Consider the following 72089-nt stretch of genomic DNA (forward strand, 5'->3'; position numbering starts at 1 on the left):
AAATATGTAATTAAAATTCATTACTCCTGAAGGAGAAATCCTGGAAGAGCTAAAGACATCAGAACTGGTCACACAGAGACTGAGTCACACAAAAGTCAGTGGGGTCAGTTTGGTCCAGATGGAACTGAGTAAGTCAGAGGCATTCCTTGAAACATTTGAACTTACAGCTAACTATATCCAGAGGAACCTGGGAAAGACGGGGAAGGACAGACCGGGAAGTGAGTCAGAACTCTGCACTTAAACGTGTGGATCTGCCTGTCCTTAATCTGGTATATCTATATATAAAATTCAGGTGCTAAATAAGGGTCCAGAAACACTACCCATTTCACTTTGTGCCTGTAGAGCCTAACCATGCCCGAGCAGTGCCAATGCAGCATAGCTGTCAAAGCTAGTATCACCCCATGGCATTACACAGCGCACTTGGAGACACACCTGCATCTAGAGGAATCAAGTAGTTAATCCACCAGATGTGGGATGATTTATTTATAGCAAACAATAAGAAAAAATAGATACAAAATACTTACATTAATCATCGGATTACAAAATGAAATGCACATGAAGCCTAAGCTTGAAGGTGTTCCCTGTGACATTTAGAAAAGGGATCTGAATTGACAACTTGGTATTTTTAGTTACATTAAGAGATCACAGATGTTTTGAAATGGATGGGTCAAGTGCTTTGGGCTAAAGCTAGCTATGTCCTACCCCAATCTTCCCCCCTGCCCTGTGGAACACAATGTAATCACCATTGAGCTCATTAGCAGTGCCCTAAAATAAAGAAGAGATTTTCCTCTCATCTTGAATTATGTGCTGCTCTAATGTTTCCGGGAGAGAAGGAACATCTTATTCCCTCAAAACCTTTTACAGTCTTTGGTTTTCCTTTGTATCTTGTGGTAAGAAAAAGAACATTTGGACTTTTCTGCCTTTAAACCCATGGACATGTTCTCCAAAGAAGATATCTAGCACCTGTAAGTATTTATTGTAAGTATTTATTGTATAAAAGAGGTAAGACCTTTGTGGTTTATGGAAAGCAGAGAAATTGTTTCTCAATAGATAAGTATCAAAGATAACTTCCATTATTAATGAAACATGAGATCAACAAAATCAACAGCATTTAACGTTTCAGTGTAGTTTTCTAAGGAAATGAGACTCACACTTTTGGGGTTTTGTTTTTTTTTTTGGTTTGGGTTGGGTTGGGTTGGGTTTTTTGTGTATGTCACCCTTCATAATCACTTTTGAACCCATTTCAGTCAAATCTGCCAGAAATGTAAAAATGCTAGAATTAAGAGTTCCCTACAATTTTCAGAAAAATAGTTTACTAAAAGCAGTTTTGTAAAGAAAAATAAGAGACATGATAAGGGAGCAGGAAAAGGCATGCTGATGACTTGATAGGAACTAAGGACACTGACAGAAAATCATTAGGGAACGCACAGGGGAAAGCTGGTGTTCTCATAGATTCTGACCAGTGCCTGGTGTGAGGAGAGAGGAGCAGAAAACTAGAATTACTGAAGACAAGAAGCCTCAGGGAGACAGAAGCATTCATTCTGATGCTCATAGAACAAACAATATTTAGGTTTATATTATAAATAAAATGAAGGGCTCTTTTGATTAAAATACTAGTCATTTGAGGATATGCTGACATTGCTAGCTTGGATTACTGTTATTCGATGCAGATGCAAACATATGATGTAAGACACACCACCACCCCAGACTCATTTTCCTATTTTGGATGCAGACTGGAGACAATTCTGTTAGGCTGATTCTAAGGAAATGTAAGAGAGGAAATGTGATTACATTCAGTCTCAAACTCATGTGATGGTTGTCAGCTTGTCAAGAAATAAAACTAAAGAAGGAAATATGGGATGAATGGAAGCCTTCCTCAGTGAGAAACATGGTTCTCATGGAAAACATGGAAGGCATGAGAATAATTTCCTGCAGATTTCATTAACCCCAAACACCAACTAAAGAAACATGCTTCCCTTTTTTTTTTTTTTTTTTTTTTTTGTTTACTACACTTGTACACGCTGTCTCAGTATCCTTCTACACAGAAAGGCTGTGATTTAGCAGTTGAAAATACGCAAGTGTCCTGGAACCTGTTCTGGCAGGGTCTAGTGTTGAAGGCAAAATATGCTGGCTGGCTGTATCACCAGCAAAATACACTTGGTGGGTATAGATTACTAGAGTTTTATGTATGTGTTTCTCCCTAGAGAAACCACTTTACATGTAATAGAATCTCCATGCATTCGTCCTACAAAGCATTTTATGGATTTTGGTTTAATTTAGTCTATTGACAAACCAATATTTGTCCTAAGGAAGAATTATTCTCTTTTTCATAACAAAAAAAGAGTCACGGAAAACCTGAGTGACAAATTCAGGCTGTGGTATCAATCCCAGACCCAACATCGTAGTCCACGAGTCTGCCCACAAACTCAGGTATCAGTTCCCTGTTGTACTAAGCACAACTATGTTCCAAATATCTATTGTGAGTTGTATTACGTTGTTTTTCCCCACCAGGAATAGTTTTCTGATCGAATGGTATCTTTTGGTATCTCTTTAACAGTTCTAGCAAATGAATGCCTACAATAGATTTAAGCCCTGTTCAAATCAGTGTGACCTGTGGTCTCAATCAACAGAACTCCTCTCCAAACTTCTCTTAATACATTTTAAAATAATGTTAAAAGACAAGTCAACAGAAAAGAAAGGACTACTGCAGCCTTGGAAAATCTGGTTCTGATTTTCTAATTCTGGCAACAAAAAGGCACCATAATACTCCAGTGTGTACATTTCCCTCCAGGCTTTCCACACAGTGAAAAGAGACCTATCACTAAGACCAAACTGACTCTTGCATAAATGCCTTGCCTAAGCTGTTAAACAATCCAGTGATGGACATAATGGAACAATAAAATACTGATAGATTAATGATGATATAAAAGGTCATTAACCAACACATTAATGAAAGATAGGATAATATGCTGCAGTCCTTGGCTAAATTTCATTGTGGGTAATTGCATCCCACTCACCAAGTGTTGTGTAGCTTTCTTGTGTACTAAGAGAACGGTTACTCTGGCTCAGCCCCAGAGGTAGGTGCATTTCTGTCTGTGTAACATGACAGATGGCTTGAAGTCCTTTGGGATCTTTTGCATTTAACTATGGAGCAGTATAGGAATTCAATGGAACAGATGTTCCTGTAATATCTGGTAGGAGGATAAGCATCTCCATCTACTTTTAAGATTAATTTATTCAATGCTGTCAAATTTCTTTAGAGATATACCAAAAAAAAAAAAAGAAAAAAAAAAAGATTTTTAATACTAATATCATTGCTTTTGTAATTTAAAAGGCATTTGCCATTGGGTGGATTTTTATTACCTTTTTTTTTTTTTAATCTAGTTGCTAATGCTAAAACCAAGTTAGATTTTAGACAGGAAAGAGAGGACAGAGGAAATAAATAAATCTTTATGTAATGTAATGGGAAAATTTCCAGCCATTTATTTACCATAAATTTCCATATATGGTAACTGCAAATCACCTAGTGGTTGATTAGTTTGGGTTTCTCGCAGTGAAATCCGCTGGATTTATGTGCTAGTAGACCAGAGAAGTGGACTGCACTGCCAGCGCCTTAATGGCTGTAACCACCAGAGGGCTGAAGCAGCAGCTTCAACAGGATAAGGAACCTGCCCTGCTACGCAAGCCAAACACACCGTGGATTATCTGAAAATATGCATTGCCATTAGAGTTAATACCATGAATGGATATGCTTAAAAACAAGGTATTCTTTAACACCCAAAAGTTCAGCTTTCAGATGCTTTTATGGTTTTTCCTTTTTATTTTTTTAAATGGCCATCGTTACCATCACAGAAAGCAATAGCTGCTTTCCGAATACTGGAGTTTGTAGCCAGTCATTAGAGTATTTAATCATCTGTGTTAGTGCAGAGGTTTCTGGGCAAATTGCCTCCTGTTCAGCTTAGAACTAGAAATCACCCTGACAAACTAGTGTGTGACTTCTCTCCTCTATTACGTATCATTTCTTGTGCTTATTAGGCTATTGGCAAAGCAATATAATAATGTTCTAGCAACTGAATGGGGGCATCTGAAAGGCAGGTGCCCAATTTACAAGCTCTAAGTGTCGTATATCACACTTAGCTGAGGCAGTGGAAAAGCTACACAGCTTTGCTTGACAAAATCCACATAGTTTATGTTGCATATGCAGCCAGCTTCCAGCTAGGTTTTTCTATTTGTCCCTGTGATCTTGGCCCAAAGCTCCAGATTTCTATTCCCAAGAAACATGAGCTGGTTAAAAGTGACCTTCCATGTCTATGTTCTGCACAGACACATGCATTCTTTAGCATGTTTCAGCTCAAGCCTGTTCTCTTTGGGACACAAAATGAGAAAGATCAAGAATCTTCACACCGTTGTAGAGATACAGAACCAAGATCTGATCCAACACCTCAGCTTCTGCCATGTTTGTTTTGTAGTGTATAAATTACCAAACCAGCCCACAGTTCAGGAAGTTAAAATATCATTCAAGATGTAAGCAACACAGATCAGGAAGAAAGAGAAAGAAATTCTGTGAACTTCTAGCATTACTGCACATTACAGCTGCTCCCTTCAACAGCACTGTGTAACGGACTTCTCAACAGGACGTAATAACGACACAGTGCACACAATCTGGGTCTGGAGTTATATTTTACAAAAAAGAACAAGGACATTTTGTAAAACATGTGTTTAGCCACTGTTGGTTATACCTCCAAAAGGCAAAATCATCTATAAAGTATTGATAACCCAGCTTTGTATAGTTTTAGCTGGGGTTTGGGAATCTTTACAAGTTGGAACGCAGGACTCGGCATAGACACGTCTTTAATGTGTCAACGCATGGACACTATATCTAAATCCTCAAATTGCTCAGCTGTGTAATTTTTTAGGAGACCTGTTCAGTTGTTGCTGTGAATCACCATGACCCTGAATGATAAAACAAAAGCCCACCTAAGTTGTTCTAGGGAGTGACCACAGAAACTTTCAGGGAGAATGAGGAAACTCCTGGTTTAAAATGATCTTTTTGTCCCCCTTTTCTGCCTCTTCACTCAAGGGCTTGGCACAAGATTTTATGTGAATACTTTTTTTGAAATATTGAAGACTTATTTTCAATAGATACTTCACTGAAGAATAGTTCACAAAGCTGTTGCTTCTTCCAGACAACCTCCTTCCTGGTGACCTGACAAGCAAGATCATTATTTTGGCACTGCTTTGGAATTTTGCAGTTCCCTAGACCCAAAGAAGGTAAAAAGTTGCTTTGTTCTTAAATCAACATCCAATTCCATTAGATTCAGTGGACAGCTACCATAACTAGGAGAATTAGATCATAATTTCAGAGGCATGTTTATGCTATGCTCAGTCCCAAACAACTCTGTATTACAGACATGCATTTAATGGCATAACTAAGATTTTAAGCACATAATTTATTTCTGAAGATGATGCTGTTATCATTGAGAACAGTATTTTGTCACCTTTGAGTAGATGGGGAAAACAAAATCTCTTGGATTTTATCTGTATGACCATATATGAATTTAATGTAATGCATACATGATTATTTCTCAAATTGGGTCATAAAATACATATTCATTTATAATGTTTGCATGCATGACACTAGGGAAAGAGTAAATCCACACTGCAGTGTATCAGCAGCAAAGATAAGGTCAAAAATGGAATTTAAATAATCCGTATTTTTAAATCACTGGTATGTATCACTGATGAAAATTTTGGGTTGTTTGTTTCAGCAAGACTAAAACTTAGAGAAGAGCAATGTGTATTGCTGTTTTGACTTTGTAGTCCTCTAAAAGGTTTATATTATATTTAGACACTATTCTGAGGGTTATTGTGGAAAATTTTGAGAGTAGATATATAGCAATAAGAAAAACCGAGAACCGCATCTGTAATTCTTCATCTCTTGCAATTAACTTGTTGAAATAGGTCAGTTAGAAACTCATAAAAAGGAACTATGTATAGAAACAAAAGGGCAGGTAGGGACTCAATCCTTTAACCTTCACACAAGAAAAAGAATAAGAAATCCATACCAGGTGAAGAGAACTGTATTTAATAACAAGGTTTCAGGATTAAACAATAAGCTTTCTGCTCTATGTGAAAAATTGCAGGCATCTGCAGCATCCTGCATCATACCATATCGTCCCGCAGATATTCTTAGAGCTTTTTCAGAGCTGCAGTTTTTCACTGGGTGACTTTTGATTGCATCTCTTTCCTTCTGGTCAATACGTGAACATTTAGCAATGATAACCGGACTAGAATTTTCTGTGTAATACCCTATTTCACCTGCCACTGACACCAGTGGAAAGACTGATTTCACTGGAGTTTGAATTAGGCCTTTTGTGAGAGGAGCCTGCCTGTCACAGGTATGCTTTAGGGAAATAATTATTGATAACAATTTTGATAACATATATTGATGCTATGTGCTGTTTCTTCTAGAAATAGCTTATTTTACCAAGGTTAAATAAAACAGCTTATTTTAACAAGGTTAAATAACTGAAATACAATGTTAAAGAAGCTGACAAGTCTGTGCATATTTTATAACACTAATGACATTCGCGTTCTACTGCTCTTAGTGCCTCATGTGAAAACAAAACAGCTGAACTTGATCAGGATGGGACTCAGTAATATCTGGATATAACATGTGACAGACATAAAATTTCTACTTCAGATGGCTACAGTAGCAGCCTAGTCAGTACAGGGTTTTACTATACCAGTGTTGTTTGCTATTCTGTATGTTTTATCCAATCAAGGACTAACTAATTCTTCTCTAGTAAGAGTCTACACCCAGGAATAACTCATCTGGCCTTTAAAGTAATTTTCATGTGTTATGATAAATTATTTATCTTTCCCAAATAAGTCATCATTTACTTATTAAATGTTATGATTTTACTAATAACTATTGCTGCTACTTAGTGGCTATAGCATTAAAAACATGCTAGTGCTGTGCTTTCTAAAAAAAGGGCCAGCACTCCTATGTAGTGTGCAAATAAACAAAGCACCCTTGCCCTGCAAACAACAGTCTCAAATTCCAGCTCAGAAAAGTGCTTGGCACTTTCCTGAAAGGCTTGCATTGCAGAATCCAATCCCATCTTATCCCCGCTAAAAAATTTCCTGTTCCTGCTTCCCCTCAGAAAAATCTCTTGATACAGGTTTCCTTTGAGCATCTGCAATGGCACACTGGAGCCATGAAACATTGGGAAGACTTGCTTATATAACTGTGCAGCTTTGCATGTACTGGGAAAAATCCTTTCAGCAGCGTAGTGGTAGTGAAGATGCTCTACTGAAACCGGTGCTGCAAACCACATTCAGTACCTACCATGATTTAGGAATCAGCTCTGTGTTCTGATGCTAATTAGCAACATGTCAATTACATATGCTTTTAATCTATTTTCTAGTCTTGTACTTTGTAGTTCTTTCACAACTTTGAAAGGAAATATTGAAATTCTGCAAGGATTAGTCATTATGGGAATTTCAACATTAAAATAATTGGTCTTTCTTGTATAAATGTACTTTGCTGCCATAAAACTTCATTAACCCTCCGCCAGAGGGCAACAGCAGAAAAAAAAATTTATATAGATCCGAAGACGTTTCCATCAGGGAATTTCACTTCTAAAATATGCTGTTTACATTTTGTCACCAACTAGGCAGGTGAAGTAGCTTAATAATTTTAGAAGGATTTGTTTAGAGCACAAGTTATACATTTTTTTTTGCGATTAACAAATCTACACAAACTTTATGATTAACATGAAACCTAAGAGAAATGCAATGGTTATGACTTAAAGATACTACGTTTTGCATCTTTAATCTACTTCAGAGTGATTAAAGTAGGAAATTTACTGCTAGATTCTGGAAAGGAAAATAATTATGTGCAGAATATGCCCAGCTCATTCCAGACCTGTAAATACCACAAATCAAGTCTAAAGGTTACGCTGGCCTACCCAGAGGTATGAAAGCAGAGGACACAAAAGAGATGGAAAATATTAAATGCTTAAGAGAAAGCAGTCCCTAATGGATGCGTAATATGATATAAAATAAGCTGTGCGAGTAAACAGGGATATAGAGGTAAATATACCTTTAGAATAGATGTTCTCTATTTTTAGCAAGAGCAGCATTATTTGCAGTTGCTGCCGTGTTTCCCCAGAAGCGTGACTGACTGCACGAAGGCCATGTCCTTTCTCTACGCCAGCAGCACAAACAGATCAGCGACGCTGGCCCCGACGTGCGGCAATCCCCGCGGAGCGGCCCGGGGCGGTGAGCGGCCCCGGGGGGGCGGCGGTGACCCCCAGCGGCCCCGCTTGCGCCGGTCCCCGCGGGGGTGGGCGGCCGGGGCGCGGCTCCCCGGGGGCTGCGGAGCGCGGCCCGCCCCCGCGGCGCCGCGTGGGCGCGGCGCTGTCCGCGGTGCTGGAGGGACGCGGCGCCGGCGGCGGGGCGAGGCGCTGTCCGCGGTGCTGAAGGGACGGGCGCCCGGAGGGTGCCGCTGGCCTCCGCCGCCGCCTCGGGGCGCGACCTGCGCGGCCGCGGTGGGAGCAGCGCTGCGCGGGTGGGCGGGCGGGGGCCGCGCGGCCGCGCCAGGGCTCCTCGCCGTCCGCGGGATTTAGCCAGCGGCGCCGGGGCGCGGGGTGCCGCGCAGCTGTCTGCCTACGGCGGCGAATCCCACCCCTCCCCCTCCAGCTCTACAGCCGGGGACCCCGCCAGCGCCACAGCGAGATTGCTCTGAACCGCTCCCGCAAAGGGATCTCCGTCCCCTCCCAGCCGGGCATGGCACTGCCTCCGCCCGCCACCGCGGCACCCTGCAAGGCCGAGGAGAGTTTCTGACCGCCCTGCCGGGAGCCCCGGGGGTGCCTGCAGCGGTCAGGCTCCCCCGCTCGCTGCCTCACACAGGCGCGTCCCTCGCCCTCGCCCCCCCGGCTCCGCACGCCGTCTCTGCCTCTCCCTCTCTCACACACACGCGCACGCTTTCTCTCGCTCTCCCTCTACCCGAAGGTGCACTGATAGCCATTTAATGAGGGGGGAAAGTTAAGAGATTAAACCAATATGAACCATCGTTGCTCGTAGCAGTGCCCTATCCAGAGCAGAGCAGAATCCAGCGAGCACCCCTGCAGGAATGGAGTCGGTCAAACAAAGGATTTTGACTCCTGGCAAGGAGGGATTGAAGAATTTTGCTGGAAAATCGCTTGGTCAACTCTACAGGTAAGACTGAGATTTCTTACAGGGCTCTACTTCCCAGAAATAATCGGAAGCTTTTCTTAACCGCCAGCTGCTGAAGGAGGTTGAATGCTTTGGGGAGGCTGGTGGCGGAGGGGCTGGGAGGTGTTGAGATACTGCTGATATAATCTGGATCCTGGAAACTAGTGCTGAAGCTACTCAATATGGCACCCTCGTAACTTCTCTATCTGATTCGTAGATGGTGTCAGTAAACATGCAGCGAAAGATCTTTCTCTCACAAAACAAGGATCCCATCTTGAAATCATAATCACGAGAGAGCAGCTCCCTGTATTTTTGTTCTGTGTTAATTCTGCGATGCAGTCACAGGATCTTTCCCCCTGCCCTTACCAATCATTAAATAATAATAATAATAATTTTTCCTGGTTTCGATTAGTCTTGTCCCTTGTGTAATTTGTCGTCAGAGGAAGATAAACATGGAGATGTATAAATAATTGATATCCGAACGATTTTGTTTTCTCCTGAAGCTGAAACATATAGAGGCATGTGTTTAATTATTTATCCGCCTGCTTGAAGAATCATCCACTCGTCTTATAAGTAACAACTGCAATTGCTAAACTCAAAAGCATCATTCAACAGTATGGTTTTGTGTGTACAGAACGTTTCTACCATCTTCGAGCCCTATACGCACAAACAAGCCCAAATTCTCGCATACCTAAGAAGTGTATACACTAAAGTTGACACACCGTGCTCCATCCAACCTGGCGACTTCGGTAACCTCCAGGACGTTTGAGAATGGTCTGTGAAATTCCAATGTATTTCTGATTGTGCTCTCTGCTAGAAATTCCCTCGAAGTTTGGGGGTTGATTGGTGGGGTTTATTGTTTATTTCGTTGGTTTGGTGTGGGTTTTTTCCCCCCCGAATTACAGGTTAAAGGTAACTGCGGATTCATCTGCCTAGGGTAGGTCACGTAAAAGTCTTTTTTTCCATACCTATGCGGCAGTGTTGGGCACAGGCACAAGGCTGTTCCACAGCATGAGTCACAACTTCTGCTGCCATTTTCAGGAAAGGGGACATATCAGTGAAGTGATAAAGACAAAATCGAGATTTCCGTTTTAGTAGCAAGGGTACAACTTTGAAAAGCCAAAAGCAAAACCAAAGCCATTAATAACGCAGTGAATATCCTACAGGTTTTGGTCACATTTAAGTCATTTTCAATAGTTAGAAAAAGAAATATTACTAATCCAGAATAAATGCTTCAAATATAATTAAGGAAATAAATATGTTTTTCTCCCTAAAAGATTCTACAACATATAAATAAAAAGATCATGTCTACTGCTTTTTATATAGTCATATAGAGAATAATGGAGAATTACAATGTTTGTATTTCCCAGCAGAACTCCGTTTGAATTTTCCCCTTGATTAGCAAATGCGCGCTTTACTAATCTTCAACGCACGGGACTAAGTACTTTGTTTCCGATTCTTAGAATTAAAATAGGTTTTCTGTCCCTGACACATTGATTTCTAATGTCTTCCCGAAGACAAGAAGCCCATTCAGGGAGAAAACACCTCTACAGCACCCTTTATTCTCACGAACGAATTTCGAACATAAAACCACGGTGTCCTGTTTTATTCACAACTTTAAGACATTTGTTAATGCTGAGGACTTTAAGCACGGAAATAATTCTCCCAGCAAAGAAAAATCGGGAAAATTTCAGCTGAGCAACTATTGGGGAAAATCTCTGTGTTTTCTCCAAAACACGAAGAAGCTTTTGAGCCTTATTCTGCTAATTGTTACTGCCCCATTAGCCGGATGAGTTAACCTCAAAGAGGTGGTCCTCCGAGAAGGTTTCCGACGTGAGAAAACACTCCGAGAGCAGGGATGAGGACAGCGGTAGGAGAGACCAGGGTGTCGGGAAATGGTCACATATTCGCTCTATAAGATGATGGAGCTGGGCTGGAAGCAATTAGTTTTTCTGTATTTTAACTATCTCAGTGACTACAAAAGAAGATTAAGATTCAGCATGGGACACTTGCTCCTTAAACCCGATCTTTCTTACTACCGACACGGCTTTTTAAAAGCTTTTCCACCAAAGAAGAAATAAAATGAAGTGTTCTAAGTCACCTGTCATGGATGGCAGCGTGTTTTATCCCCGATATTTTCCTGTTGATTCGAAATAGCTGCAAATAAGCATTCCCCTTCAGATTCCTGCACATTGTTTTCTAGGAGATAGGATAGTCATGTAAAAAGCAGGGGGTGGGGGACAATGAGATCGACTTTAAGCTGATCTGGGAAGGTTAAACCTACAAAGGGATCACAGGCTCGCAAGGTGTAGCTGAGCAGATGCAATCTTTTGGAAAGACTTCTCCGGAGATGCCAGTTCTCTGAAGACGGTCATGTTTTCTTCCACTGCATGTGACAGCCATTTTGCAAATCTAAAATAAGTAGCAATATCGCCCCCCCCTCCCTTTCTGCTAACATTCCTTTTGTTCCCAGACCTGAAGCGAGATACACACCAAGATCATCCCCCCCCTTGGTTTTTCTAATACAGCAAGGAGGGAGTAAAACCTTCGCCAAAAGACTGTTTCGGTTTCCAGGCTATGTCTCTTGGGCTCCCCAACATGGCGCCTCTGCAGTGGTTACAGATGATGTCTTCTTAATGCGTCCTACATTTTTAAGCAGAAGTCTTTAATGATAGATGAGCAATTCTCAGCTAGAGCTCCTCCCTGGGCTTCTGCGGCGGGGTGGCGGGGGGGAGTTGGGGATGACTAATCGTGACTCCCACAGGTCATTGCTAAAGAGCAGTTGAAGGTGAATGGAAAACAAGCACTAAATCCTCAAATCAATCCATACCAAGCCAAAGGGGCGGGGGGAGCGGTGAATTTAAGCCTTCAGCTACCCGAAGTGGCTGTGCGTTCAGGCGCCCAGGGCTTGACTTTCCCTTCTTGTGTCGGGCAGAGTCCTAGAGAAGAGACAGAAGCCCGGGGACACCATCGAGCTGACAGAAGATGGGAAGCCCATGGAAGTGCCGGAGAAGAAAGCCCCGTTGTGCGACTGTACCTGCTTCGGGCTGCCCCGGAGGTACATCATTGCCATCATGAGTGGACTGGGATTCTGCATTTCCTTCGGGATCCGGTGTAACTTAGGAGTGGCCATCGTGGATATGGTCAATAACAGCACCATACACCGAGGAGGAAAAGTTATTAAAGAGGTGGGAACCTTTCCCTCGTAAATCCCTCATCCTCCCAGTACAAGTCCCAGGTCAAGCACCTCAGCGCAGGCAAGACGGGCTCTGATGGCTTCGCGGCGCTGCCCCCCTGCCGCAGCCCGCGGTGCTCCCCGGTCCCGGTCCCGGGCTGTGTCCCCGTCTCCCGTCCCTTCCCGCCCCGCCCCTCACTGCCCAGCCCCGCCGCCACCCTTTGTAGGAGGGAAACACCGTTCTCGAGAAGAAACCATTTCTACCGATTATTCCTATTTTTCCTTTTCGGTTATCAGCTCTATTTTGAATTACTAATTTGCAGACACTATTTTTTCTTTTTCTTTTTCTTTTTCTTTTTCTTTTTCTTTTTCTTTTTCTTTTTCTTTTTCTTTTTCTTTTTCTTTTTCTTTTTCTTTTTCTTTTTCTTTTTCTTTTTCTTTTTCTTTTTCTTTTTTTTTTTTTTTTTTAACCCTCTCCCCGTTGCACACAACCTGGAAAGACGCAGATATCTCGTCAAATAGCTGTAGGGGATGAGGGACGGAGGGCGCCGAATAAGCGGGTGCCGGCGGGCGCGCCGCGCTGTAACGGAGCCCGGGTGGTTGTGTTGGAACGTTTGCAAACACCAGGGTGGCAGGATTTGCTTTGATAAAAGGCGTTCAATGATAAAACCCGGGTTAAAGCGAGTTATAGCGTAGTGAGAAAGAAGCGAATTCTAAATACAGAAGGGTGTTAAATATACGAGTGGGGAGATAAACGCCTCCAAGCTACCCCTTGCACAGGCAAGGGGGGGAGGGCAGGCGGCAGCCCCCCCGGCCCTGACGAGCGGGGTTGTCCCTGACAGCCCGGAGGAGGCAGCCCCAGAGGGGCTGAGAAGCAGCCGGGGGTCCCGGGCACACGGGGCTCTGGTCACTGCTGGGCCAGCCCTGCCCCTCTCCTGTCCGGCGGGCACGGACGGGGCTGGGTTTACTGCTGCTATTGCGTTTGTTTTGCCGTTTATTAATCCGGAGTATATGCTATGGTGGGTCAAGGCAGAGCGAGCGGCTTCGCCAGGTGCCCCGCGTCCGTGTCCCGGTATCCCGGCCGCCGGGCGCCACCGCCGGCGTTAGAATCGCCCCCTCTGTTGCCCGGTGTGATGCTCCTGCGGCTGGATGCTTTAACCTGGCACGATTACAGCCTTCCTCTTCTCTTTCTCTCCTTCTCTCCCGGTCCCTTGCACTGGAAGAAAGCGAAGTTCAATTGGGATCCCGAAACAGTTGGCATGATCCACGGCTCTTTTTTCTGGGGGTACATAATCACCCAGATCCCCGGAGGGTATATCTCGTCCCGGCTGGCAGCTAACAGGTAACGACGGCCTAAAGAGGCCCGGGGTCCTGGACGAGTCGGGGCGGGCGGCGGGGGCTGCGCGGGGGGTGGCGGGGGCAGCGCGGGGGGTGCCCGCCGGCCGCGGCCGCTGACCCCGGAGCCGGGGGCACGCCAGGACGGGGGCCCGCCGCAGCCGGGGCTCCCCCGCCCCCCCGCCCTGGTGCAGAGGCAGTTAAAGGCGGCAGGAACACGTCCATGAGCGGTGGGATAGTGCGCTGCTCACCCTTCTTCAGGCTACCTCGCTGTTCGCGGGTTATCTCGTGTTGGTTTCTTTTCTCTTTAAAAAGCCATTTAAAGAGGTTGTGGCAATGATATTCCAACAACCTGTATGCAGAGGCAAATTCAAAGGTTCATTGTTTCATCAAAGCTTGCGAGATTATTTTTTTTCCCCATGATTGAATGAAATAGTTGTTATGATTTTTGTTTTAATGAAAAGGAAAACCATCAGCAGGAATTTTCCATTAGCGCACAAATGAACTTAGAATGGTCGAAAAACATGTTTCAATGAGACTTTCACAATGAAAAGAAAGTGCAGATGGTGCGGGGACTTAAGGACTCGTTTCTATGGTGTCTGGCAATTTTTCAAGCACCCAGGGTGCGATTCTACCTGTTAATTAGATCCACTGAGTATTCAAGACACATGAGGCTTTCACATCCACGCTTAATGCCACAGGCTCATCGTTTGCAGAAGTAGCGAAGGTCCTAGTGCCACTCTTCAAAACAGTAACAAGCCAAGTGCAAATGGGTACTAAAATCAGCAATCCATACCTTTAACTCTTCTCAGGAGTGTGCAACATCAAAGGTGGGCTTGGAAAGGCAGAGACGCTTTGCCTGGCAAGCAAGCTTCCTTGTGTGGGTTTGAGAAAGAGGGAGGAGAGGGGAGCTACGGCAAAAATGCTCCCTCCAAGGTAAATAACTTTTAGACAGAGATCTACATTACAAATGATGAGCAGTTACTAATGGAGAGATGTTCTGTAACTGAGATAACCCTAATACCCCTCCTTTTAAAGCAAATAAACCAAACTACAATGCTTATTAAAGTGGGGTATCCATTGCCTGTCTGTTTACAAATGTCAGCTTTCTGCTAGTGGTTCAGAAATGTAAAAGGCTATTACAAATAACAATTAACAGCCACTTAAACGGTGCTTTTCCTTTTCTTCCTCTTTCAAGCATTTTTGCATCTTTACATAGTCTGTAACTTCTCAGGACTAATTGGAGTTTTGCTTGAGTAAAGACTGCAGAATTTGACTCAGAGAATCAAAAAATGTGTCTTCATTCACTGGTGCAGCATCAGTAAAATCATTTGAATCAATCCAGATTTAAAGTGGTGCCACTACAAAGGTTTGCAAGACAATGGCAGGGACATTCCCAGGAAAACTCAAATTTTCCTTCTCTTCACAAATATTTACATTTACAACAATAAATGAGCCCTAGTTCCAGTTATTGACCTGGGTGTATTTTAACTCAGCAATTTTCACAGATTAGTGATTAGTTATTATTTTTGTGGAAGCCTCTGAGACAACTCCAACACAAGGCAAATGACCATGTAAATCACAGATTTAATTAAGGAACTAGCTATGACATATGTGCCAGTAATTGCAAATGGTAAAATATGGATAGTGGCTGTGATTTACATTTAGTTTGCAGATAAGAATGGCTGAGAATATTCCGGGTCACTAGATGTAGTGGTTGGAACAGCAGGACATTGAGGAGGCCAAAACCCAAGTTAGTTTCTGATGCTACATATAGATTTTGACACCTACATGTTCAACTTGAAATGAACAGGATGACTGTAGGGTAAAGTGGCACCCAAAATAGGGTGCAAGCCTTGATGTCATACCCTTTCTAAGAACTGCAGGAGAACAAGTCAGACAAGTGAGTACTGGGGCCTGGCATCGGTAGAATATGAGCTACTATAAAAGCCTCTGCTGATATACATGTCTCATGCTACAGCCAAAACTGGTCACTTTATACTTTAGTGGATGACAACCAAGTAACGTGTGGTGGGGTTTTTTTTGTTTGTTTGTTTGTTTTTTTTTTTTTTTTTTAACAAACCTCGTTGACTATCTTTGTGGCATTAATGGTTTCCTTTGAAATCAGACCAAGTCTGAATTTATACAGAAAAACAAAGTTCAGATGTACTCTACACACAATAGACTCTAGAACAGCATCACCAAATTCAAGGAGGTGTGAGGAACTCAGTCTTGAGTTCCAGAAAAAGGGAGATATTTTAGGAGATAAATTTCCTGGAAGGGAAGGAGATAGTGATTACATGGAAAAGATAGCATGAATGAAAAACTGACTGTAGGTTGCTAAAAGGAAGGAAATTGGGAGGAGGGTTAAAGTGTGCTTTGTGAGCTTAACATGTTATTGCCAGGGAGTTGCTGGGTGTATGGCACATAACATTAAGATTCAGGCTGGCAACCAATTATAGAGATTCATTCGACATAATGTTAAAGTTTCACTAAGGTATAAAATACAGAAGAAATTACCTTCCTGGGGTATCAAGAAATCTTTTCTACATAAAAAAACTTAATTTCAGGCTGGACTGAAACCCTTTATCTTAATTCTGCCTGTTTTAAAATGCTTACTGCCAATCAAAAACTAACAACCCTGAGCTCTGAACTCTCCAATGTTATTTTCTTTAACTGAGTCTGCCAATGGGTAACATTTTACTGAGATCCTTTGCTAGCTGTAAATCTCTAGGCTGCTGCTGCATGGTTATTCTGTTCTGCCTTCACCCACTGCTCTTATCATGCACAGCTCCCCGTTACTGCTGACAGATCAGATTTAGTGATTTACAGATTTACAAGTAGTAAATAGAGTTTCTCAGAAATTTGCACTTGATAGCTAGGATCTCAAGTTATCTCATATTGTATCACTGAGACTTTTCTGTTACAGTGTATTTTCAGACCAACACTAAGAAAAATGCTTTCTTTAATAGAGGTGTGTTTACAGTGCTGTAGTACCAACAAGGTCAAACAAAACTGTCTTCAAAAACTCCAGAGAACATTCAGAAACAACACATCTTCTGAGCACTTAGATCTCAGGTGGTCTATAGAAGTTCGGCTGGTACGTTACAAAGATCAGTGCTCCTGAACACTTTCAAACTCTACTGACTTTTGTAGGAATAGGGAACCTTCAGAGCACTGCAGGACAATGTAATTTTTCAAAAGACACAGACTGGGCCTCAGGTGCCCCCTCATTTGTAATCAGTGAAGCTTTAAACTTGCATCCCTTGAACAGCGTGTGAAAACAGAAGAGGAGTCCCTTTTGCCACAAGAGGCTAGAGACCTTTTCTCCCAGCAGAGGTTCTGCCTCTGGAAGATGTTCTATGCAACCACAGCAGACTGGGGGAACAAAGGAAACGCAATGCAGAGTCCCATGGGTAGGGTTTATTACAGCTATAACTTTTTTTCAGGGTTAAGTTCTCAATGAACAGTGAACAATTAACCTTGACACCAATTAAACATGACGCGATAATGGCAGAGTGGTGAGCAGGCTGTAGTAGTTTAGGGAAGGCATTTTGTCACATGGACATCCAGGTTTGAAACGCCTCTTGGTTGCTTCTCCTATTTGAACACATAGCCTTACACTAAAAAAAGCGCCCTTCTCCCTCAGCCGCAGTATACTGGGAGTAGAATTCATGGTCCCCACAGAGATGTTTACGTAACTATCTTTATCGAGAGAAAATCAGCTGTATTTCAGAACTTTTTAGACTGTAGGGGCAAGAGTAGACAAGCAGATTCCAGATATGAATCCCCCAAAATATAAATGTTTATTGGTTACAATCCTTTCTGATTAGTAACCACAAGTCTTTCTCTTCAAAATGTTAATAAAGAGTGAGATAATTTTTTGTTTTTTTGGTTGTTTTTTTTTGTTTAGATTTTTGGGGGTTCAGAGCTATGTTTTTCACTAAATCACAGTGGATTTGACCTGGTGTAAGCAGAATTTTCAGAAGGAGGGAAGTAAGTTGCTTTTGCATTGTTTAAAAGTATTTTTCCCTGAAAAATGTAAGAAAACATTAAAATTCAAGTGTGATGCCCTAATACCATGTATCCACGCTATTTAATCAGCTGAGCTATTACTCATAATGGCGGTTAATGCCATTTTAAACCACATAAATCTCATTTGAATGCTTTTAAACTGCAAGTTTTAATATCAGCATTAGAGAGGCTCCTGCCAGAGAGGTTGTCATTATATGATCATGATACTATGTGAACAGGAAGAGTATGAAATTCTGCCAGTCCTTCAACCCCACCTAGTCTGCATTTCTACTTAGTCCATGAAAAGAACTCTTGCTAGGGCTAATCAGAATTCATCTAACCTTTACAGATTTTAAAAAACAATCATCATTCTTGGTGACTGAAATCTTATTAAAAGAAAGAAAAAGAAATTCAGTTTTTTGGTTCTTCAACTCTATAATTAAAAAAATTGATTTAAATGGAATGAATTTAAACATCAGTGGCCAAGATGTTTCAATGTTCTGAAACAATGCAATATCCTGATATGAATTTCAGAAATGTCATTTAATGATTACATTCTTTTGTAGTATCTGAACAACTAAATTATAAACAGAACAGATTTTGCTGTTCTGATGCATCCAAAATAGACAACTGGAAACTGGTGCAATTTTTCTTGACTTTGAGCTCCTCCAGGAAGGTTTATACTATTTAACTAAGTGAGTGAGTTGGCAAGCACTTCAGACCTCAGGTATATTGTGTCATTCCCAGAATATGCCCCTCTATATCTCTGCCTGTACACTGTATAGGGACCCCAGGTTACTTGGGGTGTTGGCTCCAGTTATCATGTGGTGTGATGAAACCCCTTCTTTTTGTGTTTCGCACAACCAAGTGAGTGCCTGTAACTAAACTAGTGATATTACCACATTGGGAGACTGATGATTAACTGGTTAGTGTTTATGAACCCTTCAAAGACTGAGATACTTTTATGATACTGCTGACTATTCCTTAAACAGGATCTACTGTGATCTTTACACTTCATCAGCCATTTCAGGATATGTACAAATGCTGATGAGCTTGCGGGTATAGAAAGGACCAGACAATCAGATGGTATGTTAATCACTATTTGCTAAACTGAATTCTGGTCAATATATATGACACTCAAGTGCAAAGTAACATCAGGGAGTGGGGAGCCACCCTCTAAAGCAGTCACACCGAGTGGGATTTTAAGCCATGCTGCACTAGAAAACCATCATGTGCTTCCAGCATGATGCTCTAATAAGAAAGTCAATGCAATCCTGGGATATTTATTTTTCTGTATTTAGTGCAGCGAGTGTATTTAGGTCGATGACACTAAGCTTGGACTGTTGTGGGTAATTTCGGTACATACATGATATGAGTGTCAAAAAATTAGAGACTGATTTAGAGATCATTAATTACTTAAAAGATGACAGTATATAATATCACATAGTGGAAGAAATAGCAAGAACTATGTATTCAGGATATCAATACATAAAAAAAGAGTACTAAGAGGTAATTTGTTTACAAAGTATGCATATAAATCCACTGGAAAAAATTGCCGGGTATAAATGTGTGCTTTAGTTCCTTGGAAAGATATAATAAGAATCAGTAAATTGTAGCCATAGAAATGAAAAAAAGGCATAAATATTAACAATAATGACTAAACACCAGTTGCCCAACCAGAGAAATTATATGCTAGATTCTTCTTTGGGTGTTAAAGTCTTACATTGGAAGTTATATTTTAGCCATTATAAAATGTTTTCAGTACAGGGATGACTAAGGAAAATATAAGGGATAAGCAAGTGAAACATAAGGGTTAATGCCATAGGGAATGTCATGCTAGATGACCTTAAAGCTAAGCACTTGTTTTGTTTTTAATCTAGAAATAGAATAATTTTATTTAAATTAATATTTCCTATTTCACATGCATTCTACTGTGAAGCTACAGCTGTCTGCAAATAAACTACCTGCTGTGCTGTCACACATACATGGAAAGGTGTGAAACTGTACTGGCTTTTACCACCTCATCTCAGGATAATTTAAATGTCATTATATTTTAACTTCTGACACACTCTTTAAAAATTCTTAAAAAATCATGCTGGAAATCTGTAATAAACCCCTTGTCCAATCAAAAGCATTACCAAAATGCTGTGGCATTATTTCCTCATTGATTACCAAAGTGAACAGTTTAAATATTTGCTGTAAATCAGGAAATTAATGGGTCATTGTTAGATTACACAGGACAGGAATGTAATTCCCAAGTTTGCACTTAAATATTTAAAACAGAAACGCAGGTTTTGGTTGTATGTGCCAAGTACTTTTCAAAAATAGATCACAGGCTTCTTTTTGGTAAAACAAACCTGAGTGACCATTTTATCTCATATGCGTGTACTCAAATATTAGAATTTTCTTACACAAAGAAATACAAAGGGCAGAATAGAATGACAATTTTTTAAAAAATAAAGTCAGCATATAATTCTGTGAGAATGACCTATATTTCTTATTATCTGTTAAACTGCAAATCCTGGCACCATTCACATTAAGAGTCGTCACTACATAAGTATACTAGATTTCTTTACAATATTATTATCTCTCACCTGTGTTGAACCCTTCATCATTGTCACATTCTAACCTGAATGAAAATGTATAAATCAGCCTTTCACTTCAAATTCATCTTTGTTTTCAAAATGCCATTCATCTTGTTATTAAGGCCTAAATCCTTCTTCCCAGCAAGTAATCCAATAGGATTATCTGCATGAATAAACTGAATGGTGTTTCAGATGACTGTATGTCAGTGCATCTCATCTCAGAGACCCAAAGATTGTCGCTGAAACTGTGTCATTAGTGCATCAGTGAAATCAGAATGTTTTTTTCTAACACAGCCTTAATGACAACAAGCATAAAAAATGTCAGGTAAAGTATTGTTTAGGAATACAAGTACAAAGATTTCCTAGAACTTTACATCTTTATATTTTTCATTTTTAAAAAGAGGAATTATTCACTCTGCTTTAGCAGGTAGACACATTGTGTGTTTTTCTGATTTGCAGAGTGTACAATTCACAGCATGACCAGGGGATTTGTGGGTGGTTAGACAAGAGCCAGCCTCTGAACTTCTGAAGACTTAAGATGACCTTGCACTATAAGAGAGAACCCCCAAAGCTGTACCTGCCAACCCCACCTTTCATGTTCAGTTCAAAATCCTGCAGATTAAACCGGGCTCCAATCCCAGGCACTACTGTTGGGTTCATCTGTTTCCAGCCAAAGAAGCCAATATTGTACAAAAAATCCAGAAGATTTTGCCACCCTACTGCATTGCAGGGTCTTTTAAACACCAGTCACTGCAAGGAGGGGACTGGGGAAATATCTGCGGGTGGCTGGTACCACTGCTCCCTCTGCCATATGGCTCAGGGTCCTTCCATTTTTCTGTCATGAATGATGAAGCTGTTTTCACAATTTAATGATGCAACAAGGGATTTGGATGGGGGTTTTGGTTGATAAAAGGGGGCCTCAGATGTGTGACAAAAATTAATAATGTACCCAAGCCCTTATTATACTAGATTAGATGGCGGGAGGTCGGCTTTTACATATTAATGCTTGATGAAGGGCTTATAATAGGATTTGGTATGAAGGGCACACAGACATACACATACCCCTCCTCCCCTGTACACATATGAATGAAAATAACCTATTTTATCACATTTTAAGAAAGCCAAATAACACTGCTATACTATGGCTTCTGGCCACAGACTGTTATTAAAGAGGATTGGTTTTAAGCAATTCTCTCATGAAGCATGTTCAGCCTAAGACTGGCACTTGGGAATAAGTGTTCCTCTCTAATGTCAAAGGTAGCTTATTCGATCTGTTTTGCTGGGCAGCTGAGTTCATCAACCACTCTAATATTCATGGCATAATCCCAGCTTTGTTAGACCTATGCCATTTTATGCAAATTAAAGGCCAGATTCAGAAAAAACCCACTATATTCTGTCTATCATTTGTGAAGCCATAAACTGTCAGGCTGAGCATTTCACAGGAATATGTCTACAGTAGAGGGGTCAACAGAGTCATCAACAAATTAGCCTATACTAGAGAAAAGTCAGAATGATAATATACGTCATAGAATAGCCAAGCAGTGTCTCCCTATACCTGGTTCATTTTCACTTACTCCATTTCAAATACATAAACAGAAATAGGATTTGTCCCAAGAAGGGTGAGCACCACGATTACAGACTGAAAAGACAACTAGAGTATGAGAAATATTATCAGGAGTCTTTAGGTTACAAAGGAGACGAACAAGTGACATGATAGGTACGTGATCAATAAACATCAGTATAGGTAATACAAATATTCCAAACAAGCGGTTACTTACAGTTTGCAGTCGAGGAGGTAACAATTGATGTACAGGGGAACAGCTGAAAAGAAAACAAAAAATTGTCACATGATATTACCGAGGAAAATGATCCCTTTCAGAAGTCAGTCAGAGCACTGTTTATATTTACATAAATTGGAAGCTAGGAAGTCATCATTAATGGTGTTACATTTCTAGCTTTCAGGCAACCCTCAAGCAATAACATTATCAGCTAAAATATGATTTTCTCTGTTACTGAGAAGTACCTCTATAACTCTCAGATGACAAATGTGGACTTCTGGAACTATTTGGTTATAGAATGGCAGTAATCCTCAAGATACTAAATGCAGAGAACTACATTTACTCTTGACAAGTTATTTCAGGACTGGATATAAAAGTTTCAGAATTTGGCCCCGCTTGCTCAGATATAACTAACAAGAGCGGGATAATGTCTGAAGTTGCGACTTATTTTTGCATTCCATCTTCCTTTGATCCAAATCCTTCAAAATCAGTATCTGTAGAAAATTTGCTACAGTTTACATAAAATTACACCAGATGCTTTCAGACCAATCTGATAAAGAAACTTATTATTTATTGGTATTATATCACCCAGATATGTCAGTACTGTCAAATAACGTCACTCCCGGTTGTCTTCCAGGTCCCAAGCCTTCATGAATCCATACTGCATGTATTATACCTCATAACCAGAATCCCTTTCAGAGGGGAAAAGACTAATCCTCTCTGAAACAAAACCCACATATGCTTCTGACATAGTTCATTCCAGATGCTCTAGCCAACAGATATCCTTAATCACCTCTACCTGCTTTGATACTTCACCCCAATACAATATGTACCCTGGATTTCATGCAACAAAACTGCTGTTTAGGTTGTTGCATAAAACCACTACTGTCACAGTCGCTTTGTTCTGAAGGCATCTGCATTTGCTTTGTGCAGTCCAGATGCAATCAGTTGTAACATGTGGCCTATATGTCAGAAAACACTCCACAAAGCAGTACAGATGTAGCTTTTGAGTCCAACACATAGCAGTTATCCTCCCAACCAGCTCCACAAAACATTTTGAAGTTAAAAACACAGATGATTTCATTGATAAGTGTATTATATATCTCTACATCAACAGAGACAGTTGAATCACAGCCCAAGCCCTGGAACGTGGTATGGTAATTTGAATGAGAAGGTCTTGGTTTGAAACATGATCCAGCAGATTACATACTTAAAGAGCAAGCCATCCCAAAGCTAATGAGCTAGAAGGAATGAGTCAGAATTTTATCTAGACATATATGGATATAATGAGTGTAAAATGAAACCACAGGTTTGAGAGATTCCCCAGCTGAATTCAAACAGGAGAGAGAGGGTTGGTATGGCTATCAAATGTATGAAGAATAAAGAAGATGTGGTGAATTGGGCCTGGCTAGCTTAGTGATCCAAAAGAAAGAAAATAGGATCGCTACTGGGGTAAACTGCAGATTAAACCCGCTAAAAGAAAACAGCATGAGTATAAGATATCTACTGGATGTAGGAAGTAACAAACTGGAAAAGCCTCCAAAATAAGTAGGGCAAATGCTAATTACTTCTGAGATGGAACCTGATCTGCTTATGAAAGGATGATGTAATGCACTTGCTGGTAAAAGCAACAATCAGAATTTAATGACCCAGGAGTCTTTTACATTCTGCATCAATTGCAACGATGCTGTCATCCAACAGTGCCCAAGTTCTTAATAAAATAACACTGAGATACCAAAAATAGGTCTGTGAACCCGCAATGTAAGGTGCAGCCTGAAAACTATTTAGGATTTTGGTTTGACATGTACAAGTCAGTGGCATTGGTGGGGCCTGGAGAATGCAGAAGGTTAAAGGGACTTTCTGTTACTGGTACACAATTGACTTAGTCTCCACATGGCACTTTACTCTGGTGCTTGATCCAGTCCTTGTGTGATCTGCTTTGCTAAAAGACTTGAATTTTTTGGGATTTATTTATCTTCAAAGCTGGCAGATTGAATCACAACAAATTCAAGTCATCAAAATGTTCATGATCTATATCAAAGGCTTAGAAGACCCTCATCACACTGGATACGGGTAGAGATTCACTTTCTAAGAAGGGAAGTGTTAACTGGCAGCTAAACCCCTGAAATTTCTATATATTCAGTCACTGCAAAACTCAAAGAAAGAAGTTAAAAAGGATGATCACAGATTGTCATTACTAGCAACATTTGCAGAAGGAAGGATTCTGAAAAACTGCTGCATCCCTGCAGGAATTCCAGCTAGCTCCTGCCCTGTCTCTCCCTAGATATTATGTTTAGCTCAAAAAATTAAGCATTTAATCCAGCCTTCAGCCTTGCAGCTCCTCTCAGACAAGAAATTCTTTGGGTTGTACAAAAATATAACAAAATCAGTTCTGTGTTGTGTTGTTGGCCTTTTGCAGGAGGTGGTGTGTCAAAGATGAATGATAGTAGGTAGAGTCAGAATAAAAGATCATAAATTTTAGCAGCCTTGAGCTGACAGAATAGTCTAAAACATCACTTTGCACAATACACGTTTAGCTGCTCAGAGCTGCTGCTGCTCTGGGACTCTCCCAAACAAGCACTGTTTAAGAAAGAACACCAAAGGATAGTCAAGACTCAGTTTATTTTTTATATATGTTTGATAAAATAAGTCTTTGTTCAGATTCTGTAAGGAGAAGGAATAGAAATAGCCAGCTCACCAACCTGAATCCAAATAAATTTCATATTTTTTAATGACAGATTTTTCATCTCATCTTTAAACTAGGTTGGGAAAACTTTGCAAGGAAAATTCATGTTTTCATTCCTTTTTAGTTTCTGCCCTTACCTAACAGAGGACTCTCACCCTAGACTAGGAAAAAAATTTGATCTTGTTTACAAATGAAGTATTTTCTCAATACAGATACTTTACCCAATAAAAATAATGTCATCCATAATATGATCAGTATTCCTGTAAACCTGTCTAGTGCCAAGGTGTGTGTCCCGGAAAGGAGCATGGGCTACATTTTCCATAGGTTTCTGTTTACAGTCAGAATAAAACACCTTAATTTGGACCACATATTCAGAGAATAGAGACATAGATAATTGTGAAATTTGTTGGTTATATTTAAAAATGGCGCAACTAGAAATATACGGAATTCTGACAGCTGAGGAATTGACTCCTCCCCATACACATATGAAAGGGTTTCAGCTTTATGGAGTCATTGTAGCAATTTTCACTCCCAGTCATTGGGGTGAAAGGATGCTTCCAGGCAGGACCCCTTGCTTTCAGATAGCACACGTGTAACCCAATATGTCACCCATCTGGCAGCCAGTACTTGGCGTGCATCTGTGCTCCCACTGTTCTCAGCTCACTTTTTGAGCTGGCACTTCTTCCTGTCGAGAAACAATAATGCACTTCCATGCAGAATGCTCATGTAATAAGAATTGTATGGAAAAGGTAGATGAGGATAGTGGGGCTGCACAGATGCACAGATTAGAAATCCAGAGATGAAAATAAATACATTTCTTTCTCTTTAGTTTTTCCCCAAGGAGAAAAATGAGCCAACTGGCTTGAAACCCAAAAAGATTAATTCCCCCCTGCAACCTCATTCCATTCTAAGCATTTTTCCTGAGATGTTAGAGTCATTTCCTTCCTCTGCTCCCATCCTAAACGTCTCTTAGTCAAATATGATTTTGCTATTATTACTACTTGTATTACAGGAGCACTAAGTCACAGCTCATGACCTTCATATAATGCCAATGTCAGTAAAACACTGAGGATCAATGTTAGATTCTGTCTTTTGGGACTGAGTCTACCAAGTCTAGAAATAGAAATAGATAAGCAAAGCATAAATCTTTGTTTCAGGGCTTCTTCTGGTCACTTACGACGACTAGGATTTACCTTTTTTTTCCTCTCCTTGACATACTACTTCGGTATTTATTAATTTGTCATCTTCTGTATATGGTTATTTTCTTCTATATATAACTACACAGTTGGAGATTTCGGGTCAGAAAGGAACTTTCCCCCAAGTCTAGGGGCTCCTGAAGGCACGTCAGGGCATTTTAATTCACTCCTGATGTCAGAGCCAAGAATGATGGCATTGTCATTGGCCTCTCCTGCTCTGTCTCTGTGGCATACTGTAGTTTTCCCAGTTTACTTTCAATCTACTAAAGCTCTTCATTTGTGCCATGGCATTAAAATATGTTTTGTGGAGCTTGAAGTGTGCCCAGGATGAAATAGATGGAAATTCAGCAGCACAGCTACATGGATTTCCTAGGCTGAGCTCAACCCAAGGGACACCACGCAGCAAGGCTTGGCTCACTCTGTAAGACATGTGAACTCTAGTGGTGGTTGTGCTCGAGGTATAAAGTCTTCTCCACAAATCCATGCCACTGCAGAAAGCATGACTGAAAAAATGCACGGCAAGGCATGGCAGTGTTAAGACTGTGTATCCTATAAGGGCCATACCTATCTGCGTAATTGATCTCAGAATATCAAGAGGACAAAGAGTTATATGCATAAAAGATGCAGTGGGGTGTGGGGTAGGAATGAACGCTCCTGAAACAGGCTGGAAGTCTTATTTTAAACAGGGAACCATGTCTGTCTGGGAATGAATATAATCCATCTTCAGTTGCAATAAATAGAACTATGGAATCCCATATACTGTCAATTTGCCATGGAAACATAAGGATCTTAAAGAAAAACATGTTTTCTAACCCATTGTTGGAATTAACTTTGTAGCAAAATTGAGCAAATGAGAATTGTTTGAGAAGTAGAAGTGAAACATAACATCATAAAAATAGCTTAATAAACGTGAGAAAAATCTAAGCAAAAAAAAAAAGAATGATGCAATTTTGGGGTTTGTTGTATGGGTCGGTAAAATGCCTTAGAATTGCCTTAGAAACAGTCAGAATGTTTCATTTCCCAATTAAATATATTCAAATGTGAGCAGAAATCAAATATACTTATATTTATTTTAGCTCAAAATCATTCTTATTTGATCTAAATCACAATAAATATAGTTAGCTGAGATATTTAAAACAGTAAAACAGTACTTTTGTAAAAAAACCAGATCTATATCACAATACTCTGTTAGGAAGAAGAATTTAGTATTTATGGGGTGAAATAAATACAACAAGACAAAAGAGCACAAAGAAGAAATACTGATTATATTTATGGATGTGCATAGGGACATGCAAAGCAAATGTAGGAAGATGTATTTGCTCTTGATTAAGAGTTATAGAGGAAACCGACTCACTAAAATAGCCACGCACTAAATTCATGGTGCCGCTTTTAATATGCATTCAAGAAAAAGGATTAAAAAAAAGCTATTTCTTACAAGATTCATAATTTGATTTATTTTACCCTTAAATCAATAGATTTTTTTGGGGAAAAATTGATCTATTTTTGAGAAGGCTGTTCCTATAAAGCATAGTTTTGAGAGAGAATTGACTTACAAGTGACATTGTGGTATTATTTCATCATCTGCTCCTCGATGTAACTAAATATTCACTGGTACTTGTGTGTCTAAATACAGGCAAGGTTTTCATTTGGAAGATGCATGTCTCTGATCATTCCTTCAATTACATATTCCTTTCTCTTCTCAAAGGAACAGACTCAAGGAAACAGCTTCTCTTCAGTGAACGTGGGAACAAAGGCAATTCTGGGAAACACAGCTTTCAGTCATAGCAAACAGAAGCTGATTTCAAATACAGAACTGAAAAACTAGAGTAAATTTTGTTGAAGAAACTGTTACGTACCATAATAATTTTTTAAATCTCATCCTTGTGAAGAGATGGCATTTTTTAATATTCTATCCTAGCATGATTTTAAGAGGAATAGTGATTTACAAAGAGTTTCAATGATTCACACTAGCTAAGAATCTGGTCCAGCAAGTCTATGCTCAATCTCAAATTTAAAACTGTATTGTTGCATTAAGCATTTAGCTAAATAGCTATGCAGAAAAGAAGCAGGAAAGGATACAAACCAGTCCTTTCTTCCTGCTTAAAAGCAAATACAGATTTTCTTGATGAACCTTTAGAACAGTTACAGTCCGTTGCTCTTCAAAAATTGTTAATAGGAACATCTAACTTTTAAAAAGAATTTGTAAAAATCACAAGCAAAGTTCCTATGAGTCCCAAACTCCTCTCATTAATATTAAAGAAAAAAAGCAAATGAAAACCAAGACACTATTATGGTTTACATGAACATATGGGGGGATTAAACTGTAAGGAAATGAACTGCACGTACTTTTGGAGTAGGAACTTACACATTAAAGAAATCAAGAGTAAAGACAGAATTCAGGCCAAAATAGTTCACACAGTGGAACACAAACATGTGCATCAGTCAGTTCCAGTAAATGTATTGAACATGCTGCCAGACAAAGCCAGAAATGTGCTGCACAGCCAGTTAGATGTTGTTTAACACGAGATGGGGATCATAGGGAACACAATGAGGAGACCAGATTTAGAGCTATTTAACAAAGCTTCCTTACTGTGCTAAGAAGCATTTTTTCTGCTGTCCTTTGTCAAATAGAAGTGCAGCATATTCAGTTTGCTATTTAAAGATTCGTATCAGGCTGTAATTTTAAATAGAGAATGTGAAACATAGATGTCTTTGAGGAGAATTTTCATCCTGAAACTTATTGCTGCTTCCTGCTTTTGTAGTCCAAGGTCTGTTTCTCACTAACTTATGGCCCTGTACCAATTTCTGAAGAACACATGCTAAGGTTAAAGGTTTCTGTCAAATCAGTTCCACATCAGATACTGTGATGTCATATGTTAAGCCATCTCCAGGATTTGTCTTAGCATTACATAGTTTTGTATAAAGAAAGTGGCCATTCATTGCTACTGGTTTCATCCCTTTGCATAGTCCCACTGGAAGGAAAATGAGGGGGGAAAAGGGTTATTTTTACAATAAAAGAATGAATGCACATAAAAAAATCATATAACAATGCTGGAGAAAAAGCTTCCTCTGACAAGGGCCAGATATTAACTGAATCAAATTAAAATTCAGTCAAAGCAGTGGAATTTTGAAAATGAATCATCCCTTCACACTTTTGTTCTTTTTTTATTGAGAGATTGTAATGCGCTTTATTTGAAGCAATTCCTAGCATGCTGTTGGAATCAAAATCAGCAATATTCAATGAGTAGCCTCTGAGAAAACAGCAGAAAGAATGTTCTGTTTTCTGTGGATATGTGGTTCCAGACTGATTAACTTTTGTGTCTAAGGAAATCTCAGCTCTGTTTGAAATTCTTTCTGCTGCTTAGGCATTTATAAAAGTGGATTCTTTTCCAGTTTAGAAGTAGTGGATGCATGGTGCTACTTTTGTACAATTAAAGCAGTTACAAGAGTCTCTCTTTTACTTGGCCACCTGTTTTAGCAAACCATTTGGAGACCTAATTTCTAGTTTCTCCAGAGGGTGGTGAATTCAATCAGATTTGGTTGAAATAGATGTGAAAATTAAAGAAAAGAGTGGGCAGAATAAGATCTATACTTGTGACTGTGTAAGCTGTATTTCCGTAGGAAATTATGCTACAAAGATGTATACATCCATGTTTGGTCTGGGTCTTACCAGACGGGCTATTACATGAGATGGAACTAATACAGTTTAGTAGTTTGTATATTCCCTACATAAAGGACATATGTGTAAATATATATAAAGTGATATGTGAGCATATGTGGAATAAGTCAATTGGAACAACGCTGAAACTACTTCCTCTCCTCTTTTTTTCCCCACCTTTGCAGAGTATTTGGTGCTGCTATACTGCTGACGTCCTCCCTCAACATGTTAATACCGTCTGCAGCCAGGGTGCACTATGGGTGCGTCATCTTTGTTAGGATCTTGCAGGGCCTTGTAGAGGTATGGAAAAATTATAACATAACCTGTAAATGTGATATGATTGTTAGCCTTTAACTAGCAATTGTAACTTTTTGGGGCAAATAAGAATTGCTTTCAGTTTATTACTGATTTTCAGCATAATGGATTTCAACGTATGAATTACAGCTATTTAATTTTCCTTCATCTATAAAATTAAACAGCAAAATTTTCTCTTGCTAAAGAAGCCAGTGAGATATGTATTTAACACTGAAACTTCACTGAAATGATGTACTGCATAGGGTTTATACTGGTGTTGTTCTCAACAGTTATTTGCTGTCCAGCCTCACAGGTAATAAAGAATTAAGCTTTTATCGTAGGCCTTGACCATGTTGTTGTTGGAATGAATGGGAGATTTACCATAACTTAACAGAGAAAAAAAGTGAGCCTTCCTTCTAAATTTATTTGTTTGTTTGTTTCTTTAGTGAAAGACAGACTTTTAGGCCTGTGATCGCTGGTTCTTTGTTTCTCAGGCCAGTTGCATGAGCTGATTTTAACTCGGGCACTTTATTGTATAAAAGGAGTCCAAAAGGGTGCAGAATGGGCCTGAAAGTTAGGTAACAGTCAATTAAGTTCTTGAAGTATATCTGTATAAATCTGGATCCATTCCTGAATAGTGATCTGCATGTACAGAGGTGTGCTTGACTGCAAAGAGGAGAGGAACAGAAGCAAGTGGGTAATTACAAAATAAAATAGCTATTTGAGACCCCCTCATTTCTGTGATGCTGTTCAAAGGAATTGTGAATGCAAAACATCCTTAACAGGACCACTTGAAGAAGTTTTACAATAAATCATGGCAATCTTAAGATTAAGTCTTTAAATCTTTTTTTTTTTTTTTTAATTGACAAAAGTACTGGAACAAACATGAAATTGGTTATAGGACATTCTTTCAAACCAAATTAATTTATTTTACCACCTTTTGCATATTGAGACTGATAAGCTCAACATTTATGGTAACTTCAATATTTGCAAAAAGTTATTAATTTTTTCCACTTTTTGCATAGGAAGCAAAACATCAGATTAAGAGAAAAGTGACTCTACATAACTGCATACATCATGATTCCTAAAGAAGAATTTTGTGGAAAATTTCTCTACATTTCCTATTACATTTTCTAGAATTGCAACAGTTCAGGATGTGATTTTGTTGTTGTTTTTCTATTATTAAGTTAAAGGCTAGTTTTGAAAAGAGATCTAAAAAGTAACTGGTTTAAAATCAAACCAACTAACATAATTCAATTATGTACTTTAAGTGCTCAAGAAGGTTCATTAAAGACAAAGACAGTGAAAACCTTCTCTCTTAACATTATGTTTTTAAGTTCTTATTGATCTTATTTTCTAGTTCTAAAGCAGTGGAACAGTAATCTGTATTTCGTAAATGATACTTTAAATGTTAGATCAAAAAAAGCTATAAGGCCACCAAAACAGGGCTGAAGAAATCAGCCCAGCATTAGAAAGACTCCAGAGGGTCTCTGTTTTCATCCTGCCCTTGACTCTGGTACTTGTGCATTAAGTTTCTTTCTTTTTAATTATTTGCAATTCTTTCCTGGAAGGAGGAGGGGACCAGAAGGAAATAAGTATGTTTTATATCAGTTTCATAAGGCCACTTGAATGATTTGGAGTCCCATTTCAGCTTTAGTAGAAACTAAAGTTTTTCTATGGCTGTTCTCAAACTGTGCTATAGAAAACGCAAAACATTCTCAACTTCTTGTTTGTAGCAATTAAAATATCATGCAAAGACAATGAACTGAGTAATTGATCATCATTAGCTAACTTGTGGCACACCCATTCCCCAGGGGGTCACCTACCCTGCCTGCCACGGTATTTGGAGCAAGTGGGCCCCCCCATTAGAAAGAAGTAGGTTAGCAACCACTTCCTTTTGTGGTGAGTAACTTTCTATTTTTGTCTTTCTTTCATTTGTCCCGTAAAAGTATTTTGAGACTGATTTTTGCTCCCTTTTCATCTACATGTCTTGTTTTGTAGGTTCCTATGCAGGAGCTGTGATTGCAATGCCTTTAGCTGGAATTCTAGTGCAATATACTGGGTGGTCTTCTGTGTTCTATGTGTATGGTATGCAGTTTTGCTCATCTCACTCCAATATTGTATGACCTTACTCTACCTTTTCTAAAAATGTAAAAGCTACTCTTAAGAGGCCAAAAAAAAAGGGAAGTGGGTCCATAAAGCTAAAAATACAGCCAAGAAAAGGACCAAAAAAAGAACAAAATTTAAAGGAAAGAGCAGGAAAGCAACATTATTAAATAAGAAGAGTACCTAGTTTTTGGTGAAACCTTTGTCATTTCTAGTACAAACAGTGCAAACTGCTATACAGATCTCTATAATCTCTGATCATGTAATGTTACTTTTTCATTTATACAGCTGTAAGTTTAGAGTACCTGCCCTGATTGAGGTGTCCTGTTTTTCATCTGAAGACCTATATAACTTTATTCACACTAGTTGTTCTACCTTAACTTACACTGATGGAAAAGAATGTCCCAAAGGAGTTCATTCTGCAGTGTAAAATTGATGTGACTTGGGGAGAAGCCTTACAGAAATTTAATAAACTACTCAGGAAGTGCATTGCTATGTTGAAAACAAGGCCACAGTCTTGTATTTTGTAGGTAAAAAAATATTAGTGCAGTAATCAAACAACAGTGGCTTAATGCAGAATAGAAATTCATTTACAGGTTGGTGAAATGAAATGGAAGCTGTTTCATTGCATTGTGTTGTACAAATTGATGTTAAAATACCAGTGAATATTCACTTCCAGTGAAATAATTCTGAAATAAAAACCAGAGGACTTCACTGTGCTCCAGTGAATGTATTTTGCACCAGTATTCTTTACAGGATCTGATTCTTTGTTAGAACGACTCAATGCAGAAAAAGTAACAACAATTGCCATTTATATTAGTTATAATTATTCACAGATTTTTTTTCCTTGTTTGCTGCTTTACTGTGTATTTCTTTTTAAAGTCCTTCTTTCCATTCCAAAGGGAGCTTTGGTATAGTCTGGTACATGTTTTGGCTTTTGGTTTCATATGAGAGTCCTGCAAAGCATCCTACAATCACAGATGAAGAAAGGAGATACATAGAAGAAAGCATTGGAGAGAGTGCCAACCTCCTAGGTGCAATGGAAGTAAGAATATTACTCATACACTGATTTCCTATGAGATAGTCATTAAAAAAACCCAAACAAACAGAGACAAACAAAGAAACAAAAAAATTAAGCACCCTTCCTCTTTAGGACAGAAAAGCATTTTTCTGAATTTTTTTTGGGGTAGGGAGATCTGAAATCTGCTGATGAACTTCTGGGTGGATATTGCTTCTGCACAAAAAAAATATAGGTTCCAGTTCTTCTAGAAGATCACTCATGGAAATTATACCTTTTTTTCTACTCCAAAGTATCAAAAAGAGCTACAGCTGTGTTTGAAATTGCAACTTTATTGAGACTTTTATAGTATCTTGAGTTTAAGCAGTTAATTTCCTTCCTATATAATCCTTTCTGGAAGGTTTTCCTCTTCCTAAAGTAAACTGGAGGAAGAGCACTATTCAGTGTCTCTTGAAGTCCTCAGAACATCAGAAAAAGCAAATCCTGACTATTCTATTTGCGAGAAAGACTACAAGTTACAATACAGCATACTAGGAGATCCATAAAAATATTCCCCATTATCGTGCTAATTTTGCTGGAAACATGCAATCAAACTTCTTATGATCTGACTTATTTCTGTGCTGGTCTAGTTCTCAAGAATTCCTAAAAAAACAGCTGTTACCTCAGAGAATTATCCAGCCACTAAACAATCCTATCGTGTAAAATAATAATTTTCTTATTTCTCTAACTATTGAAAAGCTTCAAAGAAACTGTCACCATGCTTACTGACTCAAGAAAATATATATAAAAAAATTTTAAGCCTCAGTTCATCTGCTGAAATTTTTACACCATCTATTCCCAGCAGACCCTCACTACCACTCTTCGTTATGTTTTCTAATTGGTGAGAACATTGGTTCTTGACTGAACTCAGGGGAAAAAAAATTCTCTTAGTAAAAAAACTTGGATCCAGATTAAATTGGGAACTGGAAATATTACGGAGTCTTTTCTTTGATAGCTGACATTTTTAGGTGTTCTTGAGGGAGTGTCTGGGTTGATATTTCAATAGCGTTCAGCAGTATTCATGGGTTCTTATACCTGTAAGTGCCTTGGAAAATCTGACATGAAGTGAGATACTTCAGAGGATGTCCATACATTTATAACTTGGGCTGGATAATTTCTATCTTGTTGCTTTTTAATTAAACATTTTTTGGAAGTGATTAGTTTGTATCAATAGTTCAGTTGTTTCCAGAGTATTTAGGCTGAAATTCTTCCCATTGTATCAAGTAAGCTTTTCTGGCTGGCTTCTCATTAAGTGACAATGGATCCTTAGCTTTCACGTAAGTGTAATTTAATCCGTATGCAAGGTATTGCAAATATCCATCTATGGGCTGTTTTGCTTTGAAGAAAAGCCAGCATTCAAATTGACAGTAGATTAAATTCAGCCTGAAACCTTGCTGAAGCAATTTTCCAACACTCATCTGGGGCTGGATCCTGTATTTGGATCAACACAGATGGGCAGAACCCTGGGCTCATGGAGAGGTGCTGGGACTCAGCAGGATTGTAGTTCTTCCCATCTGTCTTTTTCTTTTTTTTTTTTTTTCACCCCATTATGTGATTTATTTTAAAAATACAATAACACAAACAAAAAATATATTGACCAAGCAGTTTCAGCTAAGGCTTGATAAAAAAACCATTCAGAATTCTGGGATTAAGATTTAAATGCTAAAATACATGCTTAAAATAAATCTGGATGAATTTGTGTACCTACAGTGTAAAATATGACTGTTGCCTTAGATACAGCAACATTGTCTTTTGAAGATATATTATTATTTTGGACTTAGACAATCATGTTCACGTGATTGAGATAATGGCAGTTGTGCATGAGTGTTGTGACATAGCTGAGTATCACTGAGTTTCTGACTTCTGCATTTTGTAGTTATTTTTAATTGCTTATGTTTTGAAATTAAATCTTGGTCATCCAAATTTGGTTGCATGTACTTTATTGTCATTGGAATTCAGATACATAAAGCTGTGATTGATGAGTCTTTTGGAGTACAGGTGAAAAGAACAGATAGGGGAAGGGAAGAAAGACAGTTGATAATGATTGAAATGGTGACTGGATTCCCCTTTCTATGTTTCAGAAATACAAAACTCCATGGAGAAAATTTTTTACATCTATGCCAGTCTATGCAATAATTGTTGCAAACTTCTGTAGAAGCTGGACTTTTTACTTGCTACTTATTAGTCAGCCTGCTTACTTTGAGGAAGTGTTTGGATTTGAAATAAGCAAGGTATGTAAAAATAATGTAAAGCTTTTAACTTAGCAAAGTAAATATCAGAGCTACATTTGTGATATTTATTAGGAAGAAAAAAGAAAAGTGTTCTGCATCTTTATCATGGGTTTTCTAGTCTTAAATCTTATCCTTCCCCATTCCTGTTCCCTTGACCAGCACATATAAGTGAAGTAACAACAATGACAAAGGATTGAAGAGGGGAAGTTGAAGGCAGGATGAGATTTAGTGATGATCTGCTTGGGGCCGTATGGCAAAAAGACCTTCAGCTAAGTGCTTGAAACCAGATCATGCCTGATATTAGTAAGGTATCGAGAGACCCATTACGCTTCTGTCCCTTACACCCCAGGGGATGCAGGATCCCACTGAAGCTGTAAAGAAAGCATTGACGAGTGGCTCCATTTTTCCAAGCGCATTTTACAAAGCAGGACCACCTAGTTTTAGGAAGGATAGTACAATTTATCACCTTTCTATGGTCCACTTTAATGTGGTGAGAACCGATCCTCCTTTTTCACTTAGGAAGCAAAAGAGATGGTGGCAAAATATGACACATAAGGATGATCTGAGGTTCCACATAATTCATATGAATTTTGAATAAGACCTGTAATGTAAATATGGATACATGCAAACAAGCCTTCAGAGCTTACAGTAAGCTTTCTTGTAACACAGATTTCCTTCTTGTGAAAGTGATGGGGGCTTGTGCTTTTGAGAGACCTGTATTGTTTTGATATTGTTCTGTGAGGTATTGTCACCCTAAATTGTGGTGTAAGTGACAATTAGATGCATAGCTTCCAAAGGTTCACCGTATTATGGAATATTGTCAAAATTATGTAACGCTATCCTGCATTTAAAGATGGGTTTCCTTCTGTAGCTGGAGTTATATCAAGAAGCTTCACTGTGCTTGAAACATCATCTGTTACACATGGAATAAAATGGTCACATCCTATAGAATTAATCTGATCATTTTGTTCTAGGAGGTTTTTCTTAGAGTGTATTCAAAGAAATGTGGAACTTTGTAAAGAATGACAGCAAAGTCAGTTTTCACCTGCTGTGGATATGGATGCTCATAAATGAATAGCTGTCATTTAGCCAAGAACACCTCAAAGCAGTAACTGCAACACCATAGTTACCTCATAGTTAATACCTGGCTGATTGGGAGAAACACCTATTAGCATGAAGCTAGCTGTCACAACCTAGTTGCCACATATAAACTGCAGTGAAATACAAAACTGTACAACTTTAATTGAAAAGTAGAGAAAACTTGTTTGTTCTCATGGAGTCTGTCTGCTCTGCATGCTGGTGTAACTCAAGTCAGACTCCGGGCCAGCTGATATGCTCTCCAGACAAGAATTACGCAAACCCCCCTGTGCTTAAGCACTTGTTTAGACATACTCAATAATCAGAATTCCCTGTTAGAAGAAAAGCTATGCGTACTAAACCCAACTATCTGCAAGGCAGTTATGTTGACAGAAGATAGCAAGTGGCAGTTTGTGCCATGCTCACAGGTACCCTGTCCTGCTTTGAAGGAACGGTCTTCAAATATGCTATTATATCTTGGAACAGTCACCACATAATTACTGTGTCTTACTTTGCTAGTATGTATAGCATTTTTAATGTTGTCGATGGATATTTAGTGAGTTATCTTTCACTACGTACAGAGTTTCTCAGACATATCTTTTGCCCACGTGAAATTTGAAGCTTGAGGGGTGGTCAGAAGTCAAAGGCAAATGGTGATTGTGCATGTGAGGAATCTGTCTGGACATGTTAGATTTGCAGGGCAATGCTATGCCAAACACATCACCCCCAGAAATGTAGTAATTCAGTTCAACACATTTGATCATAAATTTTCTGAAAAGAAAGGGCAGAGGGACTATAAGCCAGGGGAAAAAAGCCATTAGCTTAAACATAAACTGAAAACGATTGCATACAAAAAGTGTCACGGCATCAGAGGTTCTTAAAAACTCTTCCTGTCCTTCATAAATTTCCATGACAACTTGAGATCACACCAGTTTTGTTCACTTAATAAACAAAGGTAAGATTTTCAGTTTTAGCACATAGCCTGACATTGAAGAGAAACAATTAATTAATTGCTGAATGCTTCAGAAAATGAAGAATCAATATTTTCTTATGGTTTATACTCTACTAATGCTAGTGATTATTTTAGGTGGGTATCTTATCTGCTGTGCCGCATTTAGTGATGACAATTATTGTTCCTATTGGGGGACAAATTGCAGACTTTTTAAGAAGTAGGCAGATTCTTTCAACCACTACTGTGAGAAAGATAATGAACTGTGGAGGTAAGTCTTCCTATTTTATTAAAAAGCTTCTCGTACAGATTCAATGTCCATATAGGATGCTGTATACAGTAACCAAACTGCATGGGTTTATGTATTTATGAAGCAATGCTTCGTGCATTTTTTGTGCATTACAGATGTAGTTCCTAAATAAAAGTAAACACAGTTGTTCATATTCCCAGGTTCAATATAGATGTTTGGTATTTGAAAAAGCATTTAGACTGTTAAAGAAACAGATGAGCTTTTTGGGGGTAATTTGCCTAACCTTAGCTACTTACTGAAACTTAGCTCCTCAGCTAAACACCCTCTGCAGTAAAAATGCCCAGACTACCTGAGATTACATAGCTGACTGGAGAGGTTAAAGTTACGTGAGCTGAATCCTAGCTGTGATAAGGGCTGCAAAATTCATAAGCTGATTAAGTGTATATTCCCATTAGGGTTGGCTGGAATGACCTAACAAAATCAGAAGTATTTCTTTTCATCTTAAGACTGACAGGAAGTAACAATAAATTAGCATACAAAGAACAAAATAAGGATTATTTGAGATAGCAAGGGCATGTGATTTTTAGGGATGAAAGAAATACCTGATTATATTCCACTCTGAGGTAATGTTTGCCTCTGTCTTCCTATGAAATATTATCATATCCTAAGGCCTGTGATATGTGAGAGGGAATTAAACCTGATGCTTGGTTTTCCTTATGATTTCCCCAGGTTTTGGTATGGAAGCAACTCTTCTTCTCGTGGTGGGATATTCTCACAGTAAAGGAGTGGCTATTTCATTCTTAGTGCTTGCTGTAGGCTTTAGTGGATTTGCCATATCCGGTAAGATTATATTACTGTTATTAGTAACTTATTTTAACCTATGAGATAGAACATCTCATTTGGTTTTTATTCACCAATAGTAAGTTAAACAAAACTCAGAATTCCAAATGACATTATTTATGATCATTACTAAGGCATGTACAATTAGTAACACATTTTAGTTTCTGTTTTCACTTACTCAAGTGCTTATTTTGGGGACAATGAGTTCTGTCACTTCAGAGAAGTGTTTTTTCCTAAGATTATTTAAATAGTTACTGCCTAAATTTCAACAGAATCAAGCTGCTGGAAATGCAAGAAAACAAACAAATATTTATAAAAATAATTAACAAATCTTGTCTAGATAATGTCTTTTTGCTCCCTTCATTTTACCACTCAAGAACAGAAGGGAAATCCCTTCTGCTGGTCTGTGTGACAAAAAGAAAAATGTGGGCAACAGGAAAGGGAAGTGGTACAAGCTGGAAGAAGAAATGACATGTTATTTACAGCATGGAATGGTCATGAATGACACTGTGAAATATGAACTTTATCCCTGCTTAAGTATCTTCTGGGTTCTCTGCTCTGCACAGTCACTACTGGTATTATTTTTTTTTTAAACTGCAATTTTGGGAAGAAAATACATTAGTTATGCTTTTACAATATATTTTTGCAAGAAAAAGAAAAGCCAGTCTCCCTAGGATTATTTAACCACTACAAGCCTTTTAGGGAAAATGAAGTGCAATTAACCAATCCAAATACGTCATAGTAAAATTGTCAAGTGATAGCATTACTTTTCAGAACTGAAGTAATGCTGTGCTTTTCACGTGAATGTTTGCTGACCTTTGTATTGCAGGATTCAATGTCAACCATTTAGACATTGCCCCAAGGTATGCCAGTATCTTAATGGGGATTTCTAATGGAGTCGGGACCTTGTCTGGAATGGTTTGCCCTATAATTGTTGGAGCAATGACAAAGAACAAGGTAAATGGCAGTACAGTTTTCAAAACTTCCAGTTTAATACGGGAATCCAGGTTTCAAATAAAAGATTTTTCCATAATACAACTTGCCAGGGCATCTGTATTAAGAGTCTGGGACCTCCAGGGGATAGCATCCAGGAATGTGGAAATTTGAAGCATGCTTCACTATATGCTTACCAGGTCAAGGTTTTTTAGGTTAAAGAAAAGAGATTTTTTGAAAGAAAGATGCATATAAATGATAGGAAACTGGACACTTAGATGTTTTAGCTGTGCTGACTATCACAGCCTCAATCCCTAATTTAAATCTTTCAGCTCAGAAGAATTAGATAAGTCTATGCACTAGTCTGATTTAGCAAATTTCTTCTTACAGACACGTGAAGAGTGGCAGTATGTCTTCCTCATTGCCGCTTTAGTTCATTATGGAGGTGTTATCTTCTATGGCATATTTGCTTCAGGAGAGAAACAACCCTGGGCAGACCCTGAACAGACAAGTGAAGAGAAATGTGGCTTTATTCATGAAGATGAACTTGCTGAAGAGACAGGGGACATTACGCAGAATTATGTAAATTATGGTACCACCAAGTCTTATGGTGCTACAACCCAGGTCAACGGTGGCTGGCCTAATGGTTGGGAGAAAAAAGAGGAATTTGTACAAGAGGAAGTACAAGACTCATACAACTACAAGGAAGGAGATTATTCATAACAAACCTAAATATTGGTTATATTTTGTAGTGTTTGTGATTAAATTCATTGTGATTGTTTGCACACAGAAATAAAATGTGGTATAAACATGTAAACACATATCAAACAGGAAGGTCTTACTGTAAAAAAAAAATACATCAAAGTGCAATCTGTATGAGTTGTGACATGTCATCACTTTCATTAGGTTATATTTGTTCTATAAACATTAGAGTTTTAAGGGTTTACTGGTCAAAACTATAGAGGCAATTAGATACTTGCAGTATACAAGAGCTAAAACTCATAACTAAGGATTAAAGCACAACTAAGCAACCAAGTTGGCACATCTAATGCTCTTTTCAGAAAGCCAAAATTACTTGATCATTAAAAATGCACTTATATATTTGTTACACTGTATTGAAAGAGATTGTGTTAAATACACACGTTTACTCAGTGCAATGTAGGAATTGTGTGTTTAGTCTAAGACAAGAGCTTTCTTAACAAAGAAAGGCTGAGTCCTAGGCGTTTACAGAGGATTGATCCAGTTCCTTTAATGGTAATTGTGTCAAGCCTAAAGAAAAAATAGGACATACTGTATGTTTATTGTGAATACATGCTGCAGGCTACTCTGTGATAAATAAAGGAGTTATTTAGAAGTTTTATACTGAATGTTTGGGCACAAATTCTTATTTCTATTCTTTACAGAATCTTAAGAAATTATGGATGTTGTCATGTTCTTCCCTGTATTTATCAACTAATACAAAACCAATATGTAATGTTAAGTCTGACTATACATGCAGACTGTCAAATCCCTTTATTAAAAAACAAGCTTTACTATTCTATTCTTTGCAGTATATGCCAACTTTGTACTGGTGACTTTAGAGAGAAGAAACCCGATATAACCTAGAAAAAGATATAGTCTTTTACAAAATTCCAAAGAGAAATTTACTATGAGCAAGTAGCCCTATGAAAAAGGATGTATTTGTTTTGCAGAATATTTTGAAGCCAATAGAAGAAACAGAGAATAATTTAATCCTTATTCTTCCCTTAATAGCTTTCATATTTTTACACACCGTGCCACAGTTGTATACATAGATATAAGTTTATTGAAGATACTGTAATTATAGAAAATGTTGCTATTTTAGAAATCCCTGAAATAAAAAATGTATTTGTCTTTCAATTAAACCTAATAATAATGGACACTGAATATGAGTAACATATAAACTCACAATAAACCAAAGTGGTAAATAACTAGTGTTGGGTTGAAACAAGCCAACAAGCATCACGCTTGTCTTTTTAGCATAACTCAACAGTGACTGCAACATTAGTGTACCAAGCAATAAGTGCAATGCATTATGAAGTGCATAATCTTCTAGACTATATATTAACCTTCATTTAGCTTGTTGTATATATTTGGGGTTGTTGGGATTAAACCAAACTGAACCAACTGAAGTTAGCAACACCAGACCACTTCTTAATACTCTAAAATGACAACAATGATCCATTTCTTAATTCAATCAAATGATTATTATTGTATGTAATAATCCATTCTGGATTCTTGGTCTGTTCATTGTATTGTGCTAGTGATTGGAAACCCTGCTACCGCAATATACAACTTGAGGATTGTTTCTTCTCCTTTTTTTTTAATGCAAATCATACCTTGACCTTAAGAAAAAAGTATTTTGCTTTGTGCCTCAAAGTGATGTAAAATGTGACCATAGCTTTTGCTGTGTTTAATGAAAAAGATGTGGACTGTGTCACTTTTGTTGCTGCAAAAAGTGTTAATAAAATGCTCTATTTATCCTTTTATATAAAAAAGGACCATTGTAGTTTCTTGTCATTTTTTTAGATGCACTTTAATATAGATGACTAATATTATAGTAACAGCAGAACAAATTCTGCTACTGATGTGGAGATAATATGTTATGTCCCAGCTGGGAGCTATGCTGAATACCCGATGTCCTTCATTGTCTACTCTCTCCTCTCGCCATGCACAGGTGTGTGGTGGGAAAGGGGCCTAACTCCAAATTGTTGTTCCTCCTCTCATAAGGATGGCTGGAGTAGGTGTGGAAGAGAAAGGAGCAGAGGGATCAGTGTGGCAGCCAATGCAGTGAAACTGAGAAACACAGACTAGTCTGTGTTAGCTAAAGAGCTGGCATGGATCAGCATTCTCCAAAGAAAATGAAAAGCATCACAGACTGCTGTTCTCAGAATTTCTTTCCTTCCTTGCTCCTGCAACAAGACTCCTTAACTGAAACATAATGTTACTTTCCCTCCATCTTTAGGTAGACCATATGGGAATCAGTAAATTCAAGAAAATCTGTTTTAAAACTAAGTTTTTTTCTAACAAAAGTTTTGTTCTTCAGTAATTTTCTTGCACCAAGCAGAAGAATGTAGAAACATCAAACTGAACAAAAGGTTGCAAAACACTAGACAGAACAGTAATGGGCCTCGTGTTTCTCACCGATAGGCTAGTTGTCATGAGATGCTGAGTCAGGTAACACACAAAGTCACTGCTAATTGTTTTGATGGACTGGTGTGATGTTGCCATGGAAAATTCCTGAAAGATTTAAAAGTGGGATAAATAGGGGTTGTAAAAGTACTCTTGTGTTTATTGCGGCAAGTGGACAGCTCAGAAAATGAAAACTAATTAACAAAATAAAAATCAATTCTTTGCTTGCAGTTGGAGTTGTTTCAATAATTTCCTTTCATTAAATAGAGGTAAATTTTTTTTTTCTTATTAGCTTGACACCTTTTAATTACTTACAACAAAAGAGAGACTTTAATGCAGGTATTAGATGCCACACTGTTCAGCCATGCACAATTCAGTGGGAACTCAACAATTGCCTTTAAATGCTACACCACTCTCAGATCCTCCACATGCCCTTTCTAGCACTCTCCTGCTTTGACTCCTTTACTTCCTCATTAAATTGCAGTGCAGAGGAATACATTCTTCCAGGAAGGAAGAGAAGCATGACAGTCTTTAAGATTTTTACTTCTTCACAGACTCCTATTCACAGAAAAATACAGGAACCAATCATCAGGAACAGTACTGAGAAAGAAGAAGGGGGAATGGAGAAAACAATTGGGGTCTTGCAAAGGATGATTAAGCGAAGACAAGCAACAAGAGCTGGATCTGTGTTAGGGAAAAGGAGCGCTGAGGGAATGTGACCCTTCATCTAAACTCCTATACCTCTTTTCAGTAAATACATTTATGTGTCTCCCTTGTTACTTCATTTTTATAAATTAGCATTGCTAAAATATACCTCTTCACACTCTTTTGAAATGTGCCTTTCCTGGCCAGCGATTTCTCTTCTGTGCTCCGATTGAAAGACTAGCTCCAAAGACGTGCCACACTTGTGCGGCACAGTGTTCTTCTTTTGGAACTCTTAGCAGCTGAAACCATCCCCATTTATCAGACTGATAAAATCTGATAAAAAATTGATAAATCAGTTTACAGTCACTTGATCATTTTGTCCTGCCACCTGTTTCTGTTCTCTTCCCCTATCTGGTACTCTCTGCTCACTTAATATGTTGAAAAAAAAAATGGAAAAAAAAAGAAAAGAAAGGAATTATTTCTCACATTTTTATTTATCAGTTGGTTATTTTTTCAGTGAAGAACAATAAGTAAAAAGAAGGGAAAGAATCCAGGCTCCATTAAAATAGAAAACCTTTGAGTTTAGACAGGATAGAATATCACCTCAAATGTTCACCTTTATGTCCTCAAATGATTTCATATAGATAGTATCACTTAACCAGTGACAATTTTTTAAATATTTGAATCTGCAATGGTCAGATCCCTGCTGTTAGCACATGCTCTTTGTTGCAGAGATAAAGCTATCATAAAGCGCTCTTTGCTTTCAGAAGTGATCATGAAATTCAATGGACCAAATTTCATAGAAACACTTTTCTATGGGGGAAAAGAAAGCCTCAAGGTAAAGGCTGAATAACAGTGACAAAAGAACATCTGCAAATATGAATGAAGTCCTCTTTCAGCATGAAGCTAGGAATAGGAATGAATGTGGAAGCCAGAATAAATGTCACAGTTCAAAGCTGTAATGTTAGAAAGATAACATCACAGTCTTAGTTGCTGCCTCTGAAAGATGAAACGTTTTGTTCTTTTCAGGATAAGCTGTGAAGGAGTTTGAAGGCTAGTCTAAGTCTAGATTAACTACTTAACACCATTTGATTTTGAATTTTTCTGTGTTTTTTGCTTGAATAATTTTCATCACACTGTGAGATTTAAGGCTAAATAATCAAAGGACCTAGAACTAGTTAGATATTTTAATTAAATAGCTATGTATGTCATCTCTGATCCAGGTAATATGTCTGATGATCCTATTCTAGCTTTGCTTAACACTTTTTCATGCGGTTGTAACCCAAAGCACAGAGAAGAATGAAATGTATGATATATTTATGTATATACCGAAGCCTGTGTGCTTAGTTATACCGAGGTCAGGTGCTTAGACAGTGTCTTCCATGTTTGAGAATTAATGTTACAAAATGATTGTTTGCAAATGCCTCCTTGGTAAGGCTTTTAACATTATTAACATAGAATCCTTGAAATTTTTGCTTTAGGTCAAGTTGTGTTTTCTCAAATGCCATGGGTGAGGCATAGAAAACAATATAAAGTAAGATTCTGAGCAATAGTCCAACCTCTGGCATGCTTGTATCTATCAGGAAGCAATCAGAGAATAAGTATAAAAGGCAGATGTGATGTCAAACACAAAATACATTAGAAATTACAGGAAATAAAGTGTTGTAGGAAATTTAAGGAAAAGCTTACAAAAGAGTTACCAAATTTCCTCATGTCTGCTCATGGCAGTAGTGAGAAGAGCAAAACTGGGCATGAAGTCCTAAGTGATGATATTGATGACAAGGTGTTGCTTGTACCCTGGGGATCAAATGGCAGGTTCCATGCACAAAGAATAGAGAATGAGATGCACATTTGACATGGACAAACAGTACAGCTATATCTTGTTTAGCAAGGTTCCAATTCATACTAAGTAGTATGAATTCATTCATATCTACTCTGTGACACCTTGAACACTCAATGTATAATTTATACATGTGTAAATTTACTTCCTTTACTGCTTTTCTTACAGAAAATACAGAGATTACACGTGCCGTTAGCAATCTAACAAATTAAACTGGTTAACTTGATCAGCAACAGGAAGAATTTTATTTCACATCATAAACATATGAGAAAGGTACCAGCCATCCACACAAAAGATGGTTGTTAAGATTAATCCAGTTGCAAAACTTCACTTAGAACTGAACATGAATCACATTAGAGTATTCTTCTAGATTTGTATATACATACACATACATGTCCATAAAATATGCACATATATATGTACATAATAAACAGATATTTGGAGTAGTATTAGGAGAGAAATCTTAACGTACACAGAAAGATTTTAGTTCTCTTATGACCTGATCAAAATCCTAATGTATCCTCAGCAAGTTCAAATAGCATTTACATAGGTCTCCTCTCAAAGCCATTACAACCTACAATTAACAAGGACATCAGCAACAAGTAACAAATTTAAATTGTACATAAGGAGTTTAGCTGGCTTTGTTCTCTCTCTAAGATCCTGAAGTCTGATAGCTTGAGGGAACATCTGAACAACAATCTGAAAAAGGTCTGTAAACCTGGATGGGGATAATGGCAGGAAACATTTGGTGTTGTATTGCTTATCCTGACACTTCCACCATTACATTTTCCAGGTCACAAATGTGAAATAATCTGTTATTTATTTTCCCTATAGCAGCAACTAAGTATTTAGTACTTACTTAAGCAGATATAATTAAGTTTCATACTATTTCTAGAGGTATGAATAGCCTAATAACATTCCCCAGTTTAAGGGATCTTTTTGACTTCAGATTGTACTTTTTCAAAGGATCTCGAATCTCTCTGGGAAAAGAAATACTAAAAAGAACTTTCCTTGAAGAATGGAATTTCTTTCACTTATGCAATTAGTTGCAATCTTCCTGCCAGTGTTCTCAAGCTTCCTGTGTATCACACACTGAAAAATCTGAACTGATTTAATAGGACATGCACAGTAAAAATGATACCAGAAAATGCTGGACTTATTATTTCCATGCTATACAGGTGAATAACACATGCACTGTAAAAATGTGTCAAGGTCCGCACAAAACAGTGTCTGGTTTAAATCAGTGTTCAGAAGATGCAAGTGGATGGCTGGATGTCCAAGGATCCAGAGAGAGGAAAAAATTTCTCATGTTTTGAAAAATATTTGTGTGATACTAGGAATTGTATCTAGAAGAATCCAGAAACATATATGATAGCCCTACTCACTTCTCTCTACCTTTCTGTAGCATGTGGGAAGGTCAGCAAATCAAAGAGAAAGGTCACTATTATGCCACAAACAGATGTAAAAAAAAAAAGCAAAAATGGTGCTTGGAAACAGAAAATGAACTAGATTAGAAAGCATTTAAAAAGTAAAGGATAGCATTGTTAACATTGGAAGATTTTCATTTAATTAGAATTTGTCTTTTATAATTAAATGTGCCAACACTGGATAATTGCCATAGATGGCCATGAATTCAATAAGTTTGTGAGGGGTGTATGATAATTTTCTTCAAGATAAACATCAGAACAATCAACAGATCTGCTTCCAGTTTTAATCTGGAAAACTACAATGTTGTTTTCTATTTTGCAAATGTTTTGTGGAATTAAAATTGAACTGAATGAAGACAAGGTCAACTAAAGCTCAACTTTTTTTCCCAACTGTTTTTCTGTACAGTTATGTCTGATCATAGGATCAATAAAGCACAAACTGCTTACCCTGTATGGATGAAGCACCAAATTAAATGTGATGTATGAAAAGATGCCTGTGGGCACGTACCCATTTTACACAGAAAATCCCACGGCAGCACTGTAAGCTGAAGACTGACCATCTAGGTCTACCTCAGGAGTCCTGAAGACAGTTACTTCTTGACTGGTAGCGTGATGGTGTATAATAAGAGGTGACTACGAGGAAGTGGACTGGCTGTGCTTTGTGAGCTAGTATTCTCCATTGCATGAAGATGCAAATCCCAATAACTGTTGATATATGCCATTTAATAATAAAAATGTAATAATAATATCAGCCTAAAATCTAAAAGAAGAGCTAATTCATATAACATGTATGTATACAACCAAAAACTTAAATGCTCATTTTAAGCATTTGAAAGTGAAATACATTAAAAATTGAATTAAATATATTAAATATTGCTTCAAGAAACATCTGGACTTTTCTCCCTGTTTCTCTCATATCTCTATTGTACCTATCCAATTTAAACCAGATATCTCTTTCTTTTTCAGATATGGTCTGGGTCATGCTGAGAAGCTTAAAATTTGACTTTTCCATAAATTAATACATATTTCTTGTCAAATCAAATAATAATTTTTATATACTGAACACATTCAGTAATGAATGGGACAGAAATTAAAATCTAAGAAACCAGAATTACTTCTTTAGGCCAATTATTTCAAAGGACTGTTTGCGTGTGTGTGTGTGTGTTTCACATGAGTAAAAAGAAAGGGTATATGTTGAAAAATAATTTACTAGTTAATTTATGTTCCTGTCTTAGAATATCCTTTCTAGCCTAGAAGCTTGTTCATACAATGCCAACCTTATTGCACCTGTCATTTGCTGTTTATATTACTAAAAGTAAATACTCCATGGTTTATTTAGAATAAAATCCTTTGGGCCATCAGTGGTTTAATTGTTCTTGTGCATTAATTTGATGTCAGAGGATGGAAAAACTACCTAGCAGAAGACATATAAGCTGGAATAATTGCTGTAGAGTTGCAATACCAGCAGTATTTAGCATTTAACTATTGGCATGATTTTAAGATCTACTCCCTAACTAATACTGTAATGCAGAGACCATGAAACTTTGAGAATTGGGACCTACCCTCTATCTAAACACCTGGTTCTGCTCCCTACAGGGGCAGTGTGTTTTGAAGACACTGACCTCAATAAAAGGAAGATAAACCAAGTTTCTCAAAATTGCAACTGTCATGACTGTGACTGAACACTGTGCTATGTAACAGCCACGCTGCAAGCATTGACCTTCTGTTCTGGAAGAGCCACCACCAGGTAGCAGATTGTCTGCGGTGCTGCTTCTCACTAGATTTCAGTCTGTATTCCCATTTCACAGAATGGAAAAACTGAACTAGAGAGAAAGCCCTAATTATATTTTCCTCAAATTCAAAGCTGCTGGCATTAGTTCTCTGTCAGAATGCAAGCTTTATCTTCACAGGACTTTGCAATGAAAGTGGATCAGCTCCAGGGTAGTGCTGGGCTATGGCTGCTGCTGCAGTGAATCACAGCTTCAGATATAAGCCTCTCATATTCCAGGCAAATGTTCAAATCCTTCTGTCACTGAGTTCATCTTCTCCAATCTCCTGATCTGTTCTATTTGCTTAGCACAAGTTGCTAAGAAAAGAGAAATGATGTCTTTGTGCCACAGAGTCGAAGTGGGGAAGGTACAGCTCCTGGTTACCGAGGGATGTATCCATGCCCGCCTGCCATGGTGCCCAAACGCCAGATGTTCCACATATTCCGGTTCCAGCAGCAGTTAGATGTGTGTTAAGGTGTATTACCTAAGTTTCTGTCAGTAGTGATAATGGTAAGTCACACAAGAAAGACAATCCCATAAAATAACAAATGAAAAAACCTAGAGGCATTATGTCATCAGAAAAAAAAACATACCTATTTGACTAGTAAGTGAACCTGGAGGCACTGCTTGGAAATGCTTATTTCCTTTTTTGTTATTGATTCACTTAATCTTGTGAATCTATCACTTTCAATTATGTTATAAAAATGAAATAGTGGATCATATATAAGTTGATTAACAGCAACATGTTGGTAACATGACTTAATCATTCCTGGTGGGATTACTATTTCTTTTCTTGATTCTTTAATTTCAAACAACTTTGGCTTTTCTTTTCAGCAATAAAATCACAAATCATGTAATTCATCCTGGGATAATCTCATAAAAATAATCACAAAGGTATACAGAAAAAGGAAAGTGTGTGAAAGAATAAGACAGAAAAGAATCCCCCAGCTGACAAAGAGGAGAGATTTAAAGGTCACCATCAAAACAGGCTGCAAATCCAAACATCAGACAGGACAACAAAACCAATTAGCAAAATTGTGTTGTTGATGTTTGAAACGTAACTATCTTAACAGAGTATAGACATGTTATGTAACCAAACACTTTTGGGAAATCTCAGTTGCTTTCAAAATAAAAGGTCTATGTAATTTTTATTAGGAGCTAAAGATTCTTTAAAAATAATTTTTGATGTGCATATGTTAGAGCTTATATGGACAAAAAGTGTTCATAGTGTAGCTTGAAGCCTGACACCCCAAAGTGTGACTGTGCTTCATTTGCCTGAATCAACATCCTAGGACCCACTGAGACCCTGTGCTGTCTCCAGTGAAATGGTGTTGATCTCCCAGGGAAAAATGCTGCAGCCCAGCATTTCATTTGTTGTGTGTGACCATTAATTTAATTTGTGATTACTAGCAAAGTACAGGAAGATATATACAGATGAATTATTGATCTGCTTTTGGGCACTAATTAGAGCAGGTTTACAGTTAATATCTACAGCACACTTTAACCTGTATGCAATAAACACAAATTTAATTTGTCCTCTGCTGTTCTTGTGATTGAGTGTATGAAAACAAATCTGCATTATATTCCTAATAAAGCATTTGCGACTTAACATTTTGGTTTGCAGACATCATTCTCCTTGTTCTATATCTGTAGAAAGAACAGAGATTGTCAGTACACAACTCTGACAGAAGGCAGGGCTGGCGGTAAATTTAGCTGCATGTTAGTATTTGCTTTGCAGCAGATAAAAGGCTTTACTAAGAAAATACAGTCAAAATGAAACCCCAGACATTTTAGAGTAGTAAAATAGTGATTTAGCATATGATTATATACTGATAATGCCTTTCTGCTTTTCCTTTCTTCTTCCCCACCTCACTGAGGCTAGGTTATAGCATTTACTACCATATGGCAGCAAAGCTGAAGCTCCATTGAAGGCTTCTGCTGACACTGTACCCCTGTTGGCTGAGTGGGCAGCGCTGCCACAGCAGTGCTCCTTTCTTCCCTTTGCCGTGGGAAACAATCGTTTCAAAGAAGAGCTTTGGCTGTAGGCAGTTTAAAATAAGAAGCCTGATTGCCTGTGCTGCCAGCACAAACTTCGTGTCACACTTTACCATTAGGATTTGATCTCAGGTTTTGAGTAACCCATAATGGTGCTACACTTCCAGGTAAGCAAAACGAGACTTAACAAATCATCATCTCTCAGCAGGATCCTCTCTTACCAATTCATTTTTATACTGTTTTTAAAGGCAACATGTTTCAGATGATCCTCTACTCTAATATGACAGAAAAAATGTGACATAATCTATGTATTAAGTAAATCAATAAAATGAAGATATATACCTGAAATAACAGTTCTAATTTCTTTATCTTTGTTACTTTAAAAACTCTATTAATACTAATTATATTCACATTAGGGTTTTTGCATTAACATTCACAATTACTTCACTGCTTAGTATTGTTAGATTTTTTATACCTTCAAGAACAGAAAATAATTTCTCCTTCTTCTCTTGAGGCTTAAAAGCAGGTTTAAGTCCACAGACAGAGGAGTACATTCATCCTTGTAATTCCTCCTGCCTTCTACTGCCTCCAGGTGATGCTCAGACATCAAACCGAGCACATGCAACACACACTCACTAAAAATTCTCGTACACTGTATGTTTATATGTATATACATATGTGTGTATGTGTATAAAGATTAAAGATTACAAAACCAAGTATTAACAGTTAGGAGACATAAGAATTAAAATTTGCTTGTACAATCCTAGTCTTCTTCTCTACATATATTCTGAAACAATGCACGATGAACCAATGTATTTTTCCATGAGATCACCATGTCACTTAGTACACAAATGATTAAGATAAGCTAATGAGCAGCTATAAAATATGTTGTTTTCTCCTCCTTGTTCAATGTTATCACCCCACTTAAATCCTGATTTGAAGACAGGAAGATTAATTTCCTTGTTTACTCTTCAGTAATACTCATCACTACAGTGTTCTAGTGCTTCAGACACTGATCCACATTTCCTCAGCACCTATGTAACATAAAAGGGCCTTGATTGCATGCTTAGGTAGAGAACTAGATAAAAAAAAATTAAAAAAAATATGACTAATTAATAGGGCACAGATCTGAGAGTATTTAATCCCAATTTTTCAGAACAATCGGTGATAAATGACACTAACTAAATTTATAATACAGCCTCCTATATCAGGTGCAGTTACAAATGCTCTAATGCTGTATGTATTACCTAACCATAATCAGCCTGTATCATCTCACACTATCCTCTCAGAAATAAGAAATACATTTATTTAATATCTATGGGACGTTTCATTTGTTTTGTTTAATAACTTCTTTAGTTTCAGTCTAGAAGTTTTGGAATAAGAAAAAAGGAAATCAGTTCATTGGGATACTATTCAACAGTCTGAAATAAAACATCACCTCCTTTGCTAGTAATTTGCCAGCAGTCCTCTGCCTTGGTCATCACACATTTTTCAAGTAAAGCAACAAGTCACTTTTATTTATCTACAGAAACTGTTTTCTGTGTAATGAATTAGTCAATGATCTTATGAGAACAGTAGTGCCTTATTCCCAGCCTGTGTTCCTTTCCTCACTCTCCATCAGCCCAGATCTGCAGACTGCAATTACTAGTCCCAATCTATTATCTCAATTTCATTTGATTCCTTAGTCCAGAGGACGATTTGCATAGCAAAATTGTTGTACCTAACCTACCCACATGCCAACCCTTTTAAATGGATGATAAGAGCAGCCATACTGGTCTACATCACCCATGGAACCTTTCTCACAGGGATTCTCCATGAGCTGGAACCCCATTGGGATTTATTTCAGTGCATGCAGATAAATATTTGTGCATTTAGGTATGATGAGGTGGTACATGTTTTGCTAAATTTCAGTGGACAAATACAACGATTGTACATACTACTCTGAAGCACAAATCTTTGAAAACATGCTTTCAAAAATTTCGAAGTATTGCATATTGATTTAATTGTCTAAGTTACTAACTATCAGTTTCTGGTAGGTTCACTTCTTATTCTGCAAAAGAATGTCATTTTGTCATGTATATTGCAGAAAGGGACAGATATGGATGGGATATGTTGATAGTAACAAAGCAACAGGTTTGCAAAGAGACAGACATTTGGTCAACTTTGGTGGAGTAGCTCTACTGTCTTCAGATGATTCAGGCCAGTTCAATACAAGTAAGAGCATCCCCTATACATCTGCCATTTAAATTTTGGAAGACTTCATTATGTGCATTTTTTATGAGTTAACACACGTTAAAAAAAAAATCCAGGCAAAACTCCAAGAAACAAATCAGTTTGTAAGTGAATATAATGACACTGCTGAGCTACTTGATGAAGGACTTCTATCTTCAAATATATGAGTTATTTTTCATAGCTATTTACTTCAAAATCAAAACCTGTATGTACTTTAAAGCAAATGTAGAAAAAACTCTCCTTCAACAGTCATGTGTGAATCATGTGCAGTTCAGTCTAAAAAAGGCAACTCCACAAGGAGCCACTAGAGTATAAGAAATTTCACTTTGTAAATTCATGAGAAATATAGTTAGTCAAATCCAGACAATGAATTATTAATGGTTCTGAGTGAAGGGGGAGAATTGTACATACCGTACAACTGACAAAGAACACTTTGGCATCCAAATACCAAGAAAAAACCCGAATATAAAATAAACAGTAGCTGACAATATGAAAACATTTTTCTATCTCAAAGCTGCCAATCTAGCTGCGAAATATATAGTTTGAAGATGTTGTCCTTTATTTACATAAAGAATGAAATGCTAGAGGCATGAATTATGTCATCAATCTGTCTCTGGTATTTCTGAGTTGCATCCCCATCTTTTAGTCAGTAGTATCTGCTTGTCTAAACAGCTAGCTTTAAAGAGGAAAAATTGCCATCAGCTACATTTTTTGAGTACACAAAAACCAGCAGTGTGGCTACTGTATTAGATAACAGAAAACAAAAGCTGGCAACACACTGTGACAATGGTCAAACTCTCAAAGTGTAGTTGCATACTTCTAGTTATTCCTACTTTTCCATACTTCTGACATGTGTATCACATCCTTCATTTCTGATTCCTGGAAGCTGCCAATCTACCCACTCTATGTCAAGTTGATTAAATATAGAATCATATACACTAAGGACAGGAGTTTGACATGACAACTATTATGATTTCCCTTTCAACAAGCTGAATTCCTTTCAAGATTTGCAGACTACATTGGTATGAGAAGAAATAGTTGTCTGACCTGAAATTTAAACACAATTCAACATCAAATATGTCAAATGTATTGAGTTTCACTTGTCCTCTCCAACAAGCACACGTTCCCCTGTATCCTGAAAGGTATCCTAAACCCAAATCTTTCCCCCTTTTCTCTGTTTCAAAATCTTACTGTCAGGACTCTGGCATAAAAAGGTCTTGCAAATCCATAGCAACCTAATTTTCAATCTGCATCACCAAAAATAAGTGTGCATGCGTGGCTTCCTCCACCTCCCCCCGGTCATACGGTCTGCTGACAAATTCAGTATTTGGAGGGGAAGGGATTAGTCATTGGAGCAGCAAGGGAGAACTAAGGACTCCTTACAAAAGGAGTGCCTTCAAACCGTGTGTCTGCTACTCATCACTCCCTTCACGTGACAATTCAAAAATACTTGGCATGTTTTATGGCAAGTTGCAGTTTTGAAAATAAAAATATAATAATGAGACCTCTCTGAAAGCTACCCTGTGGTTTGGAATATGAATACTGGTCCCAGTGGAGGCAGATTGGAGGCCAAAGTGCAGATGAAATGGGGAGGGGTGTAAGGTTATTAGCTTTAGACATGTGTCTCCAAAATGTATCTTACAGATCTTCACCACGTAGCTATGCTGTTTTATTTACGTCAATTCCTTAGTTTTGGTTGGGTGCTTTTTAAAATAGACCATATATAAAAACATCGATTTCATAGTTGTTATACACATGATATAACTGAAATAGCATTTAGCAATATTTAGAAAATATTATATCTTTAGAAAATATTGTATCTTTCTGTACATGTACAATACCATTTTTCAAGGATCATTTGACGTACTTTGAACTCATTTTGCACACACACTGTACACAAAGACAACATTGCTAAGAGCTCTAAAACTATTTCAAATTTTGCTTTTTAAATTATTTGAAGACCTAATTTAATTGCTACTTAAACAGCTTTTTTTAAAATACATTTTTACATGTATTATATATTGATATTCAGTAAAAGCTTTTACACCCAGAGAAACATTCTTCTATAACTCTAAATATGCCAAGAGGTCCCTGAAGCACTCAGAAAAGGATCAATACTGTAGAAAACATCAGACACATCCAGCTTCCTTTTTCTCCTTAAAGCATTAGCAAGTGTTTTATGTAACTTCATGCTAAAAAACTTCACATAATGTCATGACCCCTGACAATTCAGTATCATATCTGGCAACTTTCAAAAGGTATGTGTAAGGCTACCTGAATGGGAGGAGAAGATAAATATTAGTAGATTAATAGTAATATCTTTTTCTCTAAATAAAATTCAGTGCAAGTCTGGAAAAAAAGTACATTGGTAAGTATTAGAGACACTTGAGTAGAGCCAGTTACTGTGTACAGCAGACACTGTCAATGTAACTAATTTAATCACTGGAACTAACTGAAGAAAAAACACAGTTAATTGTGGTCTTATGTAAGGAGTGACATCAGTCAATGTCTCAGTACTGGAAAATAATGCAACCTGTGGGGCTTTTAAATCTGGCAGGTGGCAGACTGTGATGTTGGCAAGGAGAAAAAGCAAGAGCTATTTCATTTTTAAAGTCAGAATTCTCTGTTCAAAGTCAGGAGAGTTCTAATATTTTTTTCTTTTTCCTTTTCTTTGCCCTCTGCCAGTTTGGCATTTACATGGAGTCAATTGTTCTAGGTTCAAGTCTGGCAACTCTGGAACTCCAGCAATTTAAATTTTATTATTATAATTTATTTCAAATTGCAGATTTGTGCTAACCCTGACACAAAACGCTAATACAAGCACAAATCACTGTCAATGCAGCATTTATAATAATGGTTTTCCTTAAAGGAATATTTGAGAAAAACATAAGTAGTCCTTATGTCTTTATACTACTTTTGGAAAGTCTTCCTTGGGAATGTTTTCTGTTATGCAACTTGCTCTGTTATGTGAAATGGCTGGTCATTTGGCACACATTTTGAAGATAGGATGTGGAATATGCTGGGCTGAGAGACCAGCAAAGGTACTAGTGTCCAATGACCTGAGTTCTGTGACCATGCAGGACAGCTGATTCACTTTTCTGGGTCCACGATGGTGGGAAGAAGAGCAGATAGCAAAGAAGAAAGATGTGTCTACCTTACAACTGACCTAATATTTAGTTTTATGATGATGACAGCAAAGCTGCTGATTGTTTATATGCTACCTGAGTGACCTCAAAGACATCTTCATAGAGAAAAGAAAACATGGTGCTCTCTTACAGGTAGGAAAATCCAAGTACAGTGAGCTGAAAGGACCAGGACACATTTATCTGATAGACCACTGGCAGAGCTAGCAACAGAACGCAGTTTCCAGCTTTAACGTACTATTGAACTATGGCACCCTTTTGGTGAAGAAATAAAAACCAGGCACATATAGATATACTTGGATTAACTGGATTGAACTTTGATTAATTTCAGCACAATTAAATTCTTAATTCTGACAGAGCACTGGCTCATTAGAGTCTGGAAGTTGTGGCTGAACTGCTGGAAATGGCACAACAATTCTCTACTCTCATTTCTGTAGACAGGACTTCTGTAACACCAGGCTGTGGGCACTGAAGACATTCAGCAGGATGTAAAACTAAGCCATCATGTTTAGCTCTAAATAATTTGATGGGAAAATATTTCGCTATTTCTTTTTGGAGGTTCCCTTCAAGGGCATAGACTTGTTTTTCCACTAACAAAACTTCTATTGTTCTTCTTTAAGCAGTGAATTGCAAGAAACAATATTTTACTGGGCTTTTCAATAAACCACTTTGAGCTTCTTGGCTTTGCAGACATGCAATGAATGAGTAACAAATGATTCTTGAAGGATCAGAGGAACTGGCAGTGAATGAGATTACATGCTACATCCTGCTGCTATCTTAGCAGCACTCATGAATAGGAATTCTAGAGAATTTAGATTATTATTATCTATTAGAAGATAGAAATATTAGAACTATATTACTACAGGCATATACATTTCTAAATCAAACTATTATCTCCTAAAAACTAGCATCTGCATTTCAGGTCTACACATCTCAAAATGTAGCATTTAAATGAAAAATGTATGAGCAAGCATAGTAATTCTGTGTGAGGAAATTAAATTTTACTGAATTTTCCGCATTCGTATTTCTGAAAAAGCTTTAAACACTGCTTATATATTTTCCTTAAGGATTATCAGTCTGTGAATTCCTTTCTTGGAGAAATATGTTCATTTCTTCCCAAACGTTACAGAAGAATACAAAATGCCTGAGAGTTTATCTTTCAGATAAATGAGCAAAAGCGACTTTTTCTTGCTAATTCCCAAGTATAAGCAAGTATATTCCTCCATGCCATAAATCACAAATATACAAGAAGTCCAACCAACTTTCCAACAAAAGATGCCTCCTTTGGATTTAATGTATAAAATATAAGCATTCTATCCTAAGACAATGACAATGCTTTTACCACCAGTGAATGACTGAGATACACAGACCAAGGGCAGCTGCAACTTGTGTTGCCAACAACTTATGCAGCTTTTCTTACCTTTTCATTGTGCTGTAGTAGAAAATGCATACAGGTAGTTACCATGGTAATTCCTGCTTCACATGATAATCACAAGCTGTTGTAGAGATATAAAGCATCTTCTTAAAGAAGCATGCATAGGTGCACATAGATCGCAGACAAGAAATTTTAGAAAAACTTCCTTGTTCAGTACATCTTAAATGAAATCAAATGGGAAAACATTAACACAGAAAAGATCATGTCAGGACTTCCCAAGCTAGACAACTGTAACATTGAAACACATTTGCTTGTTAATAGCTCAGTGGGCACAAAGGGTTAATTAGATTTTAAAACCTTAGGACATCAGTTGCATTACTTTCTTGTACAGTGCAAAGACTATTGCATATACTTTGCAAAAAAATCATAAAAATATTTTTTATTTTAATTTTAAAAAAAAATTGATTAAAAAGAATTCCTTTGTAAAATAGACCTGAAAGCACTCAATAGATATGTTAAGAAGGTATCTGTATGCATTAAACTTATGTGGCCACACAGAAAGAGTAGAATTAATCTGATTTTGAAATTCCGTTGTTTTTTTTTCAATATGGAAGTAATGAGCTTCATTGGTTAAACGTGTGGTTTAGTCTTTGGTCAAAACCTAAACACCAATGCCTGAAGAAAATATCCTAGCTACACAAACAGGAAAAAAAAACAAACCACCAAAAAACATTTCAAGCTTAGGAGTGTGCCCTAGCCTCAGTTTCTGCATCTGAGAACAGAGCTCTGCTTTTAGAGCAGCTTGTCTTTAACTGTGAAGCAATCCCTCATCAGACAACTCTCTCTCTGCTCTCTCAAGTTCTCATTTAGGCTGATCTAAAGCAATGCTTGGTGTGTGACTGGGGAAGGACATGAAAGGATGGAAGAAATACAAAATGATTCATTAAAAGCTGTTTGCTTACAGATGTGGGGGTAGCAAGGTGAGAAGGCGAAGGTAGTGTATCTCTCTCTCATCACCTTTCCTATTTCACTAACACAACTAGTGAGTTTTTGTGTGGCTTGCAACATGCAGAGCAGCAAAGCCCATTAGGCAGCTTTGTTGCTGTTCTCTGCACAATAGAGGCAGAGCGAGCTGCTTCTTTTTCTATTTCACATCAATTACAACCTGTGACAGTGATTTTTCACAGAATCTTTCTGCCCATTGGGCCAGGCATACAATAAAGTGTGGGCTTAGTATAAAAGCCTGGCCTCTTCTCCCTTAACAACCATAGAGAAACAATTCAATACAAAAAAGCTGAAGTGATATTACCACTACTGTCTACTACCAGGATTTATCACAAATTTGAAAGTACTGAAAATGAAAGTAATCCAGCTGTTCTCTCCTGATGGTCCAGTGGTTGCCTTTTAATTCCAATCAGTTCCACAGCCAAATTAACTAAGTTTACCTCACGTCTGTACGTCTGATGTTTAAATCCATCTCTGAAATCAGCATCCTAGACTTCTCAAGGTCTAGTAACAACTCGATAGCAATTTTGAATGTATTTTAAGAAGAGAAAATATTAAGATTATTTTAAAAGCTACTAAAATCTTACACAGTGAATCACAACACTATACACTGCATTTGTGCATTCCATATGAGTCTACTGCTGTTGTCAGGGCTTACCCCACATAATCCCAGTTAAGAGCAATGGTGATGAAATTCCATCACTGTAAAAGCCTAGGGAAACTTGGGTTTTCTCTCTGAGTGGAACCAGCATTACATAAGTAGTCTGCTAGACACCCCGCTCTTGACTCTTCAAGGCCACATAAGTGAAAGTTAGCATCTGGATTTAAGCCAACACATGTGATGAGCCCAGGTGTGATAGGTTTGGTGTGAAAGGGCTGATGAGTAACTAAGTTTTTCACTTTTCCTCAATTTTTAGTTAACTTCAAGGAAAAAACACAAAAAAAGGGATTGTAGAGATAGTTGTGAAGTCCAGCTGAGAGAGTGTGGGTAACTTCTAACTTGAAAGCCAAGACTGGTGCTCTTTGTCAAGTGAAGACAGAGACAGAAAATTAAACCGGCTCTAATTAGGGATAAAAATTAATGACATTTGATTCTGAGTATAGACAGCTGTGCAAGGAATGGAGAACTTCAGCTTCTACCAGCATCTGACGACAAGGAGGGGTCATAAGCACTTCACAAATGTTTTTTCCAGCTTTAGAAATGTTTTTCTTTTCACAAATTTTCTTTGTCTACTTTCCGTATCAGAGCAGACCCTATTTCTCCTGTTCATTGCCATAAGCTACTTACAGTTAACAAAACTTAGTCTCAGGAAAATGTCAAATATAATGAAAAAGAAAGAGGAAAAGTTATAAAAGAGAGAAATTTGGCAACAAGTTCTCCTATGGGTCACATTCTCACAGGTTCAGTAAGTTCTTCTGTTTCATCCACTAAAAAACATGCTACCACCTCACCTGCTTCTGCTGCTGCCACTGCTGCTCTGGTTTGTGTCACCATGGTATTGTCCATAAAAAGAACACCTCCTAAAGCACTGTATAATGTCAATGCCAGTTGACAAGGTGGAAAAACAGCTTTACTCTTGAAAAGCACCTAAAACGAACCACTGGAAGTTTACCCTTTTTCTTTCTTTGCCATGAATCAGATCATGAAAGAAATGGAGTGTAAGAACATTGATGAAGAAAGAAGAAAAAATTTATTATTGTAATGTGATGTTCAAGGATCATTTTGAGAATATTAGAATATATGATGGATCCAAAACTGGAGTAGAGGTCAGAAGAGAAAGTTTTGAAGTCCTCTAATATGAACTCCAACACTGAGAACCCTGAAGAAAGAGGAAATGCCACTGATTTGGCTGTTAGATATAATCAGTACAATGGGTGTTGTTCTAGCTCTTGGAAAGATAGAGCACCACAACTTAACAAAATAAAAATTGAGGTTATGATTAAACTAGGAGATAGTGGGAAAGTGCTAAAAAATAACAGAAGGCAGGTCAGAAAGTTTAAAATATTTTTTATTAAACTGCCTGTTGATTCTGTACGTTGACCACAACTGGTTTACATCTAGAGCAAAGCCAATTCTTAAAAGAATGGAAACACTCACCTATCAGCCAGACTCCCACACAGATATATCTGAGAATCTCCACGGAGATTCCAAAGACACTTTAGATTATAACTATCATACTGAGACTTTAAAATAAGCCACAGTGAACATTAAGGTACTAATGACTGTGGGGAGAAAGTGGTGAAATATTTTTGTTAAAAATGAGGGTAAATGGGACCCTCCATCCATCACTAACTGATATTTATGAATATATTCTCTAGTTGTAGAAATCTGCAGATCTGATTTATCTCAATATCCTCCAGTGGTAACAGGAATCTGGGGAGTGGATGAAGCCTGGGACAGTGTAAGATAAGGACTAAATTACAAACTCATTGATAATTTATAAAACTTAGATCAGCTGTCTAGCTATCAGACCGCTATGATCCTGGGCTACCTTTCTGCATGGATGCTAAGAAGAGAGCTTAATACTTTTAAGATGAAGCTTCACCATTTTATGGAAGTGCATATGCAATGTGGTTTTCCGAATAGCAGCAGAGTACATATGAGTGTTCACAAGTTTATCTCTAGTCCTTGCAACTAAGGTTATTTTTAAAGGACTAAAAAATACCTATGGGAAATATTCTTAATGCAGGCCTCTCAACATCACTTTACATCCACAATATGATGCTATTAATATTTTTTTTTAGTAAGCTGGATCCTGTTGTAGAGATAATAGTCTTTGGTTTTCTTTTACAGTGAATTCCTGAGGCAGAATTGCTAAGAATGAACCATTTGGCTGAATAAAGGTTGCTCCAAATGTTACTGACCTAGTGATTGCTACTCGGCCTGCTAGTGTGTTGGAGCTGACATAGATGTGTCTATTTGGCTTTCGGGTCCAGACCAAGCATGGCAATACCAGGCAGTTTTCCATAACAACTCTTTCAGACTGACAGGTACAACATTATCTGTTCACTTTTTTCGCCATATGTTTTCTGGTCATGAAAAAAAGTTTTTATTCTCTAAATAACCAAATGACTTTCAAGAATATCGAAGAGTCTGTGAGGATCAAGATGAATCATTTGACACACACGTATTTCAATGAACATGTGGGTGGACTCCAGAATGTTTTATCCTTACTGCTGTTAACTTTCAGGCTACAAAATTATCAGGTATCAAAATTATGTCATTGATTCCACAGAATCTTCACTAACAAAATCTGCCAGGCAATGACTAAAGAATTATTCTGAGATTTGGAGGATTTAAATTGAGCCCCATGTTAGTATATAGGCTTCCTGTGTGATCTCGTGCATGTTATGAAGGTCATTCAAATGCGATGCAGAAAATCTGTGCTTTCTCCTCTGTATGGGGGTATTTGTTTCCAGTTCCCTCAGAACAGTTGTCTGGTCATCAGGGAACAAGGCTTGGTTTGGGCACAATCTTTCAACCCATCTTTACTGCTGGTTCCACATGCAACGAAGGATTACGGAACACAAGAATAACCATACTCATTCAGAGCACAGCTTACTGCTTTGACTCCAACAAGAAACAAATGTGAGCACCTATGGAAGGGTACAAACAAGGCAGGTATATGCAGTATTTCCCCTGTTAATACTCTCCCAGCCTCCAAGAATTTTCAGCTTGGAAAATTCCCAAAGCCTGCTGGTATTTGTCTAGTAAGTAATCCTCAACGAATGTCTCTTCCAAATACTTAAGAGTGCCCTCTCGATGCAATATATTTTGTCATCCAAAATGTCTAAACCAAAGAATTTCACAGGTCTAATACAACTTCCTTCCCTTCTTGTTTTGGTGGTGGGTTTTTTTTTGCTTGGGTTTTTTTTTTGTGTGTGGTTTTTTTTTTTTTTGGGTTGTTTTTTTTTTTTTGTCAGCCTCTACTGCGTTAAGTTGATGGTCCTGATTTCTTGTGCTGGAAAAGACAAATGACAGCTCACCACACTACTCATGATTTTGAACTTCTGTCTTGACTAAGTTGTCTTTATTTCCATGTTGATGATTGCTAGCCTACACAGTCATCATCTGTATGGAAGTCATTCCATTCTCTTGAATTCCTTTTCTTTGAAACTTTTCCTTGTGAGGTCAAAGGACCATAACTGTCCGTATCTGGTGTCAGCAAACCATGGATATATTCAATGGTTTAATGCACCTTTCATTATCTTTTACTATTCTAGTAATTCTTAATGTTTGATTTTCTTTTTGACCTTTGCTGAGCACTGGACATAGCATGCATCTCTATAGTATGACTCCAATACCTTATGGTAATGGTCATGTCAGGGGCCACCATGTTATATATGAAGGTAGGACAATCTTTCCCATGTGGAACACTTTACACATAAAGAAAACCTAATTCTCATACATAGTTTATATATAAATAATTCACTCCAGAAATAGTAACACAATCAGTGTCACATGGAAAAGAGATCAGATTCCTAATACCTACTCCACTAAATAATTAAATTTTTATATTACTTATTGATTGGAAATAAGAAACATGTCTCATTCTTTCTAACTTAATGCTATAACTAGGCTGTAGGCTCTCTCCCTCGTCTCAAACATGCCTTGTCTCTCTTTCAGACCTCCATAAATATTTAATTGTTCAGCTCACTGTAGGACAGCTTCAGGCGGGAGGGACTGACAGCATATTGTTCCACAGTATTTTGCTGGCTGATGACTAAAACCAGAAGGAAGGGAGGGAGAGAGAAACAGAAGGAAGGGGGAGGGAGGGTGGAAAGGGGGAAGTGGGGAGAGAGAGAGAAAAAGGAAGGAAGGAAGGAAGGAAGGAAGGAAGGAAGGAAGGAAGGAAGGAAGGAAGGAAGGAAGGAAGGAAGGAAGGAAGGAAGGAAGGAAGGAAGGAAGGAAGGAAGGAAGGAAGGAAGGAAGGAAGGAAGGAAGGAAGGAAGGAAGGAAAGGAAGGAAGGAAGGGAGTTAACATTTTTACACAAGAGAGGGAGCTAAATTCAAGTCTTTAGCCCATATTAGTCCTTGTACTACTGAGTTATCAGGTAAATTGCGGAGCACCTGCTTCTTCTATTTTTTTGAAAGAAGACTGGCCTCACCTCAGAAAAAAGCCAAAATGTTTGATTCCCAGGGAGAGTTTAGGACTGAACTGAGAAAAGTACCTGATCAGTATGCCTGACATCCTTTCAATTACTGGAAAGGAGATGATTTCAAGCTATGTCTCTCTCATCTTGATTTCCTTTTGGCATTTTACAGTTCCTTGGCCAGTACTCTAGCTTTTGCACAGCATATTGTCACTAAGCCTGACTTTGCTTGTGTTGTGCCAGGCCCGGGGGACTTTGGCTGTGGTTTCCAAGCAGTGGCAAAGCAAATGAATCTGCCAGGTGTGGCATTATGAGACCCAAGGTCCCCTTGCCACTGTAGTCTCTAACTGAAAATCAAATAGATTTAGGTTCAACAGTCTGAAGTCTGATCTTCAACGTTATTAGACTCCTATTAAACAGAAATGAAATGGCTAATTATTTTTTAAGATTGTGGAGTAAATATTTTTTTTAACATGAAACTTAAATTCCCTAATGAGGTAGATGTTGAAACAGAGGATGAAACCATAATAACGTATTTTTAATATGTAGCACTTTAAAAGCCTCCACATCATTTCATTCAGTTTCCCACATGTAAGGTTGGTACGGTAATGGTTTCATTCATGCTTCATTTCCATGTGGCTTTTGTGGTTTTTTGGGGGACACAGATTATTTTATACTGTATGTACAATACCTAGTGTAGTGGGGTCCTAATCACTGTTATGGACTATAGTAGCTTTGGTAATATAGCGATCACTTGTTTCATTTCTATATGAGCCTGTTTAGTCACCCCTATGTACTTTTATGATGTCTTTCTCACAGAGAGAAAAATACTTTTAAAATGGTGGTATTTATGAACACCACTGCTGGCATACTCACTTAAAATATTTTCTTCCCTAAATGTGAAGAAGAAACCTGAATAAAACCATCAGTCTTTCAAGGTGCTTTGAAAATCCAGGCCTAGGGATTTATATGTTCATTTCCCACTGAAATAAAAGGAAATAGTCAAATACCCTGTGCAACTCTGAAAAATTTATCTTAAGATTTATGACAACATCTAAAAAGCTAAAAAGGAAATTATTTCCTCAGCAGTATTATATATTATTGATCTCTGTATTTAGCTGTAATTTCATTCTCCAGCAAAGAAGAAAATATTGGTAAGCCGACTGATTTTATTTTTTAGTATTCCTGGCAAATATAGGACTGTTTACATTAGTGGCAAAACTGCTTTTGCTCAGCTGTGTTCTATGCATTCTGTGCTAAGCTGAATGCAAGCTAAAAGCTTTTCTTGGTATGCAAAATAGTTTATTACTAACAGTTGCACACAACCAGCTTTAGTTAAAGAAATATGGCTGGATTTAAAGGGCACAAACCCTCCAAAGACCTAAAAATAATCAATTCTTTAGGGGGTTATGGAGCTTTCAAGTGTGTTTCTGCAGTACAGAAATCTGATGTGGATTATAAAAAGAAAACAGTCCCCTAATAGCTTACAATATTATTTTACATCACAAAATTGTAAAATTCAGTGTTTATACTCCATAACACAGGGCCAAAATCTGCCCTTCTATGTGTCCCCATTGATTTCAACATTATTTAAATTGTTCAAAAGAGACAGAAAGCTATTGTAAAAATTTTTAGGCTGTAACATACTTTACTGCAATGACATGTATTGTATTAGCGTATTCTGTGCAATGCAGCAGAGTTTTCACATGGGCCAAGTCTACCTCTGATGCAAAAGGTGTAGAGGCCTCCTGGCAGTGAACCAGGGCAGTTCTACTAAATGAGGGATTACTACATTTGAGCCCCTCCACCAAATTAAGGATCACTATATTTTAGTGCAACATTTGAGCATATGGAATCTGAGGATCCAGAATAACATTCACAAAGCATTAGTCAGACCTTAAAACCTAAGGTTTTAGGAGAAAAAAAATATAATTTTAATGAGTTAAAATATAGTTTAATCAGCTGTTTGCCTGTGCTGTGGTTTTTTGCTTTTAGCTTTCTGGATCATAACAATGTCATTAAATTATGCTGTCCAGCTTTCTTCCATATGCCTGAGGACTTGAAATTGGCTTTTTTTAAAAAAATGAAAGTTTGTGATTGTCACTGAACTGTCTGAATTAGGAGGCTAGTTCCTCAGCAAAACTGCTAAGTGTGGTTACACTTTTGCCAAAATGCTGATAGTTCAATTAAAGATAGTTACCTCAGTGGTGCCTTTTACAGTTTCCCAAGGAAGACATGTCAGGCCATGTTGGCTACATACATTAGGGTTCCATCTCTTCTTAGTTACCCTGAGAACAGAACTAAACCCCATGCCATTTAGTTGTCCATAGAGCTGAATCTGCAGCCTGTGATGTGGATGCCTGATATACTGTAATCTCTAGAAATGCTAAGACTGGTAAATTGTTTCTACAAAGAAAAAGTTCATTATTTGCAAAGAGTTATACACAAATGCTTCAGGACTACAGCTTTGTATATCCAGGGAAATAGAAACAACAGAGAGAAATTAATGCTGTCCATTGAAGACACCTTCCATGGAGCTTTTCTGTGGAGTCAGAGCCAAAGGCTTTTCAGCTTGCTTCCAACAGAAGGGACCTGACTTTGAGTAGGGAATTTTTGGCAAGGAGAACTGAACTAAATAAAAATGAAACTGTTAAGAAATATTTAATTTAAATATTTTGCATAACAATGCCCTTCTCTGCCCAAAGCTGGAACACACTGATTTCTTTGAAATATCATTCAGTTGAGAAATTAAAACAGGTGTCAAGAATAAAGCACCATGTTTTGGCACTTCTGAACTCAAAGCCTGTAGCTTTTCTTACACAGGGAGTAGAAGCAAAATAGAATGCTTCAAAATGTCTTTATTTTCCCCCCAGAATTTCCATTTTAGATATCCCAAAATTTTTACGTCTTTCCCCAAAATGGAATAACTACTGAATTCTTGATTTTTCACGGGCTGGATTTTCTGTCTTCTGTGTAGCATTCAAAGTGTTGCACCTTCTCAGAAAAGAATGACTATCTTTAGTCCACATCCTCATTGGACTGGTGTGCTGAGAAGCAATTAAAAACCTGTATCATTGAGCTGCAATTTCCACTCTCCTGGGAGAATGAAAACAACAGTGACACATGAAGGTAATAACACATCCATAGTCTGACTTTAAATTTCCAGAAGAGTCTTGATAATACTTTCAAAAATGCTGTCACATAAGGTAGCCATAAGATCTGTGCTATGTTACATTAGGTGACTGTCTCATTGTTTGGCAGTCCCAAGCTCAGAGAATAAAAACCAACCAACCAATCAATGTCTTGAACTATATTAAAATGATAAGAAAGACTCAGCTACCTGAAGAAAATAATTGTATAGCCTCTTGTAGTTGTGTGTCTTCAGCTTGCTCACATAATGAAAGGCAAGTAGCATAAGGTGATGAAAGGAAATCTTTTTCTCGACGTACAAAGAAAATACTGATTACATATACATTGATTAAACCAGCTTGTTTGACCAGACCTATGAGTGCCTGCTGCTTACTACAAATGTAAAACATACATAAGGAGAATAAAGATGTGTAGATTTGTACACACTGCGTAGTCATACAGCTAATAAAGAGAGATTTGTGGCTCAATGTAACTGCCACATATTTCTTAAAAAGAAATACAGATTATTCTACAAACATTCTACAAATTTATAAATAATTGCAGGTTTTCCACCACATATTCTTTTTTTAGGTAAGCTGTTTACTAGATGGAATAAATTTAGCATAAAAAAGCAAATGGCTATTAACCTTTTTTTTTTATTGAAGATTAAAAAAGTGGTGTGTTTTGTTTTTTGGGTTTGGTGGGTTTTTTTTAATTAGGCAATATTTACTTATCCTAAGTTTCCTACCTCTTTGGGGGCAGGGTAGATACAATCTATTAGAGACCTTAACATTTATGCTTCTAAACTAAATTCATAGGTGCTGGCAAGCTTTGCTCATTTGTCAGAATGCTCTTTGCTCTGCTTGTTTTCACAGTAGCTGTGAAGCTGGTCTCCAAAGCCTACGCACACCACAGATATTTATGCATACAAAGGGAAGGAAGCAAGAGAAAGCTTTCAAAGGGGGGGCTGGCTGTTCCCATCTGGACCTCTAAATATGGAGTTTGAGCCTCACTCTGCCCCACAGGGGACGTGCACACCAGTGCAATAAGGTTTCCTATACATCTTGTTAAGCCAGCATTAGATTGAAAAATGCCAGTTTTCATCTACACACCACCATCTCCTGAGCCCTCAAGCTTGTCCTCAGGTCTCATAAAATACTTGCTTCCACCTGTTTCCACCAGTATCCCCTAGAGTTTACCATGAATTTAATTGCCTGCCAGTTTTTATGTCTGCTCAAACTACAAGACCTTTAAATAATTTATGTCCTAATTACTGTTCATCATTTTTTAACTAGAAGGCTCAATTCCATTCACACAAAAGAAAATTCATGGGATTCATTCTGAGGAAATACTTTCAAGGAGCCATATAAAAATAGCAAGTGTGATCATGGTTTTGAAAAATGAACTTAAACTTACTCTAATAAAACATCATAAACATATTAAAAATTCCCTCCTGATATGGATCATAGTAATTTTAGCACAGCTTCTATTAAATAAGTTCATAGTTCATGTGAAATGTAATACCTCAGATTTCTGGGAGAGCTTATTTATTGATCATCTCGTTCAGGGCTACCATTCTGTTTGCAATTTATATTCCTTTCTCCCAAGCAGCAGGATTAAACCCAACTGATGTTTCAATCAATCTCAACTAACACAACCTCAGGCTATTAAATTCATCTATGATAATTCAGAGCAGAAGTGTGCAATGCCTCTGGGCCATAGTTCAGAATTAACTCTTTTTTAGAAAGGGAGAGTGATTTTTTTTCAGGACTACAGTATTTTCAGGTACAAGCAAGTAATGCTTAAAGTTGCTCTATGATTTGTGGCAGGGCATCTTAGGGAGAGGGGAAATCATTCTAATGGAGTGTTATAAGTTTCTCGAGTTCAACAAGTTAATAGGAGACACATGTCTGGAATGATCTTGCTGTTAGCATTTTGTCTGAGAAATATACACAAAGGAAAAACAGAAGATGAAATTATAGGACAAGGGTAGACTGAAGGCTTTTGAAGTTTTACTGTTGCTACCAGGAATAGCTGTAACTCTTTTACAGGTTTGTGGTATTTCTGTTAAGCATATCCTGGCCAATACTTTAAAAATCTGATTGTGTATCCATGCATGATTGCTTCTCTACTTTTGCCCAGCTGGGCCTATTTAACAGAGTAGGGGCCAAAAATTCCAATGGTCTGTGCATCCAGAAGCTCCAAAAAATGTATTCTTTGTGAATTTGAAATACATATGATTTTAGAGACGGAATTAGGAGCTACAGGAGACATTGGTTATTAAAATGTTTACTCAAGAAAATAAAACTGTTAGATGTTGACCACTGCAGAAAACAAGAACAGAAATAATATGACTGCTCAGATATATTTTTGCATAACTTTAGCTAAATGAGTAGTGCAATATACAGAGTAAATATTTCAATATATGGAAAAATATATATCAGACCCTTTGGCTGTGGGCTGGGTCTGACTCACCAATGTAATTCAGTGCAGTAATCCAATTCCTTCTTCCCAGGAAGCCCTTCAGGCATAACCTATCATACAGCCTGTCTGACCTTCAGGGTCCCGAAGTGCCACAGCCTTGACTAGGACAGGTGTTTATAGCATCATCGGATGGGAAAGTTTTTACATGTATTCATGAAAACAAAGTTGTGTTTGCTATTGTGTGTCTCAGTGTACATGCATTGCATGCTGGTGCCTGTCTGCATTTGGTCACCTAACAGATACCCTTGTAGTCATGTTACTGGGGGAAGGAGAACATATGGCTTGGCATTATTTTCAGAACAGACTACTGGCATTTCACTTTACAGAAAAGATTGGTTTGAACTGGAAGAGTTGGGAAAAAAGACAAAAGTCTTCAGGTGAATCCACTCTGTTGTAATCAGAAGTTATATAGTAGGTGAAAGGTTTTCCATTTCATTTTCTATACACCTTTTGGAGTAAGGGTGCTACACAAAAAAAGACCCCAAAGCCAAGTACATTCAATGACTGCATATTTAGATTACAGAAGTAATTTCTCAGTTGCCCACATTTATCTTGTTTTACTTGAATACCTCATCACATCTGAGCTTTGGCAGGCCTACACTCAGGAAGTGTGGTTCAATTTTTCATCTAATACTGAAAAAGGTGGAAAAGATTTCTGAGCTGATTTTCTTCCCCAGCTTTCTCACACGGCCTAGCAGATATTCTGCTTTTTCCCTTCAGGACAGGCAACATATGGAACTAATATGGGGCAGATCTCGCTCCAAGCCACTTTTATGCTCTTTGAAACTTGAACGTTCAGGCAGTAAAAGTATTTCTTGACACAACTGCTCTCAGCTACCATATTCTTGTTAAAGCAGTCGGTTGTTTTCAGCCCAGACAGAATAAATATAGTGACCCACATACTCTTCAGCCTGACATACTGATCTCTCCCCATATCCTCAGTCAAGGCACATCATGTCTGTATTGGTGTCTGTCAAGAAACCAGCACACAGCCACCGACAGCAGCTTAATACAGTGCAAATTCTCAGCACTGGGTGACACCGAAGTCTTTTCAAGATAGCTTAATACTTTCCAGCCGTTCCCAGAGAAAGTATTTGTGTCAAAGTTACAATCCGAATCCCACTTTCACATCTTCTTCCCAAGCTCGGAAGTATCCTGCCTGCAGAACACTATTTTGCATGACTGCAAATACACAGTGGGATTACTGGGGCACTCCTTAAAGCTGAATAAAGAATTTCAAAACTAGTTCAGGTATACTCGTCTGATCTTTTACCATTAAAATTAAAAGGAAATATTTTTATTCACAAATTGCATCCAACATAAGACTTTTGCTTTCACTGTATCTTTGATTTAAAATCACATAGTTGTAGTCACTGCTGGAAGTACTTAGGCAAATTCATAAAGGGAAAGTAAGTACATGCAACCTGTTTAGCAATGCTAATATTGCTTTGTCAAATGTTTCATCCCAATTATTTTGTATCAATAAGGGAAGTTCAGAGGATGTTTCTGTAATAAATTATTTTTCCTGAGAGGGATTAGAAACCTCTGATGGTGCCCCATGTGTTGTAATAACCCTGGGCTGCAACAATTTCATCATGCTGTGGCATCCTTTGTTGATTTATTGCTTAGCTAATGGTCTTTGGAAGGGAGACTTGCTAATAATTTTAATTCACTCTAGAGTTCAACACGGATAGCATTATGTGTCACATCACACTGTGAACTTCTAACAGCCCAAAAGACTGATCGAGCAGCAGGCCTCATTCACAAGGAAGTAATTGATATCTAATGGTAAGGATCCTGTTCAGACAGAGGGGCATCCATTAGGATACCTGACTTGTGTCTCTTAATGAGACAGAGACTTTAAAAAAAATTTAGTAGTTTTTTATAGGACATAAGATCACACACCATTTCCCACACAGGAACAGCAACAAAAATATAACTAACTAGTTAAAAAGGCAGAACTCAGTCAATTATAAAGATGTGGTGTATGATGGAAAAAGTCAGTTACTTACTTCATGGTGCATACCAAATCTTTCTTTTCAACAGAATTGTTCATGGAATATGGGCTGCAGAATCCTGATTTCTGTGAATACAAACAAACCCACAAAAATCAGCCAAAATAGGTATGAGCTTAATGTTTACAATAAAAATACTGTTCTGCCTTGAAAAAATCATTTACTCAACTGTCCCAATTTGAAGAGAAACCATACCTTTAAAACCCTGTTAAAATTTCACCTGGAATATCACAGACATCGCACTGCCCCCTTAACACTTCACATTCTTCAGCTGAAGGCTAAAGAAAAAGAACACATTTTCTTACTGAGTTTTCATGTTTTCGTAAGCAGATGCAGTGTGATTGAAAAGCATGAACAGCAAAATTCGGTTGTCTTTTGTGTACACAATATTCAGTATGGTAAGTGCTAGTATGGCACAGATCCTAGTAGCTTACTCTGGGTATATCTAATTTGTGCCCTAAATGTGAAAGTATCTGGCAAACATGAATTTGTGTTTTTATGTTTAAAACCAGTCTTTCACTACACAGGGAGAAATTCTTAGAAGTGATCATGACCTCAGTAATCCAACTGTTATAAGAAACAACTAAACAATCATGGTGTTGTCACATAGAAAAGGGGGAAAACATATATACTTGTCACGTCATAGATTTAAGTTACAGGTTATCTACAAATTAATTTTGGTGATATACCTGAATCTGTCTGTAGTTAGGGCAGAAAATCCATTTACTTCAATGGGTACCCAAAACCAATGAGACTTGATTGAAAAAAATTGAGCTTCAATAAATACACTAGATTATAATGTAAACTTCAAAATTAAATCCTGCATTTTTTCTAGCTACTGAGATTTTAAAGAAACTACTGAAACCCTAAACGAAGTGCAGTGACAGTTGTCAGGGACACAGACACTACCTGTAACAAATGTGAACACTCTTATTTAAATTGCTGACTGTTATTAGATACTGAGTGATGAGGTTTTAAAGATCTATTTTATCAACTACTTCTCTCCACTGAAGGAAAAGCAGCATCATACCATTAAGACGCTCTAACCTCCTTTGCAGCATAAATCACATTGGAACTATATTTAGGTCGATAAGATAGACATCTTTATTCCCATTCATTTCGAGTAATGGGTACAGAAGACAAAAGCGACTACTGGGATTTCTGAGCATGATCAAAATTATGTTAGTATGGCAGATTTGTTCTCATTCTAGTCACATAATTATTTCTGCCTATGGCATACATAAAAAAAAAACCTTGTGAGTTTTTGGCTAAGAATGATAGGATGAGTGCTGAAAGAAAGATACAAGGCTGAAGATACAAGGCTGTGTACTTCCTAAATATAAAGAAAACACAACAGAATTAAAGAGCACACCTGAAACATAAAGATCAGATTCTGATCC

At 37.9% G+C, this 72089-nt stretch overlaps 1 protein-coding gene across 1 annotated transcript; it reads left to right on the top strand.

The window, feature by feature from the left end:
* Positions 1 to 8408: 8408 nt before the first annotated feature.
* SLC17A6 (solute carrier family 17 member 6) lies at positions 8409 to 41902 on the top strand. The gene is made up of 12 exons (XM_056355046.1): positions 8409 to 9225; positions 12158 to 12410; positions 13621 to 13739; positions 29835 to 29949; positions 31758 to 31845; positions 31945 to 32031; positions 32952 to 33094; positions 35188 to 35337; positions 37502 to 37634; positions 38343 to 38453; positions 39283 to 39410; positions 39777 to 41902. The coding sequence occupies exons 1-12, from the start codon at positions 9140 to 9142 to the stop codon at positions 40107 to 40109; spliced, it is 1746 nt and encodes a 581-aa protein (XP_056211021.1). The 5' UTR covers positions 8409 to 9139; the 3' UTR covers positions 40110 to 41902.
* The last annotated feature ends 30187 nt before the right edge of the window (positions 41903 to 72089 follow it).

This window comes from Falco biarmicus, chromosome 10, assembly GCF_023638135.1.
Source record: "Falco biarmicus isolate bFalBia1 chromosome 10, bFalBia1.pri, whole genome shotgun sequence".
Taxonomy (NCBI): Eukaryota; Metazoa; Chordata; class Aves; order Falconiformes; family Falconidae; genus Falco; species Falco biarmicus.

Bases quoted from the DNA above. Each gene is read 5' to 3' on its own strand.
- SLC17A6 (XM_056355046.1), top strand. From the start codon at position 9,140: ATGGAGTCGGTCAAACAAAGGATTTTGACTCCTGGCAAGGAGGGATTG. The intron at 29,950-31,757 runs GTATGGAAAAAT...CCCATTCCCCAG, and splicing joins TCTTGCAGGGCCTTGTAGAG to GGGGTCACCTACCCTGCCTG. The intron at 38,454-39,282 runs GTAAGATTATAT...TTTGTATTGCAG, and splicing joins TAGTGGATTTGCCATATCCG to GATTCAATGTCAACCATTTA.